Source organism: Lepidothrix coronata, unplaced genomic scaffold (assembly GCF_001604755.1).
Source record: "Lepidothrix coronata isolate B3197 unplaced genomic scaffold, Lepidothrix_coronata-1.0 Scaffold3, whole genome shotgun sequence".
Lineage (NCBI taxonomy): Eukaryota > Metazoa > Chordata > Aves > Passeriformes > Pipridae > Lepidothrix > Lepidothrix coronata.
The window spans coordinates 6,175,976-6,248,064 of record NW_016690183.1 but is presented as its reverse complement, the minus strand read 5'-3'; positions in this window follow the sequence as shown (position 1 = coordinate 6,248,064).

The window sequence follows — 72,089 nt, the reverse complement described above, 5'->3', positions numbered from 1 at the left end:
AGCACAATTGCCTTTGTAAAACCTCTTCTTGAAGGATGTGCTAATTTTGGAGGCTTTTTATTTGAAACATTTTGGAAGAATACTATCGAATTTAATGGAGAATTATAACCTCATAAAAAAATTTTGTAGTTTATTTTCTCAATCATCCCACTGTAGGAGCAATTCTGTGTTATAGTCTACAGAGCAAAGAATTATAATTATGGCTAGTAAATTATATAGGCTTTTGGATGAGATAATTCTCTTGAGTTTCCATAGCAAAACACTGATTTCATTCTTACTACAATTCTGTAGGATGTCCCCACAGAGAAAATTTGAGCTAAAGTAGAATTTCTGCTATCTTGCTCTTGGCCTCTAGCTACTACAGAGCATAACGGTTATAAACTGATAAATCACTTGAATGGTTATGACATCTTCCATTGACTAGGATGGCAGTGGTACATACACACATGCAGCTGCCAACAATAAATAACTGTCAACCGAATTGCATAAATGATGATTTAGCCTCAGCTAAGCTTTTAAGGGCAATTTTTTTTTCTCTCAAATAAGTATGATGATTGTTCCTATATTCAGATCTTGTTATCCTTTTTAAAGTGCAGTTTATGAGTTTGCTGATTTCACTAAGCATTTTGCCCATGCTGACAGAGCAGGATATTGGAGCTGAATCCTGCCATATAGATTTAGGAGAAGGAAAAGGTATGCCAAGTTTGAAAACTCTTAAATTTCCACTAATGTGTGAACAAGAAGTAGTTTCACATGGCACAGGTACGCAAGTGTGCTTTATTCCACAAATTTTTACATCCCACAAAGTTATAAATAATTTCCAACCTTTGGATGTATTAATTTTGTTGTGTTCTCATATTCACATGTAAAAACTTTAAAAAAAAACCCAAACCCAAAACAAATATGTTAAAAAACTATTGACAGTGCTCCAATAATGGTAGGCAGTCTGAGTGGAACAAGTGTATTCTTTTAATTAGCAGCCTTTGACCCAAAGAGCAGTTCTTACTTACGTCAACACAGTTGCAATAATATTTGCAGAGGCTCATTAAACTATCTGGAGTTTGGTTATACTTTTTCCTCTTTGAGAAGGGATAAAAAGGCAAAATGGTGTAGGCTTGGAATGCAGAGATGGTCTGGATGAACACAAGTACTTTCTAGACTCGGACTAACTATGCAAACAGTTGCTTCCTGACAAAGATGGTGTCAGTTCTGTTTGCCAACATGCACTGCAGCTATATGTAACTGCTAAAAAAACCACACAGACAATCAAGATCTGCCACTTTTGGAACAGGGACCAGAAAAACTGTATAATCTCAGTATAAAAAACGTGCAGCAGATGGTCCTTTGTTGCTCATCCCCTGCTCCCTCTCCCTCCAAGTGACACTGACAGTATCTGCTCAGCAAACTGCCAAGGACAACCACATCATTCCATTTAGGCCACCTTTTTGGCACACTAGTCTTATTTTAATTTTGTATTTGCTACTGTCTGATTCAAACTGTGTTAAGAACACAAGTTTAACTATATGTAGGAAACCTAACACATTTATTACAGCTGTTAAATGACATTGTAGAAATAAAAGGAAAGCTGAAACACAGGGTACAGCAGATGGAAGAAAGAAGAAAATGTTGTTCATCCATGAAGAAAGACAAATGAAGCAGAGAATTTCATTTTCAGAAGACATTTTTTAATAATGTCATTAGCACGCAGGTCAGCTCAAGAATTATAACTTCATAATGAAAAGAATACAGAATGGACTTTGAAACATCTGATTTTCCATACTGGTAAGAAGAAGCAAGCTTTGTTTTAATTGTATGTTCACTCAGTGGCAACATTCAAAGTGGTCTCACCGCTCTTTTCTGTACTGCCTGTACTGCCTGTACATTGGCCATGGCGCATTAATTAATTTCATTACCACTAGATGGGTCCAGTTCTACCTTTCAGTTAGATCTGGAAATCCCATTTGACTATATCTCAAGAAGCAAACCAGAAAGAGACTGTCACTATATGTTTGAGTATACCAGCATATCTTATTCTTTAAATACCAAAATATAAACATATGCTTGGGAACACAGTCATGCAGCCAAATATCCTTTGTCTTGATGACAAAATAAGTCTCATTTTGAAGGCAAAGAGACCTCTTTACCTCAAAATAATTTAAAGTAGTACTTAGAGAATGCATTTTTCTGTGTCACATGCATTACAGATGTATATTTCTCTCCTGTCCCAATGTTACTTTCATTTATGTTTAGATATTAAAATTTTGTGCAGAATAAGTATATTTTTCCTACAAATTATGCCCTGACATCCATACAATTTATGGACAGGGAGAGTAAGTGATGAGGTGTCTAAAAAAATTGGGGAGAGAACAGTATTTAAACTATAAAATGTTTCTAGATTATCTAAAACATATTCCTTATATTTCTCATATTATCATTTGAGACTGTTGCTCCTTATTGAATTCTGAAAACAACTCTTTAGCTGAGAAATACTGTACAATTTTCAGTGACATTTACCAAGAAGAGCTATATTGAGCTTCACCTTAAGTAGGGAATACTTACTACACTTTCATTTACATATAGCAGATTAACCTCTCTCTCCTCTCTAAATTTCCCATCTTTTGCTTTTCCTGAAACATATTTATCTCACACACAGAGTTTTTTGCTCTCACAGGAAAGAAACTAAAATGCATACCACACAGAAACAGAATAAACAAAAGACAAGTCCACAAGAGAAAGCAGCTAGGACACTGGATGAAATATTTTCCCATGAATCTAAAAAAGATAACAGGCACTTGCTTATATGTGTCCTTTCATCCCTGAAAGCTTTAAAGTTAATTCATGGTTTCATAACTACAATAAAATAACCATGCAGAGATTAAAATCAGGGCCTCTTTGGATATCAGCAAAGAGGGATATTATGAATCCCACCCAGGTCTTTCTAAAAGCAGGCTTGGCTGACACTCCAAAATGCTTCCTCAAGTTCATCTTCAGCCAAATAAGAAGTGGTCTGGAAAGGATTCATCCTTTTAGAGTACACAGAAGATCCTCGTCTTGGATCTATAAACCAAGTCTTTAAATTCCATTGTAATTACTTTGCAGTCATAAATAGAGCACACTATTTGTGGCATCCCAGCTGGCTTTTTAGACAAGGTGCTCCTATCTTCAAACAGAGCATTCAAGAAAAAACTGGGGACAGTGACAGAGACCTGACTATGATGACAAAGGATTTCTCAAAAAGAAAACAAGAAAGAAAAAACAAAGAAACAAAACCCCCCCCCAAAAAACCCAAAAACCCAAAACAAAACCAAAAAAATCTGGCTTTTTCTTTAACATACAGTAAAAGAACTTTCTGCATTGAGGAACATTTGCTCAAAAGCTGGATTCCCACCTTGAATGTTTGTTTTCAAGGAAGAGAGGGTTGTTGCAAATGAAAGTTCTGTTATAGCAAAATGCTTTAAATCATTTAACTCTTAAGACATGACTTAATACCAGTCTTACACAAATAACTGAACTCCTCACTTTGAATTTAGCAATCAAACCAAGACACTATTTTCCCCAGGAGACACATTTTTGGAGAGACAGTCATGGAGATTCAAGCCTATGGCTAGGGGTAATGCTTGTTAAAGATTTCCATGAAGATTACAAGTCATTCACAATGCCTCTGATATCTATAAATGCCTAGTTTTCATGGATGTGTATGCAATGGCCACAAGTCCTTCCATTTTAAGCTGGGATAAAATTATTTCCATAGAGTTTGACGGACTGAGGTTTCCCCTGGCCCACAGCATTTGCTGGCTCTTCTGCTGAACAGCAACTGATAAGACTATCAGCTAGACAGACAACAGTGCAGAGTTCTGTTTAAAAGCTTAGTATAAAATGAACATTCAATAGTTCTTTTAGCATGCCCAATTTTGCACTCATTTTTAAAGCATTGAAGAAACATACTCTAGAAGTTTCATAGCAGTAAGACATCGCCGAAAAACATGGATTATTGGAGCATACAGCCATTCCTAATAATATCATCTAGTTCAGTATCTAGTCTACTACACTGGTCTTAAGTACATGTTGATGAAAAAACAACAACTAAATAAGTATATATGATATTGTTACTGCCTAAAGTGATAATCTCTTAACACAAAAAGTACTACATCAACATAAATTGACTCTGTATTGTTGTTATCTATCATTGCAATAGTAGATCACAGATGAAGAGGAGTTTTAGAAGAACAAAGTTTCTAGTGCAGAAGAATGCAGTCAATCTGGATTGTGGTAAAAGAGGAAATGCAGGAATTGTCTGAAGGGAGTTTACAGGTATACAGGATAGCACTATGCATGGTCTAGAGAAAATACCATCCGCAAGAGAAGACTGAAAGAACTGGAGCTCTAGCAAGCAAAGTAAACCAGGAGAGACATTATATGATTTTTAAGCTAAAAAAAGCCCACAAACCAACCAACCAAACACAAAACAAAAACAACCCCAGACTACTGCAAAGGGCAAGCTAGCAATCTGCTTCCCATATCCACAGTGACAAGAAGCGACAGGCTTACCAGCAGAAAAGAAGTTTTTTAAACATTAGCAAAAAATACCCAAGAGTAAGGGTAGTGAAGCTCTGTAATAGACTGCCTGGGGGCCTTAAAGAATATTTGTAAAGCTTTGGGACAGGTTAGCCAAACATCTGTCAGGATTAGCTCATGCTGCCTTGGGGCAGGGTAATGAACTAGATGCTCTCTTGTGCTCCCTTTTAACCCTAAAATTCTATAATTAATAGCAAAAGGCCACACAATTCCATGGTAATAACCAAAGAACATCTTGGTTCACTGGCAAACCAAAGACAGCGATTAAAAAAAAGCAGTGGTCTACCACTGGATGAAGATGGTAATTTTTTAATAGTGCTGAAAAGCAAAAGTTTCAACACATATTTATATTCTTCAATCTGAGAGAATATCTGCTTGCATTATGTTTTCAGATTTCTAGTTTATGCAAATAAACTAGTAAGTTTCTCAAGGAGAAAGAGGAAGAGAGTCATCTTCTAAGCCCCATGTTCTGGTGAATGGAAGCTAACAGCTAATTAGAGATAAAGAAGCATTTTCACTAGGTGTGTAGCTCTAGGTGCTACATCTGAGACCCAGTTCTTTACACTTCACTGTGTAAAGTACCAGAGATCATACCACGAACTGCATGTACAGAAGCTGTACAATCACATTGTCATGGACTGAGAAGCAGGTATTTTCACTGTATCATGAGTTAACCAGGAGGGAGACTATGCATCAGCCTGCACCTGCTGTGCATACCAGCCTAATCAGTGCTGGCTCAGGATTCCCCCTGCTCTCAAGTCTACCAAAGTAAGAAAAAAAAGTGGTGAAAAGAGACTCACATTAGATTTGCTATTTCCAGGTAAATATTTTTCTACCTTGTTATACATGTTCAATTTCAGGTTACAGTTAGTAATTAATAATTATGTATTTGAGTTAGGGAGTGAGTTGACAAAGTCCTGTGCAATACCAAGAGTTAAGTTCCCACTAATTTTTTTTATTTTTCTGTTTCTATAAAGTGTTATAGTTCCACACAAGAAAAGTCAAGGGAATAACAGTGTGGCGACTCACCTGATACCTTGCAGAGATGTGATTTAAACTGCCATAGTCCCACTTCTCATGTTGTACCAGCTACCTTTCTGTTCAGCTAGCTATTTCTCTCAGATCAAAATTTGTGACACCCTCACAGAAAGCAGGAATGATTTGCAGTGCACCATCCTTTGAAATGCATGCTTCTGTTAAGAGCGGCTTTGAAAAGTCACCTTTTTTAAGTCAGTTTCATACACAAATATTTTCGTCACATTTCAGAAAATTTTTGGTTTGGTTCCCTTTCTATGCAATATAAAAATAACACCTGTGAGGGGATGCATTTTTTATGGTCTTTCACAAGTGCTGGACTAGACTGGCAGCCCCACTGCCCCTCTTCTTCACAGTGCCCTGTGAGAATGCCCTGCCAGCGTTCAAAGGCGTTCCAGGAGGGGTGCTAATGAAAAGCAGCAAAGCCTACTCTGGCTCCTCGTCCTTCAGGAAGAAGAGCAGTTACAATGACTGAGACAGATGGAGAACTTGTGCCAACGCAACAGCAGAGAGCTCAAGAGAAACACAGAAATGTGTTTTGTAGTTTTTTGCTTCGTCTTCCCTCTCCAGTTCTCCTCCTCCAAGTGTATTGCTTGTAAAACTGCATGAAGGGAATGCAGCTGAAGATTTGAGGTCAATTAGTGTCCATTCGTATTAGTCCAGAACTCCTGCAAACCTACCCTAAAGAGTCCCCAAATAATTTCTCTTCCTTCTCATTCCCCTCTGCGCCTGCACCACTGCTTCTGAGGGGAAATACAGGACGTGGTTAACTTAGGACAAATGCTTGAAGTAACCCTGCGCCATTCCAGAATCAGCAGAATAATATACTTGATACAAAGTTTATTTTAGATCTATATAATCAAACACTTCATGTTTACAATTGCATTTTGTAATTGATGCATTAAAACACTACTTAGAGCACACAGTTGCTTTTTGAGTTATTATATTCTACAAAAATATTTTAAAATACTTCTATCTATGTGAAAAACAGAGCAACAGCAGCTGAGGTCCAGCACTGTATCAGATTTGCTGGTGGAATAAAGACGTATCAACACTTTGGAATACAAAGGGCAGCCTCCTGAAATGCAGGTAGCCTTCACAAAGTGTCATCCCATTAACCCTACACCCACTGCTTGGAGCTATGATGTGAACACAAACAGGAGAGGCTCATATTTGTGTCTCACACCTGTGCTAAGGTCTCCCTAAACTGAAAACACAGCTGGTTACACTGTGCAACTTTCACCAACTGACAAGGCTGGCATCCCTAGATGTAACAGAGAAATTTATTGAGGTTTCAATATGTCACGCTAATAGAGCTAAATCAGAGCTATGAAGACTGTCAATGACGTTATCCTACTAAATTCTCACCCTAGACATGTAAATGGCTCCTGAAGAACGGGACTTATCTGAGGATTAAGTTGAACAGGGTTTAAATAGCGTAATTAAAGATAATATGAATCTATTCATGCTAAATATGCTGAAATACTTCAGATACTAGAATAAATACAGTCTAATCTCTGGGGAAGGATTAGTGTGATAAAGATGACTACAATTCCACTGTTTAATTTTGTGATGCAGATGCTCCCTGTAGACACTGCAGAGAGATAATTTTTCTAAAATAGAAAATTAAGTTCTCTTTTGAAGGCAGGCAAATCCAAAGCTTAAGAAAACAAAATCTTATTCAACCTTGTGAAAACAGAAGGCTAAAAGCACCAAATGTAAAATGGTATTGAATAGCATTCACACTCATCCAATTTAATGAGGTTTTGGACTCTTGATGTCAGCTGTAGTGCTATTGCCTGGGGTGATAATACACAACCTATGCACTGAACTATGAAATCATAAGCTATAACTTCTGTAATGTGTTTAATAAAGGTAAATAATTGTAGTTTTTTAAATTATGTACATTAAAAACACAGTAACACAAAGATTTCTTTAAACTGGTGAGCAAAGTCATGTGTTCTAGAGTGGCTCAAAAGCCATGAGAATAAGAAAGACTAAGATTCAATTTATATATTAGTATAAATTGATTTTTGAAATTTATTCAACTCAGATCAGAGTATTTTGGTAATGGTCAAATATAATAATAATATCAATAATAATCACCAGATGGTAAACTGACAAGCTTTCTAAAGAAAATTCACATAAATATACCCCAAGCATACTAATCTGCTATACACTGCAGATATGGGCCCACTTACACTGAAGCTAGTAAAAAGATCAGTAAAGAGCTGCTGGGTTTGATGTACATATGCAACAAACAATTAAAATAGGATCTATACAGCTGAAAATACAAAAAAAATCCTAAATAAATTCCTTCAGATGTGTAATTAGGAAAGTAAGAAATTTTAATTTTTACAAAAATATGACTGAAATACTTACAGTGGTGTTAAAAAAATCATATGCCTGGATTACTAATTCTCCTTGTCTGACCCTGCACTTCTGTAGTCAATCAAATCAGAACTGAGACTTTCAGGAATGCAGAAATATTTAGATTCAGTGAGAGATCTACTGCTTTTCCTAGAAGCAGTACTCTATATTGGTGATGCTGAGACATCCAAAACCAAACTATTTTCTCAAAAATATAGGAAAAGACTAAACTTGGACAAACACCAAGCTGTAAAATTTCAGTTCTGCAGTCTTTATTTCTGAGAAATCATTCAATGAACTTGAGAGGCTTTTATAAAACTTTAACTTCAGACAGCCACTGTCATAATATTGTAGCTACATTATGCTAAGTTTTAAACATACTATGTTGTGTGAAAAATATGAATGGTTTACATCTCATTACGGGAAAAAAAATATTCTGACTTAAGTCATAAAGCTGAATGAAGACAAGAGCAAACAAGCCCAGACCATGGGATATGTATAGAATTTACACTGGTTACAAAAATGATGTTGAGAATAGTCTTCATATTCTGCTCTATCAAAGAATTAATAAAATTTAATTTACAAGACCCATTTCATTATATCTTACTCTACTTTAAGAAATAAAGAAAATACTGATAGATACCAGGAACAACAAATATTAGTACTCTATTTCTATATGAACTATGCTTATTGCAATGTAGTCAAACTCACACATCACATATTATTTATTGTTTTCATTATTAATTTACAAATCTGACAAGTTCTTCTTACATTATACTGACCCTAAATGGCATTTAATCTATAATATATATTGTATACAGCATATACAAGAATAGAAAAACATTCCCTGTCATTTTGGTTTAGTTTTTTTTAGAGAACAATACAACTTTATAAAATGAATACTGGCCGGGAGATTACCAGAAATTCTGTCCTATTTTTTTCTGCATGAGGGAATGGGAACATTTTTGGTATTTTCATGAGGTCACCGGAAACACTGCAGTAGTGAATATAAATAAGTCTTCATTAGGTAACTGCTGCTTTGTGGTCATTACTTGGGAATGGTTCTGGATTATTATCTTATTTTTTTTGGCTCTAATTTAAAGATACCTTCTTCAGTTGGTGGAAAAATAATGCTCCTTCTTTAGTTCTAAGAAGCGCAGCCTAAGGCTGGAATGTTCTTAAGAAACCCAAGCTTTTGTAAAATGATGTCATATGCCAACTGTGCCAGGCAAATGTTTAGTAATAGCTAAAGCATTCTATAATTAAAACAAGTCCCTTGTTAAAAGAGACTGAAAGTGATCAAAGCTCTTTTGTCTGTTGAGACACTCAATAGATGTGAAAAGAGTTTTGCTTACAGTGAGGATGGTGCAGTGGTTTCTGTCTCCATCTTAAGTAGCAATAGAGTGCATCCTGAACCATCCCCGCATGCAAAGAAACTAATAAAATAATATGGCAAAATGAATGAAATAAAAGGGGCATTCAACAGAAAATAGGCAGGTATTTCTTGTCCCTGTAAGACACAGAGTGGAGCCTTAAATATCTGAAACTATTATTTAAGAGTTGCAAGACAATAAAGCAGAGATATTTCAATAGTACTGCCTACAAATTGTGTACTCCGGTTAACAGGACCATTTAATACTAGCAGTCACTTGATTAGGGCATGTGGTCCATGACTATTCCTTTACACTATCATGTTTCTACATTTCCTATTTACCAAGAAACAGTATACATCAGAAAATACTTTGAAAATAAAGTATTTCATTGATTGAAACACATTCCTCAGCTTGCCTCTGACCTTGTTCCCACTCTATGCCCTAAATTGCCTTAAAGGGTTGCAAAGCTATTTAAATGCAACATTTCTAAGGAAGAAGAGTTTCTCATCTAAATGCACTTCAATACAATTTTTTATGCCACATTTGATTTTTTCCTCTTGGACTTGCAGAGGTACAAATAAAACAGGAGGCAAAAAGTTCTAAAAACAGTCCCGGCCACATTTGCAAGAGATTTATCTGGAAATTTTAAATCAAAGCTTTTTTTCCTGTCATTTCCTTTACACAAAAATCAAACATTACTGCACCACAGCATTAAGCACATTTTTAAAAAATTCCAGCTGCCTGACCCAGAGTGGCAGAGGAAAAGGATGCATATCAGCATTAAAAGGGAAATTACACTCCAATTCAGAATAATGGTTTGAAAGAAGCTAGTTAATGCTAAACTCTATCCTGGGCATTTGCTACTGTGGAACCAAAGCTTCTTCATAAGAAAATATGAATATAAGCCTACTTCTTTCCACCACACAGTATCAGATCAAAAATAAGTCTGAGACAACCCTTTGAGCAGGTGAGGAGATTGTGTGCTCACACTTAAAAATATGTTCAATATGCAAGAAATTAATTCCTTGCAAAAGTTGGTACCCTTGTTAAAAGCTGAATTTGGAAGTCTTTGACTTCCTAGTTTTTAACTAATTCTTCAGTTCAGAATTTTGCTGCAACAGCCAAACTCTTCCCACTTTTCTCATGAAATGCCCAATGAAAATGCTAATGTAAGCTAATGTAAGCACTGCATTTATATTACTCAAATTTAGCTGTGACAAATTAACATCATAATGCAATTTTCAATATAAAACATAACAGAGGTAATTTCAGGTGCAGGTTCTTCGTTCCTATACTGTTTGAAGAACAATGTAAAATGTGAGATGTTATGCCAAGTAAATACATGCATGTTCCATCTTTCTGACCCAAGTAGTATTTTGTTTTGAGTTGACTTCTGCAGTCAAGCTAAGTGTTTCATTATAATTTTAAAAGACTTCAGTCATGTTCTCCCTAAGGGAAACGAAACAACTGATTCATGAACAGCGAACAAGAATTTCCCAGATTAAAAAAAATCTTCCAAATTGATCTACTTATGGTCCATCCGTAAAGTGTAATCATTCAAGGTAAAACCCACGATGTGCATCTTCAGATTTCTTTTCTTTGACCTATCTTCACTTTCTACCCTTTCCCATTATAAATTACCTGCAATCACATATGACTTCATTTCTCCATTCAAAACTGGTTTTTTTCCGATAATCAGTGCTACACATAATAGACCATACTCTTCCAAATACTTTTTTTATATCTCATCTCCTAGCCCATATTTGACTTTGGAAAAAATAACCAACCAACCAAACCATACACAGGAAAAACATCAAACCATGTTATACAGAGAATCCTTCTGAAAACAGGCCATTTAGGGTGTTTCTAGACATACTATATTTTCCCAGATGTTTTGTGCCCACTAATGCAATTTACTCTAGGAAGGAATTTAACCTGTCTCTAAAAAGCTTCATCACTAAAGGCAAGCATAATGATGCCTGACTTCCTGAAACTGTTTTGAAAAGTTTTCATTTCTTTTTTTCTATTTGTCTTAAATCACGGTTAATGCTCATTCCTTGTAGCTCTAAAAAAGGTCTAATTTTTAGAAAAGAAACATTAATGGATTACTAAACTCTTAAGTCTTTTCTTTGTAATTCCTAATGTAATGTCACTTGATTGAGCTAGGGTTTATTTCTGTCATCTCTTCTTACACTCATCATGTGGATGAGATGGGGCATGCAGCTGCACGGTTGTTTTCCTGACGTGCAACCTGTTGTACTGCAAAGTTTTAAGTGGAAAGAATGATCACAAGGGCTTCGTAGCTGTGCATCTTCAACCATCTGGATTTGTGAGGGAGAAAAGTAGGTTTTCACCTAGTGGTCTTAGTTCAAATTTTAGCATCTATAATAGAAGCCTTACCCAATGACCTTTTAGCAAACCCAGAAATAATCTCAGCAAGATTATCATGAAATTGATACTTCTCATTGTAGGATGTGTGGGGTTTTAATAATGGTATTCTTAGAAGGTCATAACAAAGTAAATATGTAGCCAGAAACATGCTAAATAAGCTACACAATGGAAATATTAAATCGAAGCACTTGCTAAAGAAGTAAAAGAAGTAGTTTCGTCTCTCCATAGGTATCGTCCCAGGGAACTGTGATCTCATAGAATAAAACTACATAAAAAAAAAAAAGGCAAGCTGGATTCTATTTCTGGATAGCACAGAAAAAAACAAAGGGGAATGATGTTTCTTATCAAAGGACAGAGGGGAGCTTGCCTTAATCTGAAAGATCCATAATGGACTGTAAAACAGGGCAAGTACATCCCTGTAATCTCTACCAGTTTAGAATTTTTAAATGTCCCTTCTGTAGAGATTGTATGAAGATGCCAGTCATTGTCCTACTCTCAAGAAATCCAGCAAGAGTTCTTACTCTCTTTTATCTAAACTTGCTATGAAACAAGCAGAAGTGAAATCAAAGCAGTTCATCTATTCATTATAATTGATAATAAGAAATATTAATACTTATGGCAGAGTGGCACTGTTAAGAAATTACAAATGAAAGCCTTCCAGTGGGGCTCCAAGTTCCTGCATTCTTTTGAAATGCCTGCATACTTGCCATCTCCCTACCAAAAATATCATGATGATACAATGGAAAGTTGATACAATAATAATAAAGCATTCAAAAAATGCCTTTGGGAAATTACTTCAGTAGTGATGAATGAAATCCATAAATAAATGTTAATCCCATTACACAACATGGTGAATTCCCAGCAACTCTGCATTTGGTGCTAAAGAAGAAAAAATCCAGACATTATTAAGAACTAATGTAATTCAGGATAAGTAAGAATGCTCCAGGCTAATATTTTCTACTGTACTAACTTCATTCATCATGCCACTCCAGTTTGTTATCACTTAAATTTACAGACAAATCAGTATTTCAATGTGTCCAGAAATTATTGTCTTCTTGTAGTTATTGAAACCTCATCTATTCCTGAAAACAAAGAAAAGGCAGCATCTTTTCCCCATAGGAAAAAACTGCAGAAGTTAAAACGTTTATTCTGGCACATGTACCTGCTCTAAAAGGGCAATTAAACACCTTCCTCTGAAAGAAAGTCTCATTTCAACAAATATACTTCTGGTCAAAACCAATCAGAACAAGAAAGAGGTTTTAAGGCTCCAACTTGATCTCAGATCAGTCAAAATATGTTCAGTTCTCCAGAAATAGCAGATTCTGTGCTGCTGAGAACATAGTATCATTTATAGTTTAACAAATTACTTCCACAGTTCCATAACTTATATGTCTACTGAATCTGGTTGCTTTGACTTAGGGATGAACTTGATCTGCTAAATTAGAGATTATGGCAGTATATATAGTGATATATTTGTATAAGAGAAATTTTCACAAGAAAGATAAAACCTTTTTGAAATTTATTTTCTCCTGCTCTTCAGCAACCTACATAAAAATAGAGGAAGGACAGGTACGTCCCAAGTACATCTGCCAGTAGGGAACAAAAGCTACATAATTGTGCTAGTTTAAGAGTTAACCAGCAGGGGTAATGAACCCAACTCAAAGGAGAGATTATAAAGTCAGAATAACAATTTATTAAAATAATACAGTAAGTACAATCATACAAACAAACAATTGGTCTTAACCCACAAAACCCAAATGTATAACCCAGTACCTTGGGGGCATGAACAAAGTGGTGTTCCTTGGGCCCCGCTTAAGTCCAAAGTAAAGGGAGAGGGGGAAAAAACCTGCTGGTGGGAGAGCTGTTGCAGTCTGGTCAGAAGCGGTGATTGCAGTCCAGCTGAGGTTGAGAGCGATGAGTTGCAGTCTTCCTTCTGGATCCCACGAGTGGTTGAAAAGTTCTGAAACTCCAGGTTTATATATTCTCTAGTTCAGGCAGGAATGGTCAGTACTTCCCTCAGAGAGTTCCATAAAAGGTAAGAGCATCCTCCTATCTCACAGGCCTTTTAACACCTAGTTTATAGCCTGAGGAGTCAGGCTCTTATGGGCAGGGGGTGCGAATAGTCTATTGACAACAGTTTCTGGGAAATGGCATGGAAGGCTATAGAATACAGAGTTTTGGGTTACACCCATACCATGATGAACTGCTCTCAGCTGTGCTAACTAGGACAATAATATACTAAATCTTTCATGATGTGTCCATTCCTTCATTCCCCAGGATCGTTTTTATGTTTATTTCTAAAATAAAATAAACACATATTTTATCAACATATATTTAATCACTATATTGTAGTAGTGAGTAGAATCAAACTTCAACTGCGTTGGTCTTAGAGTGGTAAAGGAAGCACAACCTCCCCACGGAAGCTGTTGTAAAAGTACAGACTAGTATTTTAATTTGCTGGGAGCTGTATTGGTCTGCCTCTGCATTTCTGTTAGAAAAAGAGACATTTTTATGTGCATGGCTCACCAGCATTTTAACTATCATGTTTTAACCCAGTGTGGCAGGGACAGTCTTGCTCCCTAGAGCTGGCCTGGTGTCTAGCTCAATGGGATCCTTGATCCATGACTCTGGGTCCTAGAAACTGTAATACACAAGTAAAAAATAACAATAAATAACAATGGATGATCTGAAACACCAGCTCGCATCAGTGCGGTGTGTATACTAACATTTCTACATTTTTTCCCACCAGTAGAGCTGAAATTGAGCCAGTAATTGTGGGAAATTTTAGGAAAGTATGTCAAATGTAGACAAGATAATAGTGTCTGTTGCTTTTTTTTTTTTTAAATGGCATTGTGGGGTGCCATTTTTGTTGTCTATCAATGACTTCCAGATTGTTTACTCAGTCCACAAATAAAAATTAAAAGGATTTTTAAAGTGAGCGGTTAGGAAAAGTCACAGAAAACTGGAAAAACACCAGAGAATTTCTTCAAAATGTAAGTAGTGTCGAGCTTCAAAATGCAAAACTGGAGTATTCCTGACAATAAATATTTAATAAATTTATGAAAATAATCCAAAACACTTTGACAATTCCCATTGTCTTGTAAAACAATAAGCAGCCACCCAAGAAGCAAGCCAAAATAGTTTGTTTTGTAGCTGTAGGACCTTTTGTTCTATCATTTAAACTGATGGACCATCCACAGCCAACTTTTTTAACAAGAGGATTAAGGAAATTACTTCAGAAATTTCAAACAGTAATTTATGCTACTTACACTTGTGTGTTTACTGGAGCCCAGATGGTGTCTTATCAGAGCTATACTTAGGACAAGTTTTATCCTAAGCTTTGCACTGATGCTCATTCAAAGATTTTATAGTCATCTTTATCCTGTATCAGAAACAAAGCCTGAATTATGACACAAGCAAGAAAGCACAATTTTCTTTTCAATGATACCGAACCAGTTGTCTGTGTCATCTAAAGTAACTTGTTCTTTTCTCTAAGGATCACACCAAGGAGTAATAAAAAATTATTTTACCTCCAACGTGTCCAGATTTCTTGACTTGGAACAAGGAATACAATGTGGACTTTGGAATACAAAATGCAGAATGTACAACAGGGCATTACTCACAGCCTGGCAAGGAGGGCTCTCAGAAAATAAATACAGTTGACATTCTATATCACTCCAAGTGACACAACATTCTTTCAGTGTCCTGAGTTCTGGAAATGTGCATGAATCAATAGGGAGTATTTTTATTTGTGATTTCTAACTAGAACTTCTGACAGATGTTTGAGTGCTATGATGGAAGCTGTGTTTACTGTGGGTTGATCACAATTTTTCCAAGAGTTTCACAAATACATCTGCTATCCCTTTTACCTTACCATTTTAAAAAGAGGTATAAAGGGTCAATATGTTATGAACAAGTCACTGTTTATTAGGAATTGATAGAAATCAGGGCATATAACACTGCAGTATCATAACATTTATTTCTTGCAATGAACTTTTAAATTTCAAATTTCAAAACACAGTAACACTGTTATTCAAACAATGTAATATCATGAAAAAGTAAATCTGACATATTCTTTTCTTCCCTTTCTGGAACCAGTTTCTTCTTCCCTTGCACTTTCTTTAGACTTTTACAGCTTTGGAACAGCTACCTGCAGCACTACCAGAGTTGAATAGCAAAACTAAACATATTTATACTGAAAAGTACAAGACTAACAGGTCTAATTTAAATGAGGCATCCAGAGGATATACCACATTTACATTTCAAAATATTAGCATATGCCCTTTCATGCTTTTGCTTATCTGGAAAGTAGTGTATGTAGTAATGTTTCTTTCACAGGCCTGTAAAGAAGAATTAAAACTCATAGAATAATAGAAAACCATAAAACCAGTTATGCTATAAATGCAAATCTTATATTGTCATCCACCTTCATTCAGAATAGGTTCGTTTCGTGCTGTACCATTTTAGGAAGATAGGATAGAGAGACACATTGCATAAAAGTCTTTGAACTATAACATGCTTGGTGAAAAACTAATATTTAAGTGATGCAGAGGTTGCTAGGCTTTTTAAACAAATTAATCTTAGAATATTTGGCTGGTTTTTTGGTGATCTTTGCAGTGAAAAATCAGTAGAGGACAGAGGACAGAAACTGCTTTTTCACCCCTGAGGGAAAACAGCAATCGCTGCACTCCAAAAGGCATGGAAAAGAGTCATGAATAGATTCAGGAATCTTTCTTCCATTTTCAAAATTGTTATATAGGACTGACTGTGAACATGAGTAAAGTCAAGGGAAAGCTATGACGTAAAACCTGGAAAACTTAGGTAAAGTTCACCATCTGAAACTGCACAGTATATTTCATTTCCAATATGATGCCAGTGTTATCCTCTGAGATTAAATGTTTCCAAGGAAAAAGAAAAAATTAAAAAAACAGTCACCCCAAATGAACAGAAGGACATGGAGTGCACAGTGTGAAAAAACCAAGTGGCTGATGGGACAAGAAGTTACTACTGCTATAAGCAGAAGTATGTCCCCATTGGGCTATCAATCTGATTTCTGTATGGTTTGCCTCACTGGTCTGTTCTACTCAGAGAAGAAAATAGTCCATGTAGAAATAAGTTTTTATAGAAAACTTATTTAATTTTGTGCTTTCTGTAAAGCATGACAGAGACTCTATATTTGCAAGGAGAAGGCAGCATATCACTGAATATGCAAAATAAATCAGATTTTATCCAGGAAGCAGATTCCTTTTCACAGGAAGGCATCAAAACAATGTCAAAGACAGTAGGAATACTTAACACCTGACAATAAATGAGTGTTTAAGAGTTTTGTTGTATTGGGGCCAGAAATAGACAAGATGACCTTGGAAATTATGTTATATAACAGGCTTTAGTGACATAGAACAAATACACAAATTAAACCCCACATTTTCAGAGATGGGGACATTAAAAAAAGCCCTTTACAACTATGTTGCAGCTGAAGACAAGAAAGCCTGTGGTAACTTGTTGACATTGCATTAACTCTTTGACAAATTACTCAAAAAAAATCAGGGACTAAATGACAGAAACAGATATATGTCTCCCAGGAGCGGAAGAAAAGTTATGATCAGCCAGCATGCCAACTTTGGGCATCTCACTTTATGACTGACAAAACTGCGGAATATACAAGCAAGCGCTAATCTCAAACCTCCATAAGCAGACACCAAGGGAGGTAAAGAGTTTATAATAGACCAAAAACTTTCTTAAACCAGTGGGAATACTGATGATGCAAAGTGCAGCACCCACATTATTTATTTAGATGAATGAAAGATATTATTTTAAAAAAAACAAACATACCAAAAAATCTAAGAGGTCTCAGCAGCAGGCAAGCTAATAGAAATACTTAGTATACTCAGGGGCACAATGCAGGAATACAGTGTTTCTTGTACAGGACATAATTACTAGAAAACAACAAGGCAGGAATGACTGGATTTAGGAAACAGCTGCATCCGATTTACATGGGACCTTGTCAGGGCCTTGTCTTCTAGGGTTGGCACAGCAAATTGCCAAAATAAAAAGTTTCTTTATTATAAAAATAAAAAAAAGAAATAAAATATATAGGTAGCAATGAGACAATAACACACAGGAAAATATATAAAAAACAAAGAAAAAACCAAACAAAAACCAACCAAACAAACATACAACTGAACAAAAAAATAAACAAACACAAATCCAAACCAAACAACAAACAAACCCAAACATCTTAGCAGACATTTTCAGTCCAGAAGCTAATGTGATGGAAGAATCCCTCTGCAGTATCATCCTTGTCTCTTACCTCAACCTGAGATGCACAAATCATATTTCTCTCAGTTTCCCTCATTGAGCTTTATGGGAAAAAAGCTCCCATGCTAAAAGAGACCAGTGGTTCATATACCCTGTTATCCTGTCTTCAACAGTGGGCAATCCTGGCTGACTTAGTAAGAGGTACAGTAAAATCTACTCAGTAGGTGGCCGTAGGAAGAGCTATCCCAACATGAAAAAGTTTCCTCCTGACCTCAGACAGTAAAGTCTGGCTTATCCTCCTCTAAACACAAGTGATATAGTGATAATGATCCCTTTCAAAACATTTTTTCTAACTTATTATTGTAGCTTTGTATATTCTTGTAAAGGACATAAATAGCTGATAGTTTTTGGATCCTCATCTTTTAAATGTACAAAAGTTCAAAGAAATGTGGTTTGATATTTTTTGTTCTGGTGGTTTTTTGTTTTGGTTTGATTTTTGTTTTTTTTTCTTTTTTCCCTTCTGACTGTTTGATTGTTTTGTTTTCCAAACCATGGTGCCCAGAAATTCCCCCAAATTGTTTTATATGCAATTTTCACTGCAACAGGGAGACATCCCACCTTCATTCAAAGGACCAAGCTGGGGTACTGAGAGCAGTTCACCTATTTCAGCAAAGGTCTCAGCTGTCCTACTCTGTGAAAAGCCCATACCCAGCTGTCTTCCCTAGTTGTTTCTGACTGAGGAACCTAGGAGCGAAAAATCAGCTGATAAATTGCCAGTTTATCACCACTAAAGTGTTCCAATGCTTGTTTTAAGCTAACTCAGGTACTTCAATATTTAGTTTACAGCATAGGCAGACCCTTTGTAACTTCTCAAATTTTTTTCATATGAACTCTTGCTTAATTCCTTCTCTGCATATAAATAAAAGCTGGGAAATAAGTACGATAGTTCTAGGGGGATTTCTGTACTTCTGACAGTATCTTTTTAGTGGGATAAACACTGATCACTTTATTTTTTTTATTTGTTGACCTAATCATTTGCAGATTCAAAAGTAACATTTTGTTTTCCACATCATGGCTACTTGGCTTCTTCTCTGTGTTTCTGAGGGAAGGAAGCATGTTTTCAAAGGCCTTTTGAAAGTCCTAATTGGTTTTGTTAACACATAGGTTTTGTTGTGTCCTGTCCTGTCCCCCATTATTATACACTTATTTATCTCCCGATCTTCAATATGTTTCACAGTACGTATCCCAAGGGAAAAAAAGGTTCAGAACTTTATTGTACTAATCCCTTGGATTAATATTACTAAGGTCAATACAGGTTCTTCATACCTTAAAAACGATCATTAGCAAAGAATCTTTGGTGCCCAAAACCTTACGTTGTAGAAATCAGCATTGTACACAGCCATAAGTAGAGACCTCCTATCATTGCTGTAAAGACAGAAACCTTTGCTACTTTTAATAACAACACTGAAATATGTAATGTTTCCTTCATCACAACAAGCACCACCTTATTGTAAATCTATGTACTTACTACTGCTAGCCTGGATCTGCATCAAGGGGGTGTTTTAATACATACTTAATATTTCTATGGCTCCATAGCACTCTGTGCAACCACCCACATGAAATATTACTAGCATGCTGCAGTTCAGGAAGCAGCAGTAGATTTCCACTGACAAACATCCAGGTCCGCAGGCCTAGGTGCTGGCAGCAGAGATACGCTGCTATTAGGAACAGGTGAACCACCTTCCCAAAAGCCTCTTCACAACCAAATGGCAGGTTTATTTTTCCAACTGCTAACATTTGTTTAGCTTTTTCTCATGGTAATTGTCACAGTTACTAAAAATCCCTGGACCATTTATGGTGTGCAATTACCTATGTAAATCGACATTTCACCATGTCAGTTTTGTCACAAATCAATTACAACACTGCGTTTTATGTGTGCGGGCTAGAGAGCAGCCGAGGCAGCTGTGCTCCTCCATCAGTAGGAAATTACCTGAGGGGAGCAGCATAACTTTCTGCCCTATGTCTGCAGGGTGTCTGCTACACGTCTCTTGATGAGTGTGTGAGGTGCAGGTGTCCAGGTGCTAGTGGAGGTTGCAGGGGTGTCCCTGAGGAGAGGCGAGGCCGGGCAGTCCCTGAGCCCTGGGCAGAGAGGGGTGAGGGGAAACGGGGAAGAAAAGTCCCTGCCAACCCCGAGGGGAGAGCAGGAGGTGTTGCAAGAGAGGCTCCGGCCGTCGGATTCCCCTGACAAGCCCCGCCGAAGCAGGGAAACAGCGCGAGAGGGCAGGAGCGGCCAAGAGGGGCTGGCGCAGACTGACCACAGCACCCTGTTCCCCGTTCCCCTGCACCCTTCGGTAAATGATCTCCCCGTCTTTGTCTTGGCCCTCAAGCTCTTCTTTTCCCCCATCCCATCCTTTGGAAGAGGAGGAGTGGGAACAGGACTGGGTGAGCATCTAGCAGGCAGCTCACTACAATGGGAAAGTGTTGTGTACTTGCACTGCCTGGTATGATCTTAATTCCATTTTTACACTTAGTCACTATAACATAAGATATTTGATAGCTCTTTTTTTAGAGGTGTGCTGAACTCTAGAGAATGAAAGCCAAAATGTTCAGAGAATATACATCTTAGGTAGAATGACTGAAACAGTGAATTTATACAACTCTTAAAAGCAATGATTCACAGGTAAGTAGGTAAGAGACTGAATTCATGTGGGAAACCTGTGAGTTTACCTCTCACAGTGGCACAGACATATGAAGATTAAACACAAGTAAATGCAAGACAGGGATGTGCCTCACGAGAATGCAAAATATTACTTTTCACATGCTCTGCAATTAAAATGTAGTAAACAAATGAAGAGAATTTCCTTTGGTAGGCAACAAACTTAATCTCTGCAGGGGCAGAATATAAAGCAACACTTCAGCTGACAAGTTCATTTTAACTTGTGTCTGTGCTGTTTTTCATTTAATTAATTGAAGAAATTACATCAGCTTGAATGGGACCAGGATTAGACCCTTGAGAGAGTGATTGTTTTTGAAGCACTTCAAGCAATGAAAATTGTTGCAATATTCAATAATATATTATGACTTTTTTTTGTTAGTGTCTCCACCACTACCATTGGACTCTGTTAATCATTTCTCAATCTTTCATGAGTGAAAACAACAAAAATTAAGGATGTATTTTTTAAAAATTGATTTTGTTTTTAAATAGGGAACAATAATTCATATGGATCAAACTTTTAAAGACAGATATTAGCAGGTATTTTCCTAGGGATTATAAATTATCTTTATTTAAAATTACAACAAAGATGATGCACAGAATTTTATTTTATTTTAAAGACATTTCTAAAAGGGAAAAAACCCCAAACCCAACAGTTAATTAAATTATGGCTGTGCATTTATGGCATTTATATATAGCTGACAGTTAACAGAATTTGCATCTTCCTGAATAAATGCCAAGAAAGTAAGTGATTCTGTAAACCCACTTATACACAGATTTGCTAAAGTGCCATGTAAAAAGCTTTTATTAAAAAAGATTGAAATTGCTCATATCCTAAAATAACTTCAGCACATGATGTAAAATATACTATAGTCAGTCTGATTTTTTTGAATTTCAGAAGGTAATTAGGCCCCCATTCTTGGAACAAGAACTCTGTTATTATGATTACCAGTGAACTATAAAATTTTCTCTTCACAGATTTCTACTTTGTCAGAGATCATCCAGGAAATATTAGAGTTAGAGAATAACTGCACATAGAAGAACACTTTTTAGAGGTTGATTTGTTCGCCTATATTAAAAAGACAATTCTCTATACTTTTTTGTGCAGGGGTCAATAACATTAAGGTATGCTTCGATCTGGGCACAGATAAGAGGTGGGCAAAACTTACTCACGAACCACAAAATTTCCACAAAATATAGTTTCAGCTTGACGCTTTCACAAATTCAAGCCAAACTAGGATAAAAGCTTTGTTCAGCAGTAAGTTTGATTGAATTTTTTTTAAATGTAGAAAAATGGCTGTAGCCAGTCACCTAAAATTAAATACAAGCATTTTTTTATTTGCCAAAGGATAGATGAACCCAACATCTCCAGCACTGCTATCTGGATGTTCTAGTGATTACATGGGGACTTCAATCTCCCTTATTCATCCTTTTGTACATTGTGGAAATATATAAGTATGCCTAAGTACCAAACTAGGCACAATAACTCATGTGATGGCACTTCCTGGGTAAAGTGTCCCAACCACCAACATAAAGTGACTTTTTTTCTAATATCAATTTTTTTATATCATTTATATGTATGGAAAGAAAACAGTCTAGCAACAGCATGTTTTTGCTTAAGACTTGCTGAACATCTTCTTAATTTTCTGTGCAGTGAGACAAATACACTGAAGCCTTAGAAACACTCTATTAACTAATTTGATTGTATAGTTGATCAATTATTTAGAGAACCCTATTGATTAATCTCTCCATGCCTGAATATGCAGTAGTGGAAAAAGCAGTTCAAACGTAGACAGTAAAAAGCTTAATATTGAAATCTAGTTATTTTTCTCCAATCAAAGCTAAACTGAAATGTTTAAAGATTGCTTTAATAATCTTGCCTCTTACTTTATACCTTGTACTGACTTGGCCTTTGAAAATCATCCCATCTGGACACCTCACATAAAGCTCTGCTGGTAGTATGAGGCAAAGTTTGCAATTGGATTTCTCAGCAGACATCTTCTTGTGAAAGTATCATGAAGCAGACAAATAGAGAAAGAGAGGCCAGCCTGAAATCTTTTAATCCAGCTCCATTTACCTGAATTCACACATTCAAAATCGCTAGTATCTGCCGCATCAGCACTGAGCCATTGAAAATTGAAAGCTAAAAACCTCATAAGCAAGATCAGCTATACTTACTAAAATCACTCCAGAGAGCAATGGACTTTGTATGCTATGCTGGAAGACGTGAAATAGATTTTTTTTTTTCTTAATGTTTTTATTGGAGCCTGTAGCATTAGGGTCAAGGCAGATGTGCAACACAACCCTTGGCTAAAATGTTATTCACTGCACACACACTGAACAGAAACAAATGTGCAGCTGCCAGTAGACCTCTAGTTCTGTGATTTCTTAGTGAATTTGTTTTACCTCAGTTCAGCACAGCATGTACATTTATTTGGTATGGTTTGCTCGTTATTTATGTTTCTCATGACCATCTAGACAAACTCAGATATTGTTTCCATAGCTACCATCTGTACATTACTAAAACTCTCCCCTGACCCAGACATAAATGCCTACAAATGCTTCTTTTCAACAGCTTTGCACTTTCAAGTGACAGATTTTCATTGGTTCTTCCAAATTCAGAAAACCTGACTTTCAACGTACATTCATGGAGTTTTGACGGCCACATATTGCAGCTTACATAAAATGTTGCCACTTCAGTTGAGCTAATGAAGTAGCAAAAAAATGTAGAAAATTAAGTCTTTTCCCAGTCTAATCAAGCTTTGTATACAACAAGGGCTTCATGAACTCTTACATTTCAGAAGCTGAAAAAAAAAGGCAGCACAAATGAGTCCAGAGAAACCCAAATACCTGACTCAGGAATAACAGTCTGTTGGGCAATGCATGGGATATCATGGACTTTACTACTTAAAACTGAAAGGAAGCCCTACATTAAATTGTGTGGTGTACCAGAAAAATCATCATTGAATACAAACAGGTTCAAAAAGGTCACATCTCCAAAGATTTCAAGGTGAGAAGCACAGGGAAGCCAATCTTTTTTTGGAAACAGGGTAGCATTTGTGATACCTAAACTGTTTCATTGCACCTCAGGCCACAATCCAAAGCTACTAAACTATGACCACAAACCACATACGATTACATCTAGGAGATTGTGTCATAGCAAGAGTCTTTTTTTTGAATAAAGTACATGAAGTATTGAAAGAGACATAAATGACCTTTGTATTTTCCAAGTATGTCTTTCAATGGCCTACCAGTTATATCTACACGTATCACACAAGAATGTAGCAATACAGAGTATATCACATAATCAAGATTCATTTTACTTAATGCCAGAAACAAACTCCAAACAATAATGCATTCTTTCAGCAAAACTTTTCATTCACATGATTCTTACATAAATCTCCGAATATTGTGTCTTAAAAATGTTTTAAGTTCCAAATTTTCAAACCCTTACAATTTTTATTATAACGAAATACCTTAATTAAATACGGGAAAAGAAACTGCCTCCAAAGAAGACCTCTGCTAATGCAAGCTGATTGCGTAATCCCTTTCAGAAAGCCATTCAGTCTCTGCCTCGGAGTTGGGTTTGGCCTGAGTCTTGCTGCTACATTAAAGCATAATTCCAGAACACTACTAGCAAAATATTCTTACCATCAGAGGGGCATGTTCCAGCCTAAATTTATTCAGTTAATATCCTTGTTTTCTGGCCCAGCACTGTCCTTTAGCTTAAGCACTCCTTCTCTGACCCTAGAACTCATCTCTGCTATGCTTTTATACAGATCCATTACACTCTAGTTTCTTCCTAATAGCTGCTTTTTAATCCCCACATCCACCCTGATCAAAACAATGGAGGTTTTGATCGCAACAATCCAATAATATTATAATTAAGACCAAGCTATTAATGAAGAGATGTTTAAGTATAGGCTCCTGAAACTCCATTTGGACAGCCAGGAGATCCAAAACTGAAAAAGTACAAATAGATCCTAAGATAAACAGAACTTGCTGGGTGGGTTTTGCTGAATTTTAGAAGGAAACAATAATTTTGCACCCCATTTTACACAAGCTTTACCATACAAAAACAAACAAACAAACAAACAAACAACCCCCCATAACTATATCTTAATTTTTTATTATTAAATTTCCTTTAATATTGAAAACATCTTTATTTTTCATAGATGGAATGTTATTATAATTTACAGAATTTCTATGAACTTGAGAAAAGACAAGAAATGAGGGGTATATTTTCAATAGTTCATGAACTCTCTACTGTAATGTTTCCAGCATCTGAATTAGGTCATTGTAACAAGGAGAGGGTTGTCAAAAAAAAAAAAAAAAAAGGCAATGAGGGGTAATCTTGCATTGAAGTCTGTTGGTTTGGCTTTGTGCTGAAGCTCTTCTTAACACCTTACCAAAATTTGATCTATTTTCATGTGACATTCTTGCACACATCAAACCTATATTATTAAATTTTTCTCTGGATGAAGTAAAGTCCTATTTGCTATAGCTTTATAACAGATTTCACAGAATATTCTGAGTTAGAAGGGACTCACAAGGATCAAGTGCAACTCTGAAGTGAGTGGCCCGTACAGGGATCAGCCCAGTGACCTTGGTGTTATTAGCACCATTCTCTGACCAACTGAGCTAATCTCAGGGTCACTTGAAGATGAAGAATATCCCAGAAACACAATGAAGAATATCCCAGAAGCCCTTTGCTAGACTCAAGATTTTCTCAGAATAACAGATACATACTGTGGCATGAAAACATTTCCAAAATTAAACCAGAAATATATACCCCCACCCTCTTCCGTTTACGAAGGAAGGGGATGCATGACAGCTCTGCGCTGCCTGGCAGGGTGTAAACTTGATAGGTTGGGAAAGGACAATGTGATATTGTAAGACAAACACGACAGTACTTTGCTGAATACAGTGGAAACAATGTGATTAAGACGATTTCAAGAAAGATATTAATTGCTCGCTGTCTTTCTCCTTTGGTTTACCCTGCAAGCAACCTTCCAGGAGTTCTTTCTGAGTCACCATATTCTTCTTGCTGCAGCTCATGGAATAGTCAAGCTGAAGGAGAAACCTAACACTGTTATAACTGTTGTGCTCCTCTAGAGTGTTGACAGTCTTTCTGTGGCTTCTTTAATACCTTCATTGGTTATTCTTTGAGAAATTGCATTTATAAGAAGCAGCACGGAAAAAAAATCAAAGAGGAAAGAAAGGTGAAAGAGGAAAATAAAAAGCCAAGAAAATGTTTCACAACAGTAAGATTAGGAAAAAAGAAGTCTTGTCAACCAGGAGTTTGAAACTAAAATCAAACAGAAGTAAAGCAGGTTTGCAGGGCTTTATTATATATTTTACTAAAACAGAAAAAAAAAAATAAAAAAAAAATAAAAGGAGTTTTATCATTAGACAAGTTTTATTATGGTTGTAGTAAATTTATTATTGTGGATTTTTTAATTTCAGAAAAGCTTGAACCTTTTTTTTTTTGATGAACTTATCTGTTTTCATTTTGAAGTGACATTTTTGTTTAGAAAGTTGCCAGTGTTCAATTAAAAAAGATTTTAAAGGCTTGAACAAATAAAACATTTTGCTTCTTCCCTGCTTTCCTTTCCCTCCTCCCACAGTTTAGCAAAAAAAAAAAAAATCCACTCAAGTTAATTTGAAACAAAACACTTCTCCAGTTTGGTTAAAAAAATGAAAACAGATTAGAACTGCATCAAATACAAGGTGAAGTTGTTTTTTTTTAAGAAAGATCCCACAGGAAAAGAAAGCTTACTTTCTTCTTTTTGTGCCCACTAACTGTTCAGGGAAAAAAATAACCTAAATACTATACCTTCACTACAGCTTATATTCAAAGCTACCAAATTTTTTTCAAGTCTAGAAGTCTTCAGAAGCAACCGCTTTCATGGCTGAATATTCCCATGTAACACACATACACACTCTCTTTTTTCTTTCTCTCCCTTTTAGGGTAAGAAAAGCAAGAGAGCAAGAAAAACTGTCTGCATACTCATTTGTATTTTTCTTGCATCTCTAACTTTTTTCCCATGATAGTTGCACTGCAATAAGGGAACCATCTCACACTGTCTTCCAGCTGCCTGAAAGCTAAAGTGCTGCTTGTGTTTTGTCACCATAAATTAATCCATCAAGTAACACATAATTGATCAAGTATAGAAAAAAAATCTTAACTGCACGTTTGCCCTTGTCCCACTAGTTTCGTTTGTGTCATTCAGTGATGATTAGTTTCTCAAAGTGTGGGCAATATTTTCTTTTGCAACCCAGAGAATAAAAAGGAACGGGAAACAAGCTAAACAGGCAACATATTTTATAATGTTATAATCTCTTACTACTTTTCTACTTAGCGACTAATTTTCTTCATATGCACACCTACATGCTTGAGTTGTGAAATTCAGCAGAAGACTTATATTGACTGTACTTCTCCATCATCTTTATAAGGTACACCTGCCAACTGCCAGTTAGTAATTTCTTAACATCATGTCCACCTACTTAATTTATAAAATACAGAGTTATTTAGTACTTGCATAAAGCAAGTGTAGGAGACTTTAGCTTAAAGTCTGACACACATGAAAACATCCTTCCTTCTCTCTACTCTTTTTCTAAGCCTGAAACTGAATTCAGATCTGAATTTAGCTGTTACTTGATTTTAGGAATAAAGTTCTGCCCTGCCTCCCTCACTTTGTGGTAGAAAATTATCTTTTTGAATATTTTATATGAAATGTTTGCCTTATTAAAACTAAAAATATGCACAATAAAGAGATAGCAAAAGTAGGTATGACTGTGAACTTTGGGGATTTTTCTTTTATTTACGTGTACATATTTATGTGTACATATGTATGCATAGGATATAACCCTAGATGAGATATTCTGATAACGATACACCTTGTCCTAGTCCAAAGTATGTATTGACCTCTTTCTGCATCCTACAAAGGTCTCTGTCAATGCCTTGGCAATAATAGGTGGCAAGTCAAGTATGGAGACAGGAGATAGAGATCCCTTGGGTTACTGAGTTGAAAGGAGAACACAACATCTGTTCAGATGATCCTCATGTTCTCTGGTGATCTATTTAACGACTGATTTTTACTACCATTGTGAAGAACATGAGGAACATGGTGGCTTTTGGCTAAATGTGGTTGAAATTTCTTGTTGATGTACCTGCTGCCTGCTGGTAAGTGAAAAGCACACTACCTTGGAAATGCTACAGAGGCAGGAGTTCCCACCCCCACCCCCTTTAAACAAAGAAATACCATACATAAAAGTCTGATTTGGGCTAGATAATATATATTAATCCTCTATCTTATGAGTTGTGATCTCACTACAAAACACAACAATAATTCATCTCAGTGAATTGTGTCTGAAAACGCAGACAAAACTGGACATGTTCTTACTAAATATTCCTGAACAAGAAAAAAATCTTTAAAATGTAAAATTATTGTGGTTTGTTATAAATTAGGAAAAACACATCTGAGATTCCTCTTACCTTGCCATTTCCTATAAATTAGGAAAAACACATCTGAGATTCCCCTTACCTTGCCATTCCCCTTACCTTGCCATGAGTTTTAAAATTACTTTCCTTGCCACATCTGAGATGTAAGATTAAATTCTTATTCTTTTCTGAGCTTTTACTCAGCCTCATATCAAACTGAAAAATTGTGGGTTTGAGTGCAGCTGGATTCAGTGAAACACTCCTGAAACATTTAGCAGAAGTAAAGCTCTTCCTTGGATTCAGAACTTTTCTGTAAGACCATAAAGAAGATTATATCCTTACTCCGTTTAAACAGAGAGAGCATTGCCATTGATTTCTCACTGAATTAAAAGGGACCTGAATAGCATCTTGAAACTCTTCCGTGTATGTACAAATATCTACTGCTTTGCTCTACATTCTCTTGACCAGCTCCTTTAACACCACAGCAAGAAACACAGCAGAGAAAACCAAACCAAGCAAGCCCTTTAAGGATGCACTGAAATAGAAAGGGGATGTGAAAGATATGTACAGGAACATATATGTCAGAGTCTTACACAAAACTGGTTCTCTTCTCCTGAGCTTGTCTGCTGTGCTGGGCTGATAGGCAGCAAACATTGATACTCTCAAAATGATGGCACACATACATTCATTACAGTACACCAAAGACTTTTTAGCCTACTGGATATATTTCTTTTTAAAACTTCCATTTTTCCTTTCCAACTGCTATTTCTAATATGATTTGCTGCTGGTAAGAGCAGAATTCAACCACCAATTCCTCCTTTACAGTCAAACTTCAAAATCACTATTTCAGAATAGTTTAATTTTTTTTTCTGCTAGTTTATTACAGAATTGCAATAGGTTAGCAGCTTTGCCAGAATCTACCATTGCAGGAAGTTCAGTTAAATTTGTTATATTGGAATTATTTTTCAGTGGCAGCATCCCTTATGTACTGCAAGCCTTTAAAACAACAACTGATGTTTAAATTTAACCAGTATTTCTCGATTTCTACACAGAAAACCTTTCAAAATGAAGCATATCCTCAGAAGCCATAAAAAAAAGTTGCAGTCTTAAGAAGTTAATCATGGGAAATAAGTACAAGTAAGTACAAATTAGAAAGCACTTGGACACATGTACAAAGAAATTAAATACAACAAAGTAAACAGATATAGTGGATGTTAATTAATTATGACTTTTAAAAACTAATTATTCTTCAGATCTGTCAATGAAGATCCTTTGTGTAAATCTTACTTTATCATCTCTTTGATTCAACTCAAGTCTTTGAGAAGTCAATATCTGTGGAAGCTGGATTCATGACTTAGGGCAAATTTATGCATTTAAAAAACAATTAGCTTCTTACTAAGTATGCCCTTGGCCACAAACAGGAAAGGATTCTGCAGAAAATAATATTATACCTCACAACATCTCTCTGAAATGAACATTCCCACATCTGATTTTCAGCCAGAAATCACACAAGCTCTTCAAGGTGACACTGGATGCCCACTGATATTCAGAGCATAGGTCCTATATATTCTATTTACAAAACTGTCCTTTCGTTGCCTGAAACATTTCTATACCGGACCAGATCTCTTACAATACAGTTTAACACTCACATGTAATTTAGTACCAGGATTCTCTTACTGTCACAGTATTCAATTCAGGAGAAACATGTGCAGAGCTTTATTGCCTGTGATTCGCCACACAAGTCCCTTATTCTATTTGTGCCTTTTCCTGTCCTACATCCAAAGCTCACTGAAATGAGGAAGAATGCTTTTTAAACTACAAATATTCAGTGATCCATATTCAGGCCTGTCCCACAAACACATGTATTGGTGCACCTTGAGAGTCAGAGAGGCTCCTGGAAGATGTAGAAACAAACCACTAGTGTGAACTTCTCAAGCACTACTTACTCCAACACTTCTTTAACAGTACCTACACTAACTTTTTGGATTCAGAGTCTCCTTTATGCTGGTAGTTCTGTGTGTACATGTGCATGCAGAAGCAGAAAAGACTCAACTCAGCGTGTGCTATAGCTAAGTTTCTATCCAACTTTCTATCCAAGTTCAGCTACTGGCAATGCTTTAGCCTCTCTAATAATTTATATTGCATAAACATTAGATCTTGAAGCCAATTCAAACTCCCACTACAGTTAGAAACACATTTCCACTTGTCATCAATTTTTTGTGTTTGTCTACATCAGATACAGATTGGTTATCTATTACATCTACTATGAAGGCATCAATGAAAACTTACATTACAAAGGAACAGAAACAACTTTAGATTAAATGCTAAATTAATTTTGGTTCACCACATATTAAAATTCCCATCACTCCCCTAAGAAAAGAAAGAGCTTAAGGTGAACTTAAAAAATATCATAACTATTTAAGAGATATGTGAAGCAAATGAGCATATTATACTAATGGTTATAAGGCATCGGAGCCCTACACCGAAGTGGCTGGAAAAATCTGTCACATATGAAGTTAGAATCATAGAATCATTTAAGCTGAAAGAAACCTTTAAAGTCATTGAGTCCAACCATTAGCCCGCTACTGCCAAGTCCACACTAAATCAAGTCCCTAAGTGCCACACCTACACATCTTTTAAATACCTCCAGGCACAGTGATTCAACCACTTCCCTAATCAGCCTATTCCAATGTTTGACAATATTGTGAGTGAGAAATTGTTTCCTAGTATCCAATCTAAAATTGGTGGAACTTGAGGCCATTTCCTCTTGTAAAATCACTTGTTACCTGGGAGAAGAGACCAAACCCCATCTTGCTAGAATCTCTTTTCAGAGAGTTATAGAGAATAATGTCTCCCCTGAGATGCCTCTTCTCCAGACTAAACAATCCCAACTCCCTCAGACGCTTCTTGGAGTGCAGGGTAAAAATCTGAGCAAAGGATTCAAGGTGTGGCCTCTTCAGCACCAAGTACAGGGGAGTGATCACTACCCTGGTCCTGCTGGCCACACAATCCTTGATATGGGCCAGAGTGCCATTGGCCTTCTTGGCCACCTGGGCACACTGCTGGCTCAGGTTCAGCTGGCTGTCAACCAGCAACCCCAGGTCCTTTTCCTCCAGGCAGCTTTCCAGGCACTCTTCCCATAGCCTGTAGTGTTGCATGAGGTTGTTGTGACCTGGCACTTCCCCTTGTTGAATCTCATAAAATTGACCATGGCCTATTGATTCAATCTGTCCAGATCTCTCTGTAGAGCCTTCCTACCCTCCAGTAGATCAATGGTCCCTCCCATCTTGGCGTCATCTGCAAGCTGAGTGTGTACTTGGTCCCTTGCAATAAGTGTACGTTTTGTCACTGTAATAAATCATAAAGCATTCTATTCTGTAGCATTAATTGCTGCTAAGAATGGTATAAAAATTTTTTTAAATGTAAAAGACATGGTCCTAGCAGTGATCTGTCACATTGAGGCTTGTGCTATAAGTGCTAGAGAAAGGAAATGGCACTCAAGATTGAACATTTGAAATGTTTGGAGTGCTCTTTTTAAGAGTGAAGAGTTCAGCCCAAATTTTCCAACCCAGACTAAACTGAAAGTCTAAAATATAAGCACAGAGAATCACAGTCTGTGCAAACTCCTCTTTGAGCAGGTCAGACAAGCCAGTGTAAATGGTACTCTCTGGGATAGTTAATGTACTCTGACTCTCAGTTTAAAAACCTTCTAAACCAAGAGGACTACATGATTTTTGAACTGACTTAGATTTTTCTCTGTTCATATAGACATCACTCTGTCCCTATCCTGGTTGTACATAAGTACTGTTGCTTTCAAACAAAGACCTGAAGACAATTAGGTAGCCTGTATATCAGAAGATGTCACTGTGGTTTAAACACCACTCTCTTTCTCCACTCCTCTGAATTGAGGAAAAAGAGGAATGGTATAAATTCCTAGAGTCAGATGCTGAGACACATGATATGGAAAAACCCCACTTTCCCTCTCTCACAAAGATGTTCATAAAGAAGACATCAAGAACAGGTTCTGCAAGGAGAAATTGATTTGCACAGGTTTTTCTGTGAAGTGTAACTGAAGCCCGCAAGTCTCTTTATGGACCCCAGGGTGGACACTTTTTTTTCTTTTTCTTAATTTCTTTTTTAAATTGCTGTGAATTCCCATAGTTTACAGAGTAAAAAGGGTTAGCCTTAGTAGACCTATTCTTGCCAGGAAAAGGAAAAAAGAGAAGATTCACTGAGTTAGACCAAAGGTGTGACTAGCACAGTGTCCTTCCTCTAACACTGTCCTTAAGTTTAGGTAAAGATAGGATTACTTTTTCTCTGCTCTGTGAATCACTTTATTTCTGTCCACACTTAATCTGCTGTTTTATTGACCAGCCATTCAGTCTTTTTGGATCCTTCTGCAATTCTTCTGTCAGCCCTACCCTGAATACCCCAATTAACTGTCAGCAGTCTATCACTCCCTGCTCACCCCCTTTTCAGGTCAGTTAATTTTTCCCTGCCAATCCATCTGTACAAGGCAAATTTTGTGAAAAAAACACAAGAAGTGCAAGCTACTGAACTCACCCTCCACTACTGACCTGTTTTTTCACAAACCTAACATTTCTACCAGACACCGATTAGCAAACAGCAGGGCTGAGGCAATAGCAATGGAGTTTTGCAAGGTTCAAAATAAAATATTCAAGCCATTATCAGGAGTCTCACAATCAAATTATATTACTAAGGTACTCAATGATCCATACTTCCCTGCTTATAAGCAGCAAGTTAAATAAATGGGTTTAAATAAAGCTAAGTGTACTGGAAGAGGAGAAAAACATTCTGGAAATGGATTAAGAAAATCTAAACAATCCCATAGGCAATACTGTCTTTTTCCCAGAATATGACAGCAATAACCTCTGTGCTAAAACTGCTGAAATAGTTCCTCATTCAGCTGTAGCACTCACTATTTCATATCTAAGATTGCAGTGAATGGGCAGATTAATATGACGTCCCTAACAACAGGTCCTCTTTTCCCAGGTGCTCTCACAGCTTTACAGAGTTCCTTACTGAAGCTCTCTAGGGGTAATCCTTTAGACCTGCTCCCCTGAGAGCCAAGTCCTCCATCAATATGCGTTTATACTGCATTTCCAAGGGTCTGTTAAGTGCACTCTCCATCAGCACTCACTATCTAGGCTGTCCATTAATCTTCTCTCGGTGACAATGCCGGCCACTGATCATTCCTACTAGTTTGATTCATTAATTGCTCCACCTCATTGTTGCCTGCTTCTCCCACTTACTGTGCTTCCTTTCCCTCCCAGTCCACAAGTTTGCTGACTATAAGTTTACACTTCATCATCCACAACACTGTCAGTCCTTTCTGAAAGGATATAATGACATACAGTTTCTGTTCGTCAACCTGGCACCAATAGGAATTTCCTGAACACAGCCATTCTCTTCCTTCCAGTTAATCTTCCTTAAATTAAATCTCTTAACTCTCTTTCTTTGCCAAAAGATCCCTCACTTCAGGCTGTAGGCCATAATGAATAGCTTGACTGACCCCAAGCCATTAGGGACATGTGGGCTGCCCACATGTTTTGCCAGAAGAGCATAACTATATTTATGACATTTAAAACTTAACTGACTTAATAGAAACACCTCAAAAAAAGAACATGCATATGAATTAAGTTTGTATAGACCTGGTCAGCTTTCCTTGCCTCTCTAGCACATGCTGACAGAGGATGCCTGCTATACTAGACCCACAAGGTTTTGTGGGACCATATAAGCCCACCAGCCCATAGCATATGATGTTCTTAAGAATACCTCAGGAAGTGCTCTCCTAAACTTAGGCATTATGCTTGTAGTCATAGAAAGGTTTTCTGGCACAGAAAAGACACTCGTAGCTAACAACAAATTCCTAAGTAAGCTCCCCTTTAATCTCTTTGTTAGAGGAAATAATTATCTCAAAGGGTCCAAGTAATTTTCGATAAAAATCATTAAATATATAGCATTTCTCTTTAGTAGAAACTATAGAAAAACATTGTTCTTACAAATATGAAGATGCAGTAATGCAGTCATTCCATTCAGGATTGTTTGGTGATAGAAAGTACCAGCCTAGGACTAAAGAAAGAAATCAGCATTGCTGGCAGAAATGAAAAAAGAAAACAAAACCCACAAACCAGTTCTGAAGACAGTGCTTTTGCCTACTCTTCAGTTCTTATTTGTGTCACATGCAGACACATGTTCTATTGTCCATAAAGATCTAAGAATTAAAAAAAAAAGAAAAAGGTAAAAAATACCCTATCATGGAGACAGGCCCATAAATACAGTTATGGAAGGAGAGAAGCACTGACTAGAGCGATAAGCACACCCTGATATGGCTTTTGTGCTCCAATCCCTTTTAGACTGGAGGTACATCTTGTCCTGGCCCACAACTTTTTCTGCTATTGGTCTAGGTATAGAAGTCTGTGCTTCCACCAACTCTACTAGTCTAATGTATCACCCACAAACCTGGGTAACAATGTGAAGGACTCCAACAAAAAAAAACCCATCAACAACAAAGAACTCAAGCAAACAAAAGACCAAAAACAAAAACACACAAAAACATGAAAATTCAGCAACCACTAAACAGAGCAGACAGGCCAGTGGCATGTGACCAGATAAATTCACATGTAGGCTGATTGTGCAGTTCTAATACGTAGCTGTGAAAATTAACATCAGCTTCTACTATCCTAAGCAATCTCTCTCTTCTTTGTTCCAGCAGATATGTTTTTGGCGAAGCTTTATGTGAATGCACAGTGGTTGGATATTCTCAGAAGAGGTCACTGACCTGTAGCATCCAACTCTAGCTGGGAATCAGGGGGACATACCTTTAAAACATAGTATGATGTGAATGTCTTCAGGCAGGCCTTCCACATCAAGAGTCAAATTATTCCCTCCAGCTAGGCTGTCCCAAAACCCCAATGGGGATTTCATGCCTTTTAGTAGAACAGCTGTCACATGAGAAAGGAAGGAAATATTTATCTTTTTTAATTAAGATAATTATTTCCATTATGTTTATGGACCTCCCACATAATATAGTACTGGATGCACTTCTAATACTCTTGGTAAGATAATAGCTAAAACCCAGCATCAATGTATACTGAAGGATTAAAACATAATAGTAAACTTTCTTCTTTTTCAACAATAGTCTTTGAATATGGTACAAAGGGTACAAATCTTAGTAATTAATGACTCGGTATTTAAAATTAAGAAAAAGAAATTGAATTCTTGCACAATTTGTTGGCAAACAGTGAAGACTACTACCATTTGCTACTGTTTACTGCAACTGGTGAAGTTAGTGTGTTTTCTGAATTTTTCCTTTTTGCAGCTTACTTCTTTATAATGCTACTGTATTAAAGTAGCATTTTACAGTTTAATTTTTTTTTTAGATTTAGTCACTTGAACAAAGATTGGAGATTTTTGCAGTTTGTTGGATGGTCACAATTACAGGACATACTATGGGGGTTTCAAAATTACACTGGCAAATGTCAATAGGAAAATTCTTTTTTTCCTCCTCCAAAATTTAGATTTGAATATTATTTCAAGATCTGGAAAACCTCTTTTCTGGTTTTCCATTAAAAAAAAAGCCAAAAAGCAATGAATGGAATCAGAACTGAGAGGGGTAAAGAAAAAGAGCATTGTATTTGCCAGGATCACTAGAAGTCTGTTTTAAAGCTAAGTTGCAACAGGAAGGGAGCTTTGATTTCAAGCAGTGCTTTAAAGTGAAGGATCCCTTCCAAATGCTATTACCAAGCAGATCCTATTGTGATGGTAATGACATGTTGCTGGGAAGTAGTGGTTTTACTTGGATGCAAAGGGAAAGAGCATTGCCATGATTGATGTACCATATGAGGGTCAAACCACATAATCACTAACTCTCACACTGCCCAATGCAGTGGGATTGATTACATAAGAATCTAAGATTTCTGAAGTTTATTATTTTTACTATTATGATTTAGTTGTAACAGTGAAAATATTTCACAAATTAAATGCATTGTTTCTTCAGAGGACATCACTAATATTTGATTTACTATTCACTAGTGTTCAAGTTCCACTAAATTCTCTTCGCATCTATCATATCACAGTAATGGGTGGTCTCATTCAGCCAAAGCAAAAGCTATTTGGTAATCAGTTCTCAAAATGTTATGCAAAGGGAAAGTGCAAAGCAACTAATGATGAAGCTCACATTTATCAACCCTTAATACTCACATTTCTGTGTTCATATATGGAGGGTTAATCACTGGTTTAAGCTCATGTATAAAAAGGATAACATTTTCTTGGAGAAGCACTTTGCAGAAGTAGCATGAAAAGAAAAACCCAGAAAACATATTGCTGGTTTTGTTTTTTTTTCAATTCCTTAGATAAAGATTATAAATGCACTAATGTCCTTAATGCGTATTTTAAATCTAGCTTCTGCACTAGTGACTTCAGGAGAACTAGAGATGATCTCAATGAACGTAGGATAAAAACCCTAGCTCTGTTTCAGTCTGCTTCTACTTGGCAAAATTTCCAGTTCCATATACAAAGTCAATGACAGCACATGCTTAAAATGCCTTTCTGAATGTACAGATTTAGGATTGTGTTCAGATTGTTATGTTGTAGAACTGGAAGTCTTGGGCATAACAAGGTGCCCCTCAGGAGGCCCACTATATATCACATAAAGCTTTCCCTTTCTTTTTAGCTGAAGGAGTCTCCAAGACTAAGAGCCTCTACTATTTAACTCTGCACCAGTTTTCAACTTCAAGCAAAAAGCATCAGTTTTTTGAAGTCTTTCACCAAAATACACAAAAAAACCCCAGGAATGTACAAACACAAGACAGGGAACCTTTCTCTCACTTTCATTTGTTAAATAAATGATTTCATCAATTTTCATCAGTGTGAGTGTAATTTTGATTTTAGTGATGCAAATTCACCTGATTTTTGATCATCCAAAATTTTGCATGAATTTGACCAGCTATTTGACCAGCCATTAATTAAAAAATTAATTAAAAAATTAATGGCTTAGATGTGTTCCTACTGCTTTGTTTCACTTCTCTGATGCCACTTCCTATTTAAAATGAAACATGCTGTAATAATCAATGGCAAGCATATTGAAGCTAACATGTTCGGTGTTATTTCTTCCTAATGTAATTCTGTTCACATTTGGTACAAAATTTCTCCCATAGCTAGATCATACAGTACCTGAAATCCATTAAATTTTTACAGCTGTAATTGTTTTCCCACAATCAATACATTATATGTATGTTATAATATATATTATATGTATACATGCCACTCTCAGGAAGAGACCGTCTTTACCCGGGAACAACCCATATGGATCCTTGACTGAGAACAAAGAAGATTTTGAATCATGTATACGAAACTAACTGCCCTTTACATTTCATTTCATAAGACTCAAAAGGCAACAAGTTCTGTAGTTTGCCAACATCACTGATTGAATGAATCCAGACCAAATTCATGCCAGACTCTGCTACAGAAGCACAGAATCAAACACTGTCCCTTCCTCAAATAATAATACCACACAAGGGTATTTTTTCAATGGGAATAATGATTCGTTGGTCTCCAACACTTGGTTCTCTGCCATTGTGGAATTGAATTAAATCAGTCCCAGGTCACACATAATTGAGTTAGACAGTGTCCGCTCTTGTATGTTGTTAAAGGTTGACAAAGGAGAAAACTTTGGTTCTACTTGCTTGCCACAGTCTTCACTCACAGGAAGCCTACATTTGACCAAGCCAGGGCAAGATGTCTTGGAAGAGGTCTCAATTCAGCACTTCCAGCCTCTCTTTTATTAACCATTAGCAACAGAGCACTCTGGAACAGCCCCTTCTCTGTGGAGTAGGAAATTGTTTGTTCAGTACCTATCCATTAAATCAGTTACAATTTGTTTCACCAGTACCCTATGACTTTGAATGTATGGTAGAAAGTACTTAGAATCCAGCTTATGTACAGCATCAAGTTCCAACAAAAATTTTACCCACAATTTCAGAGCACTGGAATGTCTCTCACTAATAAAATCCTATTCTTTTCTCTGAAAATTAATTATCTGGGTAATTTAATTTAGATCAATGAAAATTTTGTTTCCAAATCAGACAGAATTTGTGTGTGTTAAACCACTAAAGGTAAAAAATCCAAATTTAATGCTGAGTTGATTTTCTTAATCATAACCCTATGCGCTTGTTAATATTGTGGAGGTTTCCAGTAAAAAGAGACATTACATCTCAGCTCTGCTATGAATAATGAACATTGAAAGAATGATGCTAGATTCAGGTAAGCCCACAATTGTTTAGATGACAATAGGAATATTATTTAAATTAAACAAATCTTTTGAGTCTAAAATTAAGAAAGAATTCAGAATTTCCCCTGAAATTTCTAAAATCATATTCTTTAGAATCTTTGAGCTAATCTTCGCTTTTAAATCTGAAATCTGAATCCTGTCATTGAGAGTCGTTACTAGAAATTGAAGGACTAAGGTTAGCAGGAGTCCTAGTACTTTTGCTTAGTGTATTTTCTAACATAACAAACTATGTAAGTATCTCTATATATGAGCAAGGACTTATGAAAATATTCTTCTTCTCAGTTTTCTGCTATTTCTGTCCTACTGTTAAAGTGCCAGGAAAACAGACCACATAAGATGACTTTCATTAGTTCTGGTTCAGAAGAGAGTCGGAAAAAAATGAAAAGAAAAACATTATGACTCTAATTTGTTAGCAAAGTCCAGACAGGCTTTTGACAAATTAAAAACTTATAGCAGGCTGATTCAGAAAATAAAGAGGTGGTACTTATAAATGAACATGAGTTGTCAAGCCAAACAAAAGGGGGGAGGAGGGGAAAAAAAAAAAAAGACCCAAATCCCCCAACTTTAAGGTATCAATTTTGTTTCATTTAACATTAGGAATGCCAATACCTTTGTAAGGGATTACCTATACCATTACTCTACTGCTTTTTTCCTCTTTCCCCTTTCTTCTCCTTTCTTTCATCCAGCACATACACGTCAGCCCACACAACTGGTTAGTTCATGGAAGCATGGATCTATTCAAGCCAGTGTTCCTGTGTGACCCCATGTCATGAGCAGCATCAGAAGAGACAGCAGGGCTGATAACCTCATGCTGTAACAGGCCCTTCTTTTTAAAGCAGAAAAGGTTCAGCAACATGTAGAAGTCCTAAACTCTGGCTTCAGGGAAGGCTGGATCAGCCTGGCAGAGCCAAAATGAGAGAGAGCGCTGAGACCGGCCACTTGCATATACCCTGTCTTAGTGATCACAGAGTGGGTCAATTAGACAGTAGCCTTTGACCTCTTCAGTGATCTGCTTGAAAGAGTCCCATGGGACAAGGCCCTAGAAGGAAGTTGGGTCCAAGAAGACTTACTGATATTCAAGGATCATCTCCTTCAAGCTCAAGAGTGGTCTATTCCAACAAGCAGCAGACCTGGCAGAAATACCAGAACACCTGCATGGATGACAAGATGTTCTTGGCAAAAGAAGGAAGTATACATAAGGTGGAGGTAGGGGCAAACGACATGGGAGGACATAGAGACCAAGTGTCCAGTCATGTAGAGAAAATGTTAGGAAAGTCAAAGCCCTCCAGAAGTGGAGAGGGAAAGTTAAAGCAAAGCCCTTTCTTCTGTTAAGTCCACAAGTGGCAAAAGAAAGACTCGGGAAAATGTGGGCCTGTTGCTGAATGGGACAGAGACCCTGCTGATACATGACTTAGAAAAAGTTGAGGTATTGAATGCCACCTTTGCCTCAGTCTTCACCAAAGACTTTACAGTCAGGGATCCCAGGCCCCAGAGACCAGGGAGAAAGTCTGAACCAAGGAAGATGTACTATTATTGGATGAAGATCATGCCAGAGAAAACTTAAGCAAATTGGACATATGTAAATCCATGGACTCTAATGTGATGCACCCACGAGTGCTGAAGGAGCTGGAAGATGCAATAGCATCTTGTGTCATGAGGTGTAAGGACACTTGTGATTATCTTTGAACAATATGACCACTGGGAGAAGTGTCTGATGACTAGAGGAAAGAAAATGTCACTCCTGTTTTCAAAAAAAGCAAGAAGGGAACTACTGGCTGTTCGGTGTCGTCTCAATGCCTGGTAAGGTGATGAAACAGCTAATGTTGGAAATGCTTTCCAGGCACATGGAGAGCACAAAGCCAGTTGGGAGTAGTCAGCATGGATTCACAAAGGGGAAGTCATACTTAACCAACCTGATAACCTGCAATAAATTAATTAGCTTGGTAGATAAGGGGAGAGCAGTAGATACTGTCTAGCTGTCAGGAGAGCTTTTGACACTGTATCCCCACAAGATCTTCACATGACCAAATGAGCAGACAGTAAGTTGGACTGAGAAGTGGCTGAACATTCAGGCCTGGAGGGTGGTGATCAGTGGTATGAAGTCTAGCTGGAGATCAGTAACAAGCAGTATACCTAAGAAGAAGACAGAGCAAGGCTTTTTTCGGTGGTGTCCAACAACAGGAGAAGAGACAACATGCACAAACTGAAACATGGGAGACTGTCTGAACATCAGGAACCACTTTTTCACTGTAAGGTTGACTGAGCGCTGGTCCAGGTTGCCCAGGGAGGTGATGGAGTCTCCATTTGTAGAAACATTCAAAACCTGGCTAGACAATCCTGGGCAGCATGCAGTAGCATGAGCAAGAGGATTGGATCAGGTGACCTCCAGAGGGCTCTTTCAACCTACATATGTGACTCTGAACATATACATCAAGAGGAGGCCTGCCGAGGGTAAAAAGCAGCTTCTGGGTGTCCTTCTGCCCCAGAGAGTCACCTTCAGAAGGTTTATCTTTTCACAGCTAGGTAGCTGTTTGGAATAGAAAAGCTAGCTTTCTATCAAAATAAAAGAAGTTAAAGGCTACCTGAAACAGGGCTTACCTGAATTTTGCATTTTGGGCAAGAAGTAATGTAAAGTGTTTCTGAAACAATAGGTTAATTTGCATACCACTTGATCTGAATCTAAATTACTGCTGAGTATTCCACTCCAAGCCCTAAAGCATATGCAAGTTGGCTTAAGTAGCTTAGAACCAACTTATCTCAAGAAGGCTGCAGAAGTGGGAGTTATCATCAAAGCTACCTATAAACACTACTTGTCAAGAAAGGAATACCATCACAGATGTAAAGTTGACATATTAGAAAATATACCAAGGAAAGTCATTTTAATAACTCTACTCCTTCACTTTACCATAACTATCATCTCTGACAGGATTCACATGTACAGATCTAGAAGAAATGCTTGGATCAGCAAATACTGTTTATTTCAGTAAATTCAGGAAAAATTAAACACAAGGGGGTTGATTTTCTCTGTCTTTTCCAACTTAACCTCTATTTCTTTGTTCAGCAAGAGAAGGAAAAACAAGTTGAAGTGGATTTTGGAAACTAAGAGGCAATTGTTTCAGTCATGGTCATCTGAGTAGTTCATATGAATAGACGAATAAATGTAACAAAAGACATTTTTTAATTCTTCATCCACTTTAAAATTCATTGTCTTGTTTCTCAAGGACTAATGTTTAACATTATCCGAAGCCTTGGTGTATCAGAACAGTTATTTACATAATGTAAAATATTAACTTGGGCTATTTTGCCAGCTGTTTTTACGCTCCCCAGAATAATTCAAATTATATCCTGCAACAGCTTTGTCCTAGTGTAAAAACAATACCGAGAGAATATTTGTTTCTGCCAAGCTAGATACTAATACTCTACCAAAATGGCATTTTCTACCTTACTGCAACTTTACTTTCTCCCCATATACACAAATTCTACATGAAAAAAGAGTCAACCCAAAACCTAAACCAAAATACCATACCATAGCCCACATTTGCACTGGCTGCTGTGTTACAGACATGACCCTAAATGGTCTATTTTTTTCTACTTGTACATAAAGCATCTGAAATGACACCTCAAACTCACCCTTGAATGTCAAAATAGTGTTCCTGGCAAAGTAAACACTATATACAGTAAAATGTTTAAAAAACAAGCAAGCAAAACACTAAAAACACCCACCCTTTTCTTCAGCTTTTATAACAATTGCAAATGCTAAGGGAAACAGTCATAAGAAGAGGAAGACATGAATCCTTGAGCTCCATGAGAAAGATTCTTCATTTCCACCGTCTGTTATATGGTATGGGTTTCAAGAGAAGAAACTGTAACTTGCATGAGAAAAATCAGTAAAAAGGCATGACAGGGAATGTACTCGTATTTGTAATTGCTATAGGCCTCTGGATAGAAGTGTAGAATTATTGAGCTATGCATAAAAGAAACATGAAATAAGAACTAAGGAAGAGTTTTTATTACAGTTTAAGATAAATCAACAATTTATTTCCGTTATAGTGCAAAAGAAATCAACGATCACAAATCCTTAGTCAGGTAATTTCCCTAAGATAAAGCAAGCAAAAACCTTACAATGCATAGAGTTATCAAAGTCTGTGTAACAAAGTAGGAGAGTTGAAAAAGAAATTAAACCTTCCAATTAAACTTGGGGTTCTGAGAAGAGGAACAAAGAGAGAGAGCTTCTCCCTGTATGAAGCAATCAAGGAGTGTGAACTAGAATTTATGTAATTTAACAGAAAATTACATTCCATTAAGCAGTGAGAAAAGAAATATATGCTACTTAAATTTGGGTGAAAGAACAGAGACAGAAGCAATGGCATTTCATTTCTGTGCTGTGGCACAAATCCATCAGCATAAATCTTAGGAAACAAAAGTTCATCTTCCATGCATCAGAAGACACCAGACAGTACAGCAGAGTGGACAGAGTGGACCATGCACGGTCTCCCATTGCCACAGATGGGACTCTGAAAACAAGTAAGGAGGAAAGAACATGAAGAAAAAAGTGTGTTTGAAAAATTAGTAGCACAGAAGAAATAAACAAGAAAACCAGAAATCGTGTAGATTAAGACTGATGGGTCAAAAAGATAGGAATGTAAAATGAAGGGTTACTGCAGAGCAAGGTTCATGCATCCCAGAAAGTTTGGATTACTGGAGTTACCTACAGTTGAGTTCAGGAACTGGCTGAATGTGCTTCTCCAGCACCCTGCACCTCACAGTCAGAATTGGTCAATTTTCTTTTCCTGTAGAAATGCAGGAATTAAATTATGGTTCTTTCCAATGTGAGTTATGCTATCTTCCAGCTGCACAAAGTTGGAAGATGGATAATGGGTAGAATACCACTGAAGTTCCAGGAGCAAAAATACAATTGGGCAAGGTTGAAAACAAATCCAACCAGTGTAATTTCATTTTTTGATCTAGTTACTGCTAGGGCACAGTGAATCCCTCATGCTGTTGGGATACAGGAGGCCACTGGGTATCAATTGATTTCTGCTTGTGACAACTTCTCTTTATTTTCTACGATAACCATGAGAGTAAAACATAGGGTCTTATCCATGGACAGCAGGGTTGTCCCTTTGGCTATTGGCTAGTTTGCACCAGAAAGTGTGTGAAAGTACGAGAAAAGGCACTACCTCTTTAACAAAATGGAAACAGTAATATATTTTCAATGAGAAGTAGGTGACCAAGTTGACACTATAAACTTGCTGAGACACTCTCAAAAAAAAAAAAAAAAAAAAGGTTGAAGAAGCCAACAATATTCATCTTTTTTCAGGGTCAGGATGTAAGCCACAATATGAATGGGGGCACACTCATAGCCAAAGGTTGTAGCATGGTGCTAGAGAAGCTAGAGTAAACTATGGTATCAAACAGCAGCTAGGATGTCACAACTTGCCAATGACCTAGTAGGCAGGGGGTTGCAGAGGAAACAGTTCTGAGTTTCCACCAGGTAAATCCATGCTTGTCTTTCATATTAAGTTTAAGAAAATTCAGTTTTCATACTGTCACAGAGCTATGTAGTTAACCCAAATGAATACAGGAAAGGAGGTGATCTACTAATTTTAACCATGGTTTCATAGAGAAACACCCTGCAGCCTTACTCATAATGCAGTGCTGGAATTAAAATGGAGTTCCCCTTTTTGCTTTTAAAAGAAGGAACCTAGCTTTTTGTCTTAAAGTTAGAAACACACAACACAATTAATTTTGTGATCAAAGAATATCGGTAAAAATGCATCTCTAAGAAACCTGGTGACTTATGTCTTTTGTTCTTATCTCATTTCATTTAACAACAAAATATTGCAGACATTTGACACCTTCCAACCAAAAAAATCACCAGATGAGAGGCTTAATGGTGGTATCAGTGATATGATCTGGGGCATAACAAAGTTGACACTATGACAGATAGATTCAAATTACTTCTTTCATTTCGGTATTTAAATAACTATGGCCTTCCTCCTCCCTCTTCAGGAGAAGAAGAAAGACCCCACAAAATTCCACCTGTAATAATGAAACATGATACTTTCTCCAGCTACAAATGTTCTTTTCAGAACTTAATTTGAGCCTTTGTTCAAAAGGTTAGTTTCTACTGGGCTTTTTGGAGTTTCTCATAAGTATCTTTTTATCTCACTTTATGTTACATACATGGAAAGTAAAAAATATCTTGCTTATCTAATTTTATGGATGCCTTTATTCTTATTACTATCCTAGTGCACTTTCCCAAACAGTGACATAAATAACAAATCTTGAGAGTTGCTAAATTTCTCAAAAGCATACACCCCTGGTGATGAGAGGTAGGAAAGAGAGGCAGGATGTGCTGTGCTGGGACCCAACATGCTTGTGCCAGCAAAGAGTTCTTCTATGATGCAGCTGGCTGCTTGCAGCTGCTTTCCAGCCCCTTTCTTACTCTGGCTACAGCAAAAGGTTCAGATCAGTTATAGGACTTTAGCCTGATGGATGTAAATTATTTCTAAGCAGAATGCATCTAAGCGATTTCTGAATGACAGTCACTATACATTCTTCAGATCAAGAGAATCAGTATCACCATGCCAACCCAAAGGGACTATCCCCAGCTTCTCAGAGAACAGCTTCCTTTGGCTTCAGCAAACTTTTAATCATGTTTCATCATTGGAGGGTTGATGAGAGGGGGAAATCATTCCATCCTTTTGTAAGTTACACTTTGATGCTTACATAATGCTAAAAAATGTTGCTCATTCTACTGATGTGTTTATAGTTCTTAAATGTTGATACCTAAAAAGTCATTAGTCAATTAATGACTCAAGAAAAAAAAAACCAACCAACCAATTAACACTACAAGTAGCACCTTACAGTAGCCTGAACAGGTTGTAGAGAACACATGAATGTAAAAAAAATGACCTTTGGCACCTAACCTATAAAGTCATTTTCCCTCATTTCAAGGAGAAAAAGAAAAACAAGAAGGGCTGGGCTCAGTCAATGCCTCTGTTAGTCTGCCTAGGCACCTTCTGGGTGTTCCACAGAGACCTAGTGTCTGCCTTGAATTAGCCTCCCTGTGGCCCCCAGATTAGTCCTCACACTTCACAGTTTTCCTCTGTGGCCCTGTGAATGATGATTAGTCTGCTTTGGCACATAACCAGTAGGTTGCATAACTGGGAAGAAATCTAGCGTGCATCCCCGCACTGCGAGGATCGTGTTCAAGCAGTGTGGGCTGCCCTCCAGAACAGCAACGTCAATCAAGCAGCAGAAGGATACTTTCTTTGCCTAAGGGGGAAAAAAGATGGAGGGTTGAGGGGAGGAAGCAACTTTAATAGAGCTCTGACTGTTTTATGCTGTAGACTCAGAGCAGGCTTTTCTCTGAGATCTCAAACAAAAAAAATACCTCTGACATTACAAGATCAGGTGCAAAGGACCTGACACAAGATCTACTTTGTTAAATCCAGAATTAAGTATCTTCATAGATACAGAGGGAAAAGGATATTCTTGAAGTCTGAACTGCCTCATATTGAGCTTAATGAAAGCGTTGTGACATCCTTCTGACAAACCTGCCTACTGATTTCTTGATTTAATGATAGGAAGCAAAACACCCATAGCTCAAGGGAAAAAATAAAGATCACACAAATAGGTACCATAAAAGAAGCCCAATTCCGAAAAGCCTTTAACAGACAGCATGGATGGAACCAGTTAGCTTGTGCTAACTGGTATCCAGAGCAAAGAAATTGCAGGCATATTACCTCTAAAGGACACAGAAAACTGCCCATAGGCCTCTCTCCTACAGTATATCCTCAGTTTCTCCATTTAAAAGCATAAGAGGATTTTTTTTCAGCTAGGATTTTTGGGGGTAGATGAGCTAGAGTTTGAAGAGTGCTCCATTGATCACAGCTTGATTATTTTGTTTTGGAACAGTGATTTTTACATTTCCTGGACTCACATGATCAGGTGTCCAAGGCTGGGGTTAGCTCGACTAAATTGTACTTGACTCCTCTTTGTGGAACAAGTAACTGTGGTTTGCTGACTGAGCCATTTGCTGTTTTCAATCTGCTTTTGTAACGCAAAGTTCAGTTCCATAGCACAGCCTTAAATAGTCATGGATGTCAATAATGCAGAAGAAAAGGTCCTTTGCTGAATATTTTTCCCTGAAATATGCAAAATAAATGGACAAACTGCAGCTTTGTCACTACGAAAAAACATGATAAAACCAAAATTGAGTTCAGAGGGCTGCTGCTGCTTCACACAGTTCTCTCAGGTAGCTTTTCCCCACACTTTTGTTTATTTTTTGTATTGGATTCAGTAGTTAGTTGACAAAGGGAGCAAAGACAGTGGAGGTAGCTGCCCTCTGAGTAACCCATGTGCCAAGTGCAGTGTAGACAGGAGCAATGCAGGCTCATCACACTGCTCTGCTGGTGCACATGGGTCCAGGCCAGAAGATACAGAAACATCTTGTGGTTGGAAAGTGTTTGTGATACTCACGGTAGTTACGAGAAGAGCCGGAATATCACTCCAGAGTTAGGCTGATGATGCCAGTGATACTGTAGACTGCCTTCTTCTCTCAAAAAATTATGTGAAATTGTTTCCCCAAAATTGTAATACTTCATGAAGGTAGTGCTTTTGTAATAGGCCATGCTTTTAAGCAAAACTCAGATTTTTAAGCAATAGGAAAATGTAGACTCCTAAGTGCCAGCTTAGCAAACAAAGGCTGACAATAATTTTGAAAGCCTAGTCCCTTGACAGGGACCTTTGGGCTAACCTCAAGGGCTTAAGCCTGCAATTCTTGACCCTGACACATGAAGGAGGTTTTTAGGTCATCAAAAAGCACTTCGATTTGTGAAATTAGACATCCAATAGTAATAACAGACACTAAACCAAAACAATTGAGCCCTTGCTTCTTGTCCTGGCAAGGTAATGGCCAGTTTAGGCTGCTAATGCAGGATAAACTTGGCATAAGTCACCATATAATCAGCAACTTCTCCTTTCAGGACTTGATTTGATTGCTCATCTTTTTTCTACGCTCTCCCACTGTTGACAGTGGAAGATAATGTAGCTGAAGCCACACAGATACCCACATAGTTTTTGTAGTTAGTTTTTAATTCATAATGCTACAGAAAAAGAGTCAGTGAAGTGGGCATAATTTGTGATATCTTAAACATATTTTCTGCCTACTTCTCCTCTTGTCCCTTTCTGCTTCCTAAACTCCTACCAGCCGTTTCAAGTTTTGTAATAAAATAGCAATAGAACTCTCTAGCTTCTTTAAACATGAAACTTGTCTTTCTGTATGGAATGATCTTACCTTGCCAATTGCATTAAAAAAAACCCAAACTTTTATGTCTTGCCCTGTTTCATAAATTGTCTTGAGCTTGCACTGCACAGGACTGAATTCAGCCCTAGCAGACAGATATCCTTTCATAAGTCTCGATAGCACTGAACTGATGTCAAAGACCTTTGCATGCACAAATCATGGGCCCTCTTGGTAAGGCTATACAATGCTATACTGAATATACCCAGGGTTTTTTTTTATCTAACTACAGCTACACTTCACTGACTTTTATTAATTTTGTGCTTTCTTTCTCCCCCACTCCAATTGTGAGCCCTTTGTCTGGAATGAAATATGCTAAAGGGGTTGAATTTTGGGGGGGTGTGGTGTTTAACCTATTTTTCTGCATGCAGGTTTTAACTTACTGTCAATCAACTTCTTCGTAAAAAAATATACTTTATTTTTAAGCTAGAATAGATATTTCCAAGACACTCATGCTTTTTTTCTTGGACCTCACTTAGTTGGAACACAAGAATTCTTATGCTGAAATATATCTACTCGAACTAACTTTTGGAGAAGTGTTAATTGCCTTGGGTAGATTGGCATTCAGGTAATTGAAGGCAATTAGAGAAAAAAGAGAAGTAATCCAGTGTAGGCAAACCATGGTTGTTCAGACAAGTAGAAAACGTAATAATTTGGCTTGATTTTCACTGCTGAGATTTTCACAGCTACGATTCATGTGGTCTTTCGTTCATCTCACACTTGGTTTCCTTGAATGAAAAAGGCAAGTCTGCAGGTGGGTAAGTCCTTACAAGAAAAAAAAACTGGGGTTGAAGCAGAGTGAGAAATTTTACTTTTACTTAATTTCCACCTAATTGAAAAAAATACCCATGAAAGAGAAATGAAAGAAATGAGAATGAGAACAACTAGTCAAAGATCTTCTGAGGTAGAGTAGAAGCTGAAAACTGAAATACCAGTTATGACAGAAGAAATAAATCTTGAACCTAGAAGATTTTTATAAAGCCAAGCTGAAGAGCCTCTCACTTAAGAGTAAAATTTTTATAAAGAAAACTGAAAAGTTCAGAAATATATGCAGATTTTCATAGCTTGCAGATCAAGGAATCATTAGAAGCTGTAATGAGGCTAGATCATTCTTAGTTACTAAGAACCTTCCAAAAATAATGGCTAACAAGTTTCAAAACCCTGGCAGCCAGGTGGGTTTTTTTGAGAATGGTGAAATGTTCCAGCTAAACCCTTGAGCATAACTGCTAAAACAGTGCCAATAATGTCTTTATAAGCAAGTGGCAGGTAGATCATTCATACCAAGTTGGGGCTTGTTTCAGTGATTCATGGAATGAAAATTATGAAGAAGAAACTTATAACCCAGCTACAGTAGGTGTTCAACTTAAAAAATCAGCTAAACTCACGAAATATCAGGATGGCATACTGAAGTAACACGGCTAATATTATAACCCAGCCACTCAAGAGTCGCTGCACAAAATGCAAATCAAACCCCAAAAGTTAACAATGACCCATTCAATAATGCTAAAAAAATCTCACTACTGTGTCACTGGAGCATTACATAACAGTTTGCAATCTGCACTTGGCCAGCAGAATTATTTTTAATAGTAAACTTGATAATACCTCGAACTATGAGTTATGATATGGTATAAATGGAAACCAAATAATTTCTTATAAATACTTAAAGTATGAAGCAGTGAAACAGTTCAGGAATGATTGAGAGACAGTGTGGTTTTTCTTGATGAACCTTAACTAAGAGTTGCTGAATTTAGGGTCTCCCTTTACCTGCATCATCAAAGGTTCAAGAGAAAAATTATGAATAGATGGAGTTGATTTTTTTTCCTCATCTTTATTATGAGGAACTATTGACTAGGTCTTCATACAGCCCTTCACCAACACAATAGTCTTTCATTTATTGAAGAAATCTGAACTCTTTTTACCACTTCTTGTACTCACGGTGAATCAGATTCATCCTGAACTGATCTGGCAACAGCCCTAAGTCCTTTGCAAATAGGGGTTCTTCTGCCAGTGAAATTTTCTGGAGTCTCCACTTTAACCAGCTTCTATACAAAAAACATCAATCACAAATCACAAGCATGTACTGGTAGAAAAACACCCTATAAGCATAAACCTAGGCTTTTAGACATTTAAAGTACCCAACAACCTTCAATTCCAAATGTAAAAAAAGTTTGGAAGGGGAAAACAATTTTCTTGGTTCTGTACAGCTTCGTTATCTAAACTAGCCCATTCTGGGTTTAGCATACAGCTTTTGAATGCTGCACATTCACTCTCCCCTCAAGCTTAGTGAAGCACAAGGAGTTGGCATGTTTTCCAGAGGCTCACACAGCTCATCTACTGCCAGGGCAGATGGATTAATTTGCTCCTCTTCTCTAACCACATGTGCTCCCTCACTCCCCGGTCTGAGATGACCACAGTGGGAGTGGAGAAGCATGAGTCACACTGCAATCAAGCCCACTTTACAAGAAATCTTTTCTTTTGCAGTGGGGTTAGGGATGGAAGGGGTACTTTTGCCCTAGCCAAAGGGGTGCAAGCAAGGATTAATTTGCAAGCAGCTGATATTGTGCAGGCAGTGCCTCCCCATGTGCAAAGAAAATTAAAATATCAAGCTGATCACTACCGTAAATCAGTGTCCTGACAGCTTCATTAGGTTTGCTTATAATAGTAAACAAACACATTTGGTAGCATGCACAGCAAGATAAAATCCGTAGCAGCCAACTGTGGTGATTGTGTATTAAAAAATAATAGAAGTGAATATAGTTAACAAATAACATCTTTCACGTAAAGCAAACATTAGGAAGAAAACTTCCAGAGTTAAGGTTTACTATGCATTTTCAGCCTCAACCTTTGTGTTAAAGCTTTCAAATAAAGCTTACATTCTATGGGGTTTCCCCCCTACATTTTACTTCCTATGTTGTATGACATAGTCAACAAGAGCTTTTACAAAGTCCCCAGAAGCTTGACATGCTTTCCACTTTCCTGAGAGCATTAAATGTAGGTGACATAGAGCCCACGTGCCATACTTCTTTTTTATTAATCTTTAATTACTTTTTTTAATCACCATGTATCATGATCATGGGTAATCCTACATCTGCCAAAATCCACTAAAACATGCAGAGTCAGGCATGTAAAATTTTAGATGTTATAGAAGTAGAATAAAGCTGGCTTTATTTGTTTATTTATTCAGACATTCCTTAATGATTATACTTAATGGTTAGAACTTCAGAATTATATTACTTCTTGTGAAAAGCTGCTCATTAATCATAGGTTGTTGCATTTTTGTTCTGTATGAAGAAAATATACATTTAATTTAAAGAGAAAAAGTTATCTTGGGGTTCATTCCAAATTCAGACATTCTAAAGTGAGATACACTTGCAAATTATATCCCACATCTACATCTGCAGCTGAACCCCAAACCTGGCCAAAATGGCAAGGCAGGTTATGTGATGATAGCTCAACTCAGAAATAATATCAGGTTTTTATAGAAGCTAAGATCAAACACTCTTTAAAGGATAAAAGCTATACAGGACTACTTTGGAGGCATAGTATGTTAGCTGCTGTTGAGAAACCCCGGGCAGGTACCACACCCTTCAAGGAGTGCAAGCCTAGAAACATCCCAGGATGACCCAATGTATTTAAACTGATTTAAATATCTCCATTTTCTGTGAGGCTCTAGCAAACTGATGTCTAGAACCTGTAGATGGTAACACTGAGTCTGAACTCTATAGTCACCGAGTCTGTAAATATATTCCCACATAATAGATTATACAGCAACACAATTTTCAGCTGTGTTATTTTGGGTTGTCACTGTATAACAACATAGTGCTACTTATATGAGCTACCTGTAGCAAAGAAAACCAGTGTTCTGCCTTTCTTCAGTACTTGGAACAGGACTCTCTTCTTGTGCCTCCTGTTACCTTAAATACACATTTAAAAAATTAGGCACTGGAGGAATTTAAGCAACGCCAATAATTTCTAAGCAGAGAAGGGAGGGTAAACCAGACTTGAATCTTCCTGCCCACAACTGGATTTGCTTCCCACCTTTCCATGGCAGGGACTTGTGCCTCCTGTCAAGCACGGACTCTGTACAAGTGCTGGTGTTAGTCAGCCCAGGGAACTCCTGTCATGCCAGGTGAGACATGAAAAGGAAAGGATCCAGTTTTGTTTGGGGTTTGGCACTTTGTTTCTTTCTTTTTGCTAATCCTTGCAGCTCAATGCAGCTATATTTGGGAATGGATACTGTGTGACGTGAAAGTAAAAGGAAGCAAATAAATGTGATATTTTCCCATGTTATTTTTCTCCTAGCAAACCTCTCAGATGTCAAAAAAACCTTTAGTTCTGGCAGCCTTCAAGGAACCAACTTGCTGACCTGCCATCCCCAAACGACCTTGTCCACAATGCTATAATCCCTGTGAGCAGATCAGTTATCAACTGGTAGAGAAGCTTTGCAGGCGTACACAAAAATGCAGGAGCTGTCTCAGTAGTAAATCTACTAATTCCTGTCTGAACACATAGGAAAGAAAGAGGTATAGCATCTCTTCCATCTGTCTTTGTATTTGCAGTGTAATTTACTGATCCTTTTACTCTCATTATTGCTATTGAGATAGGTAACTTCTAAGATAGGTCTATTATTTCAGGCATTGCAATCAGCTCCCCTTCTGTTAATGACTGTTCACTGCAGCCTTTTGCACCACCCTGTTTTTCTTTGCTTCTGACACTGACAAATTATGACTGCTTGAATTGTTTACTAATTTCTTTTGTGGGCTGAATTATATATTATCCTTAATTTCAATAAAAAGGGTTTGGCTGTTTCCAAGATTGCAAGTTTTAGGGGGGAGCAGAAAGAAATTGTCATGTTTGACAAGATAGAAGTTTAGTAACCTTTCTTGCTATGGCTCCAAGGATATGTCTTTTGTGATCCCCATGAAAAGACACTCAAATTATGGCCTTTGAAATGCCATGTGAACCTTTTGCAAGTAGCTTGTCAGGGATAGACACAAGTTCTGTTTAACTCATTTTCTGGATGCCTATTTTGAATGCTGATTTTTGAATTACACAAGTGGTGGTCACATATGACTGCAGCCATCCTGCCTTGCATAGAACAAGCTAATTCACAGTACTTGGAAAAGAAATCAAGTCCTAGACATCTCAGATTTCCCAAAAATGAATGGATACATTTAGCTTAAACCCTCTGCACATTGGCTTCTGTGATGCAAATACTTCCTTAGTTTCACCAGTGTGGTGAGGAAAGTATCTTTGAAACAATTTGAAAATGCACTGATAAGAATTATTTTTTAAAAATGCACTTCTGAGGAAATTAACAATTCAAAATTTGAAGCACAGTCTGAATGCAGGAAATTACTCTGAAAAACAACAGAAAATATTAATTATAATTAACAAAAAATATTATTGTGATTAACTGGAATCTCCAAGAATAGTATCTGTCTATAAATGTTGTAAAGATTATGCAGGAAAAAGAGAAGTATGGAACAGAGTGAATGAGTAAATCTTCATCAATATAGATATATAACCCAAGTTCATGCTGACAGCCTTACGGAATGGAACTTCCTACAATTTGAGTAATTGATTATACAAACTTATTAATATCTGAAAGCAGAGGAAACATTTTTGCACATACTTTACACTGCTGAACTTGGAAGACCCCAAGAAAATTTGGATGACTGTGCTAAGCACTATGCAAGCATAGTCAAAATGTCTACACTAATAAGGCCCTGTACTGATAAATGTTATTGCAAGCAAAAAAAAGTGATACTAAGACCACAAAAATACATATTTTTCCTAATTTCATCACCTCCTCTGTTTCTTTTTTAAATTTTTCATTTCTTTAAATTTAAACAGTCACCACTTTATTTGAGACAAAGAACACACTTTCAACCTTTTTTAGCATCTGGAGTCAAAGAGCACAGAACATTCCAAGTTGGAAGGGACCCACAAGGACCACTGAGTCCAACTTCTGGCCTTGCACAAGACCATCCCCAAGAGTTACATTCTGTGCCTGAGAGTATCATCCAAACACTTCTTGAACTCTGTCAGGTTTGGTGCTGTGACCACTTCCCTGGGGAACCTGTTCCAGTGCCCAGACATCTTCTAGGTGAAGAATCTTTTTCTAATATTTTATCTAAACCTCCCCTGACACAATTTCAGGACACTCCCTCCAGTCCTGTTACTGGTGACCACAGAGAAGAGATCAGTGCCTGCCCCTCTATTTTCCTTCACAAGGAAGTTGCAGACTGCAATGAGGTCTCTCCTCAGTCTCCTCTTTTCCAGGCTGAACAGACCAAGTGACCCCAGCTGCTCCTCATACAACTTCCCCTCAAGGCCCTTCACCATCTTCCTTGCCTTCCTTTGGACCCTCTCTAATAGCTTAATATCTTCCTTATATTGTGGCACCCAAAACTGCACACAATATTCAGGGTGAGGCCACCCCAGCTCAGAGCAGAGCAGGACAATCCCCTCCCTTGACTGGCTGATGCCCCTCAGAACACGGTTGGCCCTCCTGGCTGCCAGGGCACTGCTGATTCATATTCAACTTGCCATTGACCAAGTACCTTTCCATGGCACTGTTTTCCAGCATCTCATTCCCTAGTCTGTCTGTACCAGGGTTCCCCCATCCCAGGTGCAGAATCCAACACTTCCCTTTGTTGAACTTCCTATGGTTGGTGATTGCCCAGTCCTCTCATTTGTCAAGGTCTCTCTGCAAGGCCTCCCTGCTTTTGAGGGAGTCAACAGCTGCTATCGGTTTTGTATCATCTGCAAACTTGCTTAGTATCCCTTCCAGTCCTGCGTCCAAGTAATTTATGAAGGTGTTGAAGAGAACTGGGCCCAAGACGAAGCCTCGTGGAACGTCACTAGTGACAGGTCACCGGTCTGATGTTACCCCATTCACCATTGAGCTGATTGATTACCTACCATATCATGTATTTATCCAGCTACATGCTGGACATTTTATCCTGAAGGATATTGTGAAAGATAATATTGAAAGTTTTACTGAAATCCAAAAAGATTACATCAGCTGGCTTCCCTTGATCAGCTAAGTGGGTTACGTTGTCACAAAAGGAAATCAGGATTGATAATATGTATTTACACTTAAATAAAAAAAAAAAAGAAATCTCAACATCTTGATAAAAAGCACTCTAGGTGTTTTGCTGAGTGCCAGGAGAAAGAGCCCACTTCATATACAGATGTACATTAATATATTAATACTGAATTTGTTTCATCGTTGTATGGCTAAAAAAAATGCAGCTTCAGATCAGTTTTACTTCTATATTGCTACAGTTGTGCCCATGAAGTTGGGATTGTTCAAAAAATTCATTTGTTACCTATAAATAAGTCTGAAAGATACTATACATGTTCTCTACTGCTTGTTGTATTCAGAGCTTATTGTGTAAAAGCTACAGCAATGTATCATCATCGTTCCTATTGACCTGTGTCTTCACACTGCTTCACACACACTAAAAACTATATACTGGATTAAACAGACTAGTACTTTTCTAGACCCTAGCTGAGGTGATTCATGGCTTTTATAGGTAATAAAATCATCAATTAATGAACTAAGTTTCATTACAAACACGCATACTACACACACACACAAAGGTAAGTTACTAAATACTGTTGAAAATTCCACTTGCCATGGATTTGTCTTTAGAATATTTTTGTCAGAATATTTTTTATATCATCCACTCATATTGTAATTGGAGCTAAAAAATTCTCAGGAGAAACAGTTCAAGATGGCTCCAGCTGCAACATGAATGCACTTAGATATTTTAAAATTGAAAAATACACATTCTTGGTAGTTTAGAGCACAAACAGTATTTTATTTGTCTGGTTATGAGCAGATAGTGTAATGGACTGTACAGGTGACTGAAAGCTACTGGTGTTTATTCCTTGGAACAGCAAGTCAAGTACAAAATAAATTTGTTGAACAGATTATAGGGGAGGAGAGGGGTGGAGGGTGTGGGGAAGAAGAAAGGGGAGCAGATGACAAAACTAAGAGCATTCCAAAGTAATAAAACTCCCTGGTAAAGCCCTGACTGACATTTTTAAGCAGACAAGAATAAGAAAGAAAATACAGTCAAAATTCAGTCAAAAAAGAAAAGTAGGAGAGAAAGGGGATTTAGAAGTTTGGAATATATGGTAAAAATTAGGGATGGGCCATAACCAGAATGCTTGATCCAAATACCTCTAAATTTTGTAAAATACTTGATAGCTTGAACAGGATTTGAGTTCTATGAACTTGCTTTTTTATACTGGACTTGCAGCCAAACTCCATTTCCAAACTCTGGGATAGTTTGAGAGTGTCTTTGGATTCATGTCCTGAATCTTCCACCCATGTCAGCTGGAAATCTTACATTAACACAATTGTTGAAAAACAGCATGGCAAGCCAAGATACTATTTTCAGCAGTTCAACCTCCAGAGCTGTTCTAGGCCACCACCTTCGTCTGCTGGAAATAGCGTGTGAGGTTTGACCTGGGCAGCTTGAACGCCTTTCTGCAGCACACAGACGGAGGTTTTATTGTAAGCTTCGCTTTCCAGCACTTCAGTCCCTCCTACACAGTTCAGTAACCAGTTAATTTATATATTCTGCCTGAAGCACTCCCTCTGGCTTCATAATACAATCTCTCAAATGAAGAAAACGTACATAAAAGTGGATACAGCCATTCCCAGACCACTTATCCAGCTCTAGGCTGCCTGCTGGCATAAAGGCACTTGTAGCCAACTCAGCGTTCCCGGGCAGTCTGTGACACTGAATGAATGTCAGCCCCTTGCTGTGCTCTCCAAGCAGCCACCTTCCCACCACACAGAACTTTGCTACATCAGTGTTTCCACTATATTCCCTATATGGCATCCTGTTCTTTCCAGGTCACTCAGGAAGATTTTACTTTGGAATTGGCTTGCTTTCAAACAGGCTTTATACTTACAGGAGACTAAAATGGTGAGGGTGTGGGGGGAAGAGAAGAAGAAAATGTTGAAACAAGTAACTTATGAGCACTAGACATAATAAAGTCTCATTTCCTACACATTTCTTTCTCGTGGAAAGTTCATATAGCTGCTTAGGAAGATGTAAATCCAATTCCTTCTTTTCCCTGCAATTTTAGTGGTTCTGATGGTTTCTGTACCCTGTGAATTTTCTGATGTATACTATCAGAAAGCTCATACCAGTGCCCTTTCTTGTGTGGGGTATAAACACGGTCTCTGCTTTTTCTGCTACCTTAACTCCTCTATCAAACTTGTCTGAAGTAAGCCAGTGGATCCAAAAGTTATTTGAGGGAAATACACTAGGATATGTGTTCATGGACAGGACAATGAAAATAAAAGAGGTGAAGATCAATATGCTTCCTGCACAACACCAATACACACACCCTTAAAAAAACCCTACACAAAGAAACCACGCAAGAGGAATTGAAAGGGCCTTTGGGCGTAATTACATTTAGGAACTTTCTAATGTGCTCCATATGTAGCACCCCTGCAGAAAGCTGAATGACAGGGACTGCCATTCAAGTTGACAACCCAGTATGTTTGCTAAGAGGATAGTAGCTTTTTCTTAGCTCATAGCTCTTATATACTAACAGTTAACTCCCTAATATCATGTAGCTATTTGCACATACATTGGAAAAACAATACTATACTAATATAGTGAGTTTGCCAATAAATAATGTGTTGTACGGCCACAGGTTTGTGCCTCTGCATGTAGGAGTGGAAAACAGATTTCCTGTGTTTCTAGAATGTTTATGATCTCAAAAAGTTGTACTGAAAAACTGAAGTATTAAACTTTTGCCACAAGAAGAGAGCCTGTGTATCCTAACTGGGACTATCTAAACATTATCAACTTTTTAAAATAAATACTCAACTTTGAGATTATCTTTTCTTTTAAAATATGAATTCTCTGAAGTCGTCAAATGCATAATTGCTTCAAATTTACAAAACTGTTTTTAAAATGTAAAGTTGAATGTTTTGACAAAAAATTTTAAACTGTTTATTTTTTTTAACTGGAAGATTTGTCAACTCTTATGCATAGACTGGGACCATAGTATATTTCCGGTTGCAGGGAACTACCCTTTTGGATAACTTCAAAGGCAAATCTCGTGAAGTTTTGGAGTTTCCATCATGTTTCTATCAACTAGAAACTGTCACAGACTTACTATTTTATATTTTAATGTTGCACAATTTTTAAAGCAGCAACCTTTTTTTATATATATACTTTTAATAAAACACATTTTAAATGTGCAATCCGTTTCCTTATGCTGAAGGGATAGGAAAAGAAAAAAATACTTCCATTTCTCAGGAAAATGGCCACATTCATTTTTGGCCATTTCAGTTTCAGCAAGAGCCCCATCAGAGACTTATGAGAGTTCTTCTACAGTGTTTTCCTGGAGGCACATGATAGACTCACTATCCTGTGCCTCCCTTGTGATCCTGGTGAGACTAATCTAGGAGTAGAAACTTCAAGCAGCATTGCCCACAAAAACTGGCTGACAGGTGAAGACAGGCTGACGCTTTCAGCACAGGAGCACAACATGAGAGAGAAAACAAGCTGATAACTTGCAGCCTACGATGTTCAGACTAACCATAAGAGATTTGGAAGTTTGGATAGCTTTGGCTTTTAAAAAAAAGAAAAAAAATCAGCATGAAGACTGTAGATTACTATATTCCACTAACCAATAACTCCATTTATAGTAAATCAACAAAAGAAGTAAGACTCTAAAACAAAAGATTTTTCTTTAACTGCGGAATAGAAGGGGCCTTGGAAGAGTAATCTGTATCAGGGCAAAGGTAAACACAGATTTTCTTTTTTTGTCGCATAATTTTTTTTATTTTTCACATTTTGCAAAATCAATTTGCAACTTTTGGTTGCTTTTTATTATTATTTTTACTTATTACCTTCTGACAAATTCCTTTTCAGAAAAATATATTTTATGAAAACACTCTGGCAGGAATGCCAGAATATGTTTTTGGATCTCTAAGGAGATTTTGCCTCATGATTCATCCTGCATAATCTGATTCCAAATTATTGCTTTTTATGTTCAAATATTTTCTTATGTAAGCAGGAATTCATGTACTCATGGCATGGGAAAAATGTGATAAATCATATTCCAATGCACGCATACAACCTGTCATGTTTAACTCCCAAGGATTTTTAAATAGCCCAAAGAACAACACAAATAAAATGAAAGGCAAATAAAGCAAAATCTAAATGTAGAAAGAAAAATATTGTCCCCCACATATATTCCTGAAACGTTTCACCAAATTAATGTTTGTTATGTAATACTTAGATTTGGATTTTCATAGTTTTATTAACAGAAATGACGAGCACTTAATTTCAAAACCCTACAGAGAATTCATCAATCCTCAAAATCTTTGCCTAATAAGTAAACAAATTTTAAAGACAAAAAGAAAGCCAAAAATAAAACAAAAACCCACAGCAAACTACTTTTCTATGGCTGAAGTGGAAATCAGCAACAATCCGTTCTGAAACCCAAGGGTTCTGAGAGTCATCTCCAGCATTGAAGTCATTGAGTTCTTTAACTGTGCATGAGAAAGGAGGTGGATAAACCTTAACCTGTGCAGAGCCAAGCCTCCATCTCTAAACAAAAAAGATCTCACAGAGGACACACATTGCATGGGCACGTCTAAGCCCCTTACTGACCAGCATGAAGGTACTGCCATCGCAGCCGGCACAAGGAGGAATTCGCTCCCTACCCCTTGCTTCCTCTTCTGCAGTAGAAACAGGTTTCTGCAGGAACTCATCCAGCTACCCTTTCTCCTTCACTTGTCCTTCTAAAATTCCCTGAAATTTAAATAAATAAAATTTATTATTTAATTATTATTTATTAAATTATTATTTAATTATTTATTATTAAATAAGAGTACGTTTAACTCAAAATAAAGAGCTATTTAGTTTGGATTTCATCCTACCTGAAGGCTTGCTTCTGCCACAAGGCCTATCAATCTTTGCCAGGCAGTAACGTGCAGCCAAGAAGATAGATTCCTTGGGTGATAGCTATTCTTCACTAAATGAGCTCATCCTCCCACTATCCCATTCTACTAATTTGCTTCATCCACATGTTGTTTCTTGTCATTCTTCTAGGTTTTAATCTTCTGGAGGCACAATAAGCTCTTTTCAATATCTTGGTACTATCCCTACAGGAATCCCAGCTCCAGAAAAGGGGTCAAGGGTGCTCCTGCAACGTAAACCTTTAATTTTCCCCAACAATTTACTGTCTTATTATAATACAATACATTGACTGATGCCATTATAACTAAAACTTAGTATTCTTTTTTCTGTTTTTACATGTGTCCTGCCCAGGATTCCTCATCTCACTGATAAGCGTTTTGATCTTTTGTTAATTTGTTTTCAAAACTTTTAGTCTGATGATAGAGAAATAATTTTCCTCCCAGTAGACTGAGTTCAGCAAGGTATGTAGCTACACAGAACCACAATAGGGCTGAAAGAGATCCTAAGGGCTCCCCCAGTCCCCAGTCCAGTCCACAATAAATCCACGAATCCACAGTAACTCCAAAAGTCAATACTTACACCTTTATTGACAGATGTTCATCCAACATAGCTGTGAAACCTCATCCAATTTGCCTATAGACAACATAAATTTCCCACCACTCTACAGAAACTCACCAGTATTCTTACTGTTAGAAAAGTTTTCCTAATATCTCATCTGTGCAATATAAGCTCATTATTTCTCCTTATGTGGGCATATTAAAAAATTCTTTGCAGTTTGCAGCAGTCTTCCAAATTTTTGAAGACTTTCATCATATCCTTACTCAGTCTTTACTTTACTTCAGATTAAGCAGGTCCAAATTAAGGCAATAGTCACTGGGAATGCCTTAAGTCATACAGGATCCTTTCTAGTAGTTCCCCCCATTCTGGGAGGGTAGACTCCAAAACTCAAAACCATCCTCCAGCTTGAGTCTTGCCACAATATGTGTAGCCTATATCTCTTCCAAGACAACCTTTCCCTAAAGTGTCCTCATACACTTTCCCTTCTACCCCCACAACAACGTGTATTTGACGCATGTTCAGCTTACAAACTAAGACAATCACTACAACAGCCTTTCATCATTGTGAAATCAAATTCTCCCGCATAGGCTCCCTGCTCTTCCCAATTTAGCATCATCTGCAAATTTAATGCGGCCCATTCTGCATCCTTCTCCTCATAACTGATATAAATACCAGAGAACTGATATAAATACCGAGAACTTTGTTGGCTTCTTTCAAATTATGATTTTCCAGTCAATTTTGCCTTCAGATTTTAACCCAACCACATTGTTTTCATCTTCTATTGTGTCTCCTCAGTGAACTTAAAATTTCACCAAATTAAGTAGGCCCAATTTTCATAAATAACATAGGTAAATATTGTCACTGCATCTTTCTTTGCCGCTGAAGTTATTAAAATACATGAATCAGGCTCTCCAACATGATGGTTGTTTCTCATTGCTCATGGTATTGGGTTTGCTTGGCAAGAGGTTGTAGCAGAAGGGCTACAGGGATGGCTTATGTAAGAAGCTGCCAGAAGCTCCCCCCATGTGCAATGGAGCCAATGCCAGCTGGCTCCAAGACGTACTTGCCACTAGCCAAGGACAAGCCCACCAGCAACAGTGGTAGAGCCTCTGGGATAACACATTTGAGAAGGGGGAAAATACTGCTGTGCAACAGCACCTGGAAGAGATGAATGAGGATATGTGAAAGAAACAGCTCTGCAGACACCAACTTCAGCGAGGAAGAAGGGGGAGGAAGTGCTCCAGGCACCACAGCCGAGATTCCCCTGTAGCCCATGGTGAAGACTACGGTGAGGCAGCTGACTCCCTGCAACCCATGTAAGTCCACAGCGGAGCAGATATCGACCTGTAGTCCCTGGAGGACTTCACACTGGAGCAGGTGATGCCTGAAGATGCCTGAAGGAGAGTGTGACACTGTGGGAAGTCTGTGCTGAAGCAGGTTTGTTGACAGGACCTGTAGATGCATGAAGAAAGGAGCCCACACTGGAGCAGGTTTGCTGGCAGGACTCGTGACCCCATTGAAAGGACCCATGCTGGGACAGATCAGAAATAACTGCAACCCATGCGAAGGACTCGTGTTGGAGAAGTTCATGGAGGACAGCCTCTTGTGAGAGGGATCCCCTGCTGGAGCAGGGAAGTGAGTGAGGAGGAAAGAGTGACAGAGAAAACTTGATGAACTGAATGCAACCCCAATTCCCCATCCCCTGTGCTGCTGGTAGGGAGAAGGTAATGAAATCAGGAGTGAAGTTGAAAGAAAGAAAGAAAGAAAGGAGGAATGGGTGGAAGTGATTTTATTTCTAATTACCCTACTCTGATTTTAATTGGCAATAAATTTAAAAAATTTCACTAATTTCCCCAGTTGGATCTGTTTTACCCTGTTCTTATTTTGACCCATGATAAGACCCATGACTTTCATAATGTTTTCTCTCCCCTGACCAGCTGAGGAGGGGAGTGATAGAGAGACTTCGGTGAGCACCTAGCATCCATCCAAGGTCAACCCACCATACTCATTGAAGCAAATCTGGCTTAATAGAGAGGAACACTCACTCCTTTTTAAAAAAGAGTCCATGAAGTTTAATATGTCTTGATTTTGGCACCATAAGGTCACTAAATATTTTGATGTGCAGTCTCATTAAACTTTTGTTTCCTGTTGTTTGTATGTTCTTTTATATATATCTAGTTTGCGCAAAACATTGTTTTTCTACACTTCTTTCCCCTGTACATCTTTCATAAAGGCAAAAATAAAAATATATTCAGAAGCTCCCAGAAAACAAACTTCCCTACAATACCAAAATACCTCCTAAAAGTGCAGTAAGTAAACTGACAATCATTTGGGGCAAAGAGATGTGCATCTATATGGGTTTTTTTCTCATCAGAAATATAAATTTTCCTCCCAAGTTTTGAAAGGTTACTGGAGATAGAAGGAAGTAGAGAGGTGTTGCATCTCATTTTAATTATGTGACTTATTTTCTTGAATTAAGATCTATAACTTTTCGCAAAGCTTTTTTGGTTTGGAAAAAGCTTCTATGCATTCTCTATGCATTCATACATTCAAATTTCAAATGCCAGCAAATTTTAGTCCTCCATTGATCTATTTTGCAGTCATCAAAGTTTATTTGACAAGTTCTTATAATCCAAATACCAATATATATCTAAGTAATCTCAACATTCCCACAACAATATGAGATATTAAAATGAAAACAAAGACACTATAGTAGATCATCTAAATATACCTCTTCTCATAGTAATTTCAAGGTAAAATTCCCTGAATACCAGGTGTTTAAGAGGATATTTTAAGAGTAAGAAAAATAAGAAAAAAAGGCTACCTGATGGAGTCAAAAAAGGAATAGTCACTTTGGTCATGTTTAATCACAGGAGAAACTGGTCTCTTTTGCTCAGCATAAGAAAAGCAAAACATTACCAGAACAATAAATGGCCCTTATCAAGAGTTCTCAGCTTCTGTTTTAAATAAAAATATGTTTTGTTTTGGTTTTTTCAATGCTGGGGGGCTATATTTTGTGAGGGTTTTTGGTTTGGTTTGGTTTTTTACATGTCTACCCCATTGCTAACTCCTCTGAGTCAGAATTTTAGCTGGGTTTACATCCTTTTTCACATCTTCTTTGAAAATCAGAAACTATGAAAATAGAAGCATTTTATGCTTCCGGAATACAAGACAGAAGTTGCCTGCAAATTCCCTGAACATTACGATCAATTATGCTACTGGAAAAGTATTAGTGGAATACTTTTCCACCCCTAACTCTGAGCACTGTAACTCTCCAAATGCCCTGGGGCCTAAGATATCTGTTCCAATTTCAGCCCAACTTTTCACCTCCAAAGTCATGTCACCACACATCTGACATCATTTCATTATTCATATGAACGAGAGAAGTGAACACAGGCAAGAAATACATATATGACTACCACTTCAATCTCTGGCAATGCAATCACTTTCTGTCATGATTGTTTTTAGTGAAGTTTGTTTCCAATCAAAGGCAAGAAGTATTATCAAGGAAATAACTTATTCTAGCATCACATAACTGGTCATTTCAAGACAAATCCCTGTTGCTTCAGAAACTAACATCATCCAACAATCAAGAGTCCCAAGGTCCTTTTCATTCACTTACTGGGAGATTCTCTCATTTAGGAGCAAAGACAGGGATCTTTCAGAGAGGTACTTTCTTCTAAAATTGTCCTCTTGAATTCAGGCAGTTTAAGGAAACAATGACTGCTGACAAGTTCCTTATTACCAGCAATTAATGACCAGTTTGTTAATTAGTGTCCTGAGGCAAAGTTAATGTAGCATTTCCAGTAGAACCCAAAACAAAAACATAGAATATTTTTGGATATGGGCTAACAGCTCTGTTTTATTCAGTATTTTTCTTAACAAGGACAGATTTTCTTGTCCAAACCAGTGGACTGCAAAGTGCACATACTGGGAAAAGGGAATCATTAAGCTTCATTAAAAGAAAAAATAATAATAAACTGGTTGTAGTTTTTTTCCTGACCCAGAACATGGCAAGTTCCCAGTACATTTAGGAAAGAATAAAAATTCAAAAAGAAGGGGGAAAAAAAAAAAGAGGATATGAAAGTGTTTTCTCTGCCTTTTCAATGAAAATTCCAGTCAATCCCGGAGGCCTTCCTCACAGAATCTTTCCTTACCCTAATCATGCAAAGGAAAATAATCATAATTGGACCAGATGACACACTGTGCTGTCTTCCAACCTTACCCATTCTGTGACTCTGTGATCTATCAACTACTGAAAATGCCTTCAATGATCTAACAAGTTTTTTGTTTTTTTTTTAAAAAAAGCCCCAAAACAAAACAACCCACAAAGCTCATGGAGCTGTAACTCAGCACATGATCCTAAGAATTGCCACTTGCATTGGGGATATCTCTCCTTATTACAAAATTATGAACTTTACGAAGGCAAATTCAGAAACTATCACGTACCTCGCCCTGTCTCCCCCATGCCCCAGGCCTCTCAGAGCTGTGATGAAATCTTTACCTTTTCCTCATCTAACTAGCAGAGAGAGATGGGACACCTCCTCTCTTATGAGTAAGGGTGCCCCTGGAGCAGTGTCTACACTGGGTATCAGAATTTTTCAGGATTTCCTACAGGTTTCCCAACAGGGTGGTGCTCAGAGACCTCCAGAGTACGAAGAGAAACAATTCTCAAACTGATTTTAAAATGTACTTCCAGTTAAAAAGACAACAAAAGATCCTTCAGCAGCCACATGGCAGAGGATCACAAAACTTTCTAGAAGGGACCTTGATTGTCACTGTTTCTACATTTTCTAGACTGTTCCTCATGTGCTGGTTAAATCAGGCAAAACTGCTGCTGACCTCTGCTGTACGTAAGAGACACTTTTAAGGCCAAGGATTTCTCCTCAACTTTCCATAAAGCTAACAGCCAAAAATGAGAGCTGACCCATCTGGCTCCTCTATGAGCCATGCAGACAGTGGTGCTGAGGCAGACATGCCAGTGAGAATGACTCTGAACAGCTCACGGTGAGGTTTCTCCAGCAGAGAGGCTGAATTTCATGCTGCAACAGCTCATTTCATGATTCTCCGGGAAGAGGTGGGCTACAGCTGGCAGCTATAGTCACTACAGGCATTGTCAAGAACATATTCCCTATCGCTGAGTGGTACGAGCTTACAAAAAAAGTCAGAATACTATAAATATGAAATTTTATTTGTTACTAAGGAATAGTCAGACTGGTTTAGTTTCAGACTTTGCATCAGCCAAACACAACTTTCAGACACAAAACATTTAAAAATGTCTGCATTTAATTACAATGGTAAAACTTCCTAAAATAATTCTTTAAACACATTAAACACATGAAATGTAAACAAAGTTGCACCACATTTAAAAAAATTACACAAGTTCTTAATTGTATAAACTATATTGAACTTTAACACCAGCCACGATGTTGTTACAGCAAAACTAAAGTAAAGCACACACAAAAAGGCTGTTTGGTGATTGAGTGGCTACTTTTCCCACAGAGGGATTCATGAAGTATGCAGTCAGAATACTTCAGAGAGTAATCAGGGTTTCACTTGTTTGGTTGATGTATTCATTACTGCCCGGAATGGTGCTATATATAAAAGGAGAAAAATCAAGAGCCATCTTTTACATGCTTTTCTCCCCATCCCATCTCCTAATGAATTATAAATCATTTAAGTTATGAATTACTTAATAATTAACTTATGATAGCTTATATTATATATTTTTAATTATGTATTTATAATTTATAACACAATAAAAATTAGGATTTTTTAGGATTGCTCTGTTACCCTTTCCTTTGGGGTAGTTATATGAGTATCTTTGTGAAGAAAGCATTGTCATCCAATAATATGTCAAGATTTGGCATTGCTGACATTGTTTTGACACAGTGATTTAGCATAAACTGCTGGGTCCATTTATGTAACATCAACAACATTTATAAAAGCAAAGAGGGATAACCCAAGAGCTCTCATATGATTTATGTACAATTTACTCCCCAAAAGCGCAACTCTAAGAAATCTGGAACTTCCTCATCTTCCCATTCATTTTTAAATAGGAGGTTGTGTTAACTTCAGCCAGTTATGGTTTATATCCATAGTCAGAATGGGGTTAACACATTATATATGAACTGATAAAAGTGAAGTAAGACAGGTCTGTTGCTCATATCTGATGTGCAATATGAGGTCTCAACCATAGGCTGAAACTAGATAGGACATCTTAAGAGGTAATCAAGTCTTACGTTGATTCTGACTGTAGGTTATGTCATGATTTTGTCAGGTGGCTTAAATAAAGAGGTTAATGCAAACAAACACAGAAATGTTCTGCAGAGACACTATAACAAATGTGATAACACTTTGATTATTAGACATGCTAGAGAATACTAGTTGAAGTATTTTAGGTATGTTCATCTCAAACAAAAGCATCCAAAAGCTCTTTACAAGAGAATGTTCTGGTGGGAAATGGCAGACTAGTTTTGCCAAACTATACACTCCCATAAAGTAAATGACCTTCTGCCCCTCTCCTGTCATCACCTGAGGAGCGGGTATTTGGCTAATTAACATATCTTTGTAGTCCTGACATCTCAAGTATGTTTCAAACCAGAGCATAAACCCAAGTCTAATTTTTGCCACTGGGTTTGATCATTTTGGAAGGCTGAACTGCCACGGTTTGAACTCTGAAAAAGCAGTGAGGACTTGCCACTGAATGCTCCCAAAACATAGGATGAATAGAGTTCTTCAGGGGCTGGTAGTGGGACCAGTGCTGCTTAACAGCTCTCTCAGAAATTAAACTGCACTTTCAGCAAGTTTGCTGGCCTCACCAAGCTGTGTGATGCAGTAGACACACTAGAGGGAAGTGATGTCATATGGAGGGACCTGGTCAAGAGGTGGGCCTGTGCAATCCTCATGGAGTTCAACAAGGCCAAGTGCGAGGTCAAGCACATGGCTTGAGCTAATCCCACATGGAAATACAGGCTGGATGGAGAATGGATTGAGAGCAGCCCTGAGGAGAAGGACTTGAGCGTGTTGGTTGACAAAAAAACTGGATGTGAGCCGGCAGTGTGTGCTTGCAGCCCAGAAAAAACAGCTGTCCTGGGCTGCATTAAAAGAAGCATGGCCAAGACGTCAAGGGAGGTGATTCTCCCCCTCTATTCTGCCCTTGTGAGATCCCACCTGGAATACGTCCTCCAGGTGTGGGGCTCCCAACATAAGAAGGATGTGGAACTGTTGGAGCAGGTCCAGAGGAGGCCACAAAGATGCTCACAGGGCTGGAACACCTTTCCTGTGAAGACAAGCGAAGAAAGCTGAAGTTGTTCATCCTGGAGAAGAGAAGGCTCCCCTTACAGCAGCCTTCCAGTATCTAAATGGGGCTTATAAAAAAGCTGGAGAGGGAGTTTTTACAAGTGCATGTAGTGCTAGAACAAGGGGGAATAGCTTTAAACTGAAAGAGTCTCATTCTTCTTCATGACATTCTTCATGTCTTCATCAGACACTATTTACCATAAGGGTGGTGAGACACTGAAACAGGTTGCCCAGAGAAACTGCAGATGCCTGATCGCTGAAAATGTTTGAGGCAGGATTAGGCCTTGAGGAACCTGGTCTAGTGGAAGGTGTCCCTGACCATGGCAGGGGGTTTGGAACTAGAAATTCTTTAAGGTCTCCTCCTATCCAAACCATTCTACGATAGAAGTTCATGACATTTTTGTTCAAGTAGCTATATGAGCTATGTCAATTAGATGTTCCAGCATTACAATAGAGAAAAATGGCACAAAGCCACACAGAACAGAAGTGGCAGAAAAAGGACAAAAAGTGTTTAAGTATAGAAGAGAATTTGACTAAATGGCACCACAGGACTGGGTTTGTTGAAAATAACTTTGCTGGAGAACAGAACAGCAATTGGAGGACAAGACAGACCTAATGTGACAGAGTATCAATAGCAGGCTGAGATTTTAGGAAGAGTTGCATCAGGAATGAAGGGTGACACCCAGTCTGGCTTCCTTCTTATTCAAAGATGATACATTTTCTGGTTGGATACAGCACCTCTAAACTACCACGGTTTTATTATTGTTTGCTAAAACAAGCGGAGTTGTACTTTGCCTTTTGGAGATGGGGGAAGGAAAATGCCTTTTCGGTTTCTGGTGCTTTTGTCCTATTATGTGGGGTGGGAGAAATTCGGTACAGTCATGAAGGCCTATACACAGGTAAGTCATCCATGTGAAATGTGTACTACTCCATGTGAAACAGTTGTCTGTTATGATTGGGATAATTTTTCCTATCATTATGACTATTTTTGAGTCATGGTATATATCTGGATAATGCTTCTACTCCTGTCTCCATAGGGTTGATTTGTTGAAGGGAATAGCAGGAAAACTCTAGTTAGCTAAAAGGATATGTTGAAAATATAGCACTGTCTACAGTCTAACTTGCCTCCACCTGTCCACCCACACAGCTACCTGTATCGGGAAAGAGGTGATTAATATTTGCTCACTTTTGGGAATTTATTTCACATTACCGAATGATTCATAAAAAGAGAGATGAGGAATAATAACAACTTTTAAGGACAAATGCAAAACAAAGACATCCATTCAACAGATACATGTTCTTTGGTATGGAATATAACTGGGTTGTATGGAATATAACATGGTCTTCTCTCTTCTCACCTTAAAAGCAATTTTTCACTCCCAGAGTTATTTTTGCAACTAAAGAGATCTGCTTGGTACCTCTGCAGCACCATTTTTAAAAACTGCATCAGGTTAAGAAAAGCATAAAATCCCTTCTCAACAATAAAACCTTCTTTCCCTGTCACACTGTAATAGTAAATCATGTGCACAATTGGGATAAAGCCATATCAACCCAGAAATCTCTTGGCTTCACCTTTTTCTCCTGAGTGGGGAAAAAGAAAGTAGAAATCTTTTATTGATCCTTAAAAATATTTCAATGGAAATATTCAATTTCAAAGAACATCCTTCATGCTCTTCCTCTAGGACAGATTAGGACCACAGGCTGGTGACAATATTATACTCCTAAATGCTACAACAGTCACAAAAGGAAAACTTGATGTTTGATGAGTTATCAAAGCACTAAGATAATTTTAACAAGCAACAAGTGAGCTGGATAACATATTTTTGTTTATTTTGTGGAACACTAAACCTAAGGCCCTTTTGTGGTACCCCTAGTCCCACCTAAGTCCACTTATCACCAAGATTCTGATGTCACACTATTCAAAACCTTAAGCACAATGGATCAGCTTCTTGCATCATGCTGTTCCACGTCAGTAGAAGCAACAGAATATAAAATGGTGGTGATTTTTTAAAATCATGTTTTATTTATATATTTAAGATATTTTTGTAGGCTTGAATTCAGGACAGGATCCCTTCCCTGGAGAGACACTTGCGTTAGTATTTGCCTACAGGTAGGCATGTACTTCAACACTTCCCTGAAATAAAATGAAGTTAAGATTGCAATGCTATTTTGACTACTTAGTTTGCGAGAAGATATTGAACTTGCCAGAACAATCACTGTATATGTAAATGAAGTTTTTAAAACAGGTCCTACTATTTTGTAGCTCAGTTTTCAAATCTGTCAAACCAAAATCCGCTCTGAGGCACTTTAAAAGAGGCCTTCTGTAATGACATAAAAAGAACATACAGACACCACTAACATCCACACCCAAGTCTCTAGATGTCTTAGCTTGCCAAAAAAACCCCACAAACAAACAAAAACACCAAAACAAACAACCAAACAAAAATCAAAAATCCCAAACCAAAAAGCCCACAACAAACAAACACCAAAACCCATCACCCCTCAAGGTCTAAGAACTCTAAACTTAGATTTAGAATCATAAATTTCGGCATATATTTGAAGTTTGAAAAGGTGTCTCTCCACTTTCAAAGAACAGAAACCTGACATCATACCCTCAATCATTTCCTCTTAAATAATAACATAAACTAATGCTGACTCTCTGCAGACATTAAATTAGGCGATCAAGAGACAGGCTTTTCATCAAGCAGTGCTTTGCACAACTGGAAAATACTACTTTTTTATTAAACGATCTAAAAAATAATCATCCATTTCACTTCTGTTCCTCTTTTTCTTTCATAAACATTCAATAACTGAAAAAAAAAAAAGATAATAAAAAGCAATCTACAGAGTTGCTCTTATCTTTTACTGTAAAAATTCTTTCCATGTGCACACAGATGTTTCATCAAATTAGCTTGTGGGTATGCTCAGATGTGTTTAATGTCTGGCAAATTGCAATGTCTGTTTATAACAAACACCAAATAGAGAACACAGCAACTTGTGGAGTCCAGTTCCTTTAGGAATGTAAAACTGTGTATCAGGAAATTGCATTCTTTATCTCTGTCTTCGGAAATACAGAACATCCTCCTGTTTCATTCGACCTCAGAAAGGTCCATGTAGCAATAGTTCATAATTTCTTTTAATTAAACACCATTGTTTATTCAAACTGGCTTTGGCTCAAGTATCTCAGTTGGCTAAAGCACAGTGCTAATAATGCCAAGGTTGTGGGTTTGATCCCCATAGGGCCACTCACTTACGTGTTGAACTTGTTGATCTTTGTGGGTCCCTTCCAACTCAGAATATTCTGTGATACTGTGATTCTGTGATTTTGGCTTTAAGAATAATTGTGCTGCTCTTCTCATTTCTTGTGAGGTCTCAAATATAGAATTGAGACAGGTTTTCAGCATCATGCCAGAGGATCAGTCAAGGCAAATTTGTGAGAAAAATGGCTACCATAAGAAAGAGGTAAAGGAACTGGTCATTTTTACTCTGGAGGAGACAGGGGAGCAAAGACATAATGACAAGAAAGAAGCAGTTACAGAAGTGATAGTGATCAGTGTTTTCCATATGCACTTGGAGTAACTTGGGAGAATTGGACTTAATTTGCAAAAAAGTTTTCTCTAAATATCTATTTATAATGGTTATGAAACACTGGAAAAAATACCTAGAGCATGTAAAATATTCTTTATTGGGAATTTTTATGACCTAATCCATATTGATTCCAAGCAAGAGAAAGTCTACATCTTTTTTTAATTTTAGACACATCCTGCTGCAGACCATACTTCATGAGCACTGCAGGGATTACCTCAGGTCTGGTTACTGCATTTCCAATACCAAGGGGAGAAGGGCAAGAACTACTGAAATTTCAAGAAGGAATTCTTTGCTACACAGACCCTACTGCTAAAGCGAGCTTCTTTTCGGAGAGAGAAAAAGCAACCAAGACCAGGCTAGGAAAGGCCTGATCATGCAAATCTGCTAGCCAAAGAAAGTGAAGAAAAAGTAAAGGGAGCAGTAGTCAAGGCTACTTTACCAAAAGCAACATCTCCCAAGTTCTTGAGAAGAAAATCACCAGGGAAACAGCAGTTGCATGGAAAGCCCCAAACTCCTAGGATCACAGGCCAATGTGTGGATTACAAGCATTATTTGATCAATCATTACCTGTCATACGGATTAAAATTACCTGAAGGATTGTAATTCACCCCAAAGGGAAGGAAAGGTTACATATCTCCATCTCTCAGCAGTACCATGCTCAGGCTGAAACCTTGGATTTATATCTAAGGCAATCTTAATTCCACCTACAAGCATCAGTGGCTTAACATTCACAAGCATCACAAGATAATGTAGTCACTCTGGACTTGAAAAACAAAATGCAACACTTGTGTAGCAAATAATAAGTAGGTACAATTAAATACTCAGGCAGTATTTAGGTGGAGGAACAAGATGGAGTTGTAAGAGATAAGCTGAAGTACCAAAGAACTT